Raw genomic sequence first — 71,234 nt, forward strand, 5'->3', positions numbered from 1 at the left:
CAAGCAAAGGTGAGAGGAGACAGATAGCTATGTCTGCAGAAGGGAATACGGTCAGGAAAATTGCGTCTTGATGATCTCAAAATCCTAGGCTATATACATTGAAAGAAAGAGTGGAATTGGGGAGTTACATCTCTCCTATGAAAGTGATGAATGAAATTGATTCATTGATTATATATATACTATATACTATCATCTAAGGTGAAAGAAGCATTATTAGCCTAGTACTCAATATTAGATTAATATAGTCAAGGTGTAAGATCAGGCCCTGATTTAGTAACTGATATTTTATTTTGCTTATTAAAAACAGAAGGAAAAAAAATCAGTTGTGTGGTAGGAATCTTGTGGGTACCAAATGTGCCATATGGCAGTATTATATAACAAGATCGTTTAAAAGAATGGAAAAAAAGGACTGGATCCAAGATCAGGAGTCTGTCCTGAGAAGTGTTTATATGATAGGAGAGACTCTGACAAGGTTGAAGTCAGGTCACTGTGCATTGAACAGTGGTCTAAAGGTAGTTAAGCATCCTGGTGGTCTGTGATTGTGGTCATGAAATACTACATTGAACAGATAGAACTGAACAGTCCGTATTAGACAGTCACAATGTTTCTCATCCACTGCATGTAACAATATGTGACATATTATGTAACAATTTGCACAGATACTGTACAACATACTGCTTTGCACATATAGGCTACAATTGCACATGTTGTACATACATAGTTTATTCTTGCATTGGTATTTATTCTTTATTTTTTATTCTCCTAATTATGTACCTAATTTGTGCTTTGTTTTGGCTATATTTGGGGTCTTAAGTGTTACGTGGAGGTGTGGTGAGGACCCAAATGCAGGACAGCGAGGCAGGTGGTGATTAAACCCCAAGACTGGGTGTTTAATGTAACAGGTTGCATGTGACACAGGAAACCAAAGAGCTTGTCACACATAAACTGACACATGTAACAGAAAGCAATGATCCGACCAAGACTGACTGGGGAACAAGACTAATATACACATGGGGGGTGATTACAAATGAGACAGCTGGGGCAGACAGGAAACATAATACACAAAGAAATACAAAACCTAGACAATGAACAAAGGCAGAAAGTCACAACCGTGACATTAAGTGTCTTGCTGCTGTAACAATTTGAATTTCCCTCTGGGATTAATAAAGTTCTTATCTATCTATCTATCTAAAGGATTTGTTCAAGGAGTTATGGCATTAGGTTGTTTCTTCTTTTTCTTTCAAAACTTTAAGACGACTTGATATGCACCAATGGTGAGTAGGAAAATTATATTGTTTTCCATTCCATGGGCTTATACAGTATCATTGGATATAAATGTTGTAGCCTATTTTCTTCCTTTTTTCTACCGGTGGATGGCAGCATTAGGCTTCGGCTCGTTTAGTCTACTGTCAATTAAAGAGAAAAGGAAGAAGTGCACCGTCGCAGTTCAATGACGTACGACGCCTCAGTGACCGTGAGCTGTCTGGCATGCAGGAGGGGAGTCGGCATGCAAACACCAAACATGATGAATTTAGCCGCTTTAGTGCAGAGCCTCCGGCGGTCATTGCTACAGATCGAAAGCAGGCTTCAGCAGGCAGCGGGATTTGACAGACATTTGGGTAAGTTTATATGACTGTACATGTTTATGTTAGCCACCGCTGGTCATGATGCTAACAAGCTAAGCGTCTTGCCTGATAATACTAACATGGTCCTGATGGAGTCAGATGCAGTCTCTCTCTCGCCTCTTTTTGGTAATAATATTCTGTGATATTTTAGTAGATTTAAGGATATTTTAGGTTATATATCTCTTTTAAACATTTTCCTTCATGTGAGCTTTGTTGTTGACCTACAGTACTGTTGACTACCTGCTGTCCTGTGCTCTGTCTTTGCCCCCTCACCCCTCCGCCATACACACTCCAACATATTGCACTGTATTGGAAGTAACAGTACGTCTCTGTGCTCCCCTCTGTCCAGGTCCAGCGCTGGCAGTGAACGGGCCCGGCCTCCTGCCTCAGCTCCAGCCCCCGCTCGATGAGGACTGTCCCATGGGGGAACAGGAACAGGAGCAGCAGAGCCCGGAGCAGCCGCCTGGCGTCCTGGACGGCATCCTGTGGATGGCAGTACCCAAGAAAAGACGCACGATAGAGGTCAACCGCACCAGGAGGAGAGCCGACAGCAAACTCCTCAAAGTCAAGGTACAGGGAATAGGCTTGGGCATCAAATATTTTGGCTTGGAATCCCTTGATCAGTTGTGGGAGGAAACATAAAGAATGCACATATTAAGTATTTCAAAAGCAAAAATAATTTATACATCAATATGTAAATATGCTTCTTTCACCTGCCAAACCTCTGAGAACCACAGATTAGATTACAGAAGATGTAACATTTCAAATTCAGTGTAGTGGATGATGATATTCTTTGTTGAATGCTTTCAGTGTAACACAAGCTGTTTTTTTCTTTCTTTCTTCCTCTCCGCTATGCTATATATGGCCTAATTTTTGTCCAGTGTCTTGGTTGGATCTAGCATGCTGCTAACAGTAGATTATATTTATTTAACAATTGCATTTAATTGGCGCTTGTTTGAAAGAGACCAAGCAGTTCTACTCAGACAGTGTTCTTATTCATAGAACTAACTTTATTTCTGATTCTCTCTCTCACACACATTCTTTGTTCATCCCCCTCTCTGTGTTTCCCTCTTTTCTCTCTATCCCTGTGACCCTGCCACCACCACCACCACCACCACCACCACCACACACACACACACTCTGTTTTGTTCTCCCCCTCCCAGACCAACATTGAGCCATGTCTAGAGTGTGGCCACTTGAAGCAGAAGCACGTCCTGTGTGGTTTCTGTTATCAGAAGGTGTGTCGGGAGACCGCTCTGATTCGTGGGCAGATTAACTCCATGGAGGGCGGCCCGCTGAAGGCTCCCGCCGTGGAGACCATCGTCCTGTATGAGGGTGAGACGCCGAGCGAACAGGACAAAGACAGGAGGGTAGTGGAGAGGTCCAGGAAGCGGCCTGCCTGGTTCAGCTAATTATTACAGCTACACATGGTACATACTTTCAATTTGATCCAGATCTGGTCAGATTTAGATTTAGAAATGGTTTCAAATATTTGGGCTACACTAGGAGCGCTTGTTTTGTCTTGCCAGATACTCGCACTGTGTTGTTTAGATATCACTTGCAAGATAAGGAAGTTTGAAAAAGTTTGAAATATTAAACATCATATTCTGCCCAGTCTGTTGTTCAGTAAATTTAAGAGGAGAATGTATCAGTTTTGTCTTCACGTACAAACTGTATGGAGGGATCTGCTTGGTGATGTTAGATCAGCACTGATGCTTACAGCCTTGATAAATATTGGTACATTAGATATGAATACAACTATGGATGGCAATACTTTGTCGCAGGTCAGGAAGGCTTGGCTTATCTCTGTAAATCTCCACTAGACACAAATCACATACTATACTATCATGCTCTGTATGAGGAAAAAATATGTAAAGATTTAGGGCTCATACCATGGCAAAATGACAAAAGTTATTGGCATTGTTCTTTGATGGTTTATTTTATAATGTCAGTATGACTTTGATTGTTGTTTGAGTTGCTCTTTGAAGCCAAGTCTGTCAGATTTTTTTGTCTGTAGTATATTCGTCACTGTTTGACAATAAATCCATTATTTGGAAAGTGTAAGTCCATCTTTGCCCAGCTTTTATATAATAAATGAATCTACAGTGTAAGTATCAATGATTACATTAGTTAACTAATTATTAGTTTAATACCATCGGCTCTCTTTGTGATTGGCACGGCAAAGCATCCAGTTCTCTGTGTGCTGGGGACCTGGTGCTTCTACTTAATGTTACCTTAAAAAAATTGAGTAAAATGGATGTTTTTATGATGTATGTCTCTCCTCAAATCATATTGGCATCTCAGTCAACAATGATCACTATTACAGTGCAAATCACCACCTGCAGGAGGAATATGAATTTTCAGCCTCTTCCTCTTCCTCTGAAACCGCTGTTAAGTAAAAGTACAACCTTTATCATCCTCTGTGTCACTATTGTCAATGATTTGTGTGGCTCAACCTTATAATACAAGGAGCTCATGACAGGCTGGATTTAGACAGGCACCATCTGTTTTTTTTTTTAAGTATTAGCGGCACTAATCTGGTCTTCTCATGGCTGGCTAAAGAGGAAGAAACCACATGGATTCATCCTTCAGACCACCAGAAAAAGATCAGATCTGTGCCATGAAGAGGTAAACATCTGATTGATCAGTTGAGAAATAATTAGTAAAGATTGATATCAATATCACAACAATATAATATTGAATGCTGAATATTAACATTAACGTTCTTCATTTAGACTGTAAATTGGTTTAATTAATGTCGAGCTGACTCATGATGGAAAAGTAATTATCACTTCTAAACTGGAAGGGATACCTATTTGTGTTTGCGCATGTACATTCAGGTTGCTGCGGTAACGTCTATAAATCGGTATTTAGTTTCCAGACAAATATTTATCATTGCAGTTTCAGAGCCAAAATGAACTCATGGAATATCGGCCTCTGAGTGTGTTGGAGTGGCACAGACTGTTCCTGTTGGGATCAGACCAGCATACCTTCCACTGCCTGACACCATCATACACCCTCTTACTCAGTTTCACCCTCACAGTTGGATGAAAGTGGGTGTTTCCCCTTGCCAGTGTCGTCACGACAGCCTGCCATCGAGGTTTAAAGTGATATTTGGTCATGCTGTAACAGAGTTTTTATTACTCATGTTCTCAAAGCAGTTCCTCAGCAGTCAACTGTATTGTGTACAAAATAGTACAGACTAAATCTTGCTTAGCGTCCCCAATCTCTCTCCAAACTTTCATCTTTCATCTCATCAAGCATTGTGGACATCAGTGCTCATCACTTGCACTGCTGCAGTGCCCCATAACAGCAGTATGTGTGTGTGTGTGATAAATGCTTTGGCCGCAACACTGTAGCTGCAGCTTGTTGAGATGCGACTGTAGGAATCTCCCTTACCTGCCGTAACAGATACTCTTTATTCTTAAAATCCCATCCCTTTTTTTTGTGTTTTTGCTTTTATTTACCTTTCAGGATGACTGAGCGAGCATACTCTGTTTCAGTAAAACCGTACAGAACAATATTCCCAAGTTTATAAAAATTCACCTGTGGGAGCTGCCCAGTGCAACAGTGACCATCGCTCTACCTCATACCTGCAGATCAACAGAGAGGGTAACCATTCACAGGAGAAACGTACTCCTTTAAGACTGCAGTACTGATCTATACGCCTGCTGAACTTAGACTATGGACTTAAAGCCACAGTGTCCCCTGGAAGTAGTAGCAACTACATCAGGAGGTTGAAAAAAATCGTCACCACCTTGTTCTGCCCACTATTTGCTAAATTCAAAGATTTGTTAAAAATGAATTGTTGAATTTTGGATGGGTGATTTGCAGAATATATTGGTGGTGGTGACTGAGAACTTGTCTAAAAATCCTGAAGTCAGTCAGTTGTCCTCATCTCAGTTATATTTCTCATCTCCTCCTCCACCGTTTGACTCACCCACTCAAACTCTGGCTCCAAAAATACATTGTCATCCAGAAATCCCACTTCCTGAGCTTCAAACAGGCCAGTTAACAGTCAACAGTCACTTTGTCCATTATTTTCTAGTCTAAGCATTCTTTTAACTGAAATCTGTAATCATTGTTTCAGTCTTAAACATGACTTTGGCCAAGGAACTGACATTTCTTTTGACTGACGAGTTTAGCTCTTGCTGTGGTTCAGTGATCTGGTTGCTCTCAGCTGTTTCCTTCCTGCGACATGCCGTCTATGTGAGAGACATCTGAGGAGCGGGAGCTTGTCACCTCTGACCTGCTGGGCTGAACCCTGGATCTCAATCAAATAGTCTGGGGATTAGTCATTCTACATCTCATCTGCCAACACACACACGCATGTACACACACAAACACAAACATATACCTGTGATGACACATCTGGAGGCTTTCCATTTTAAACAATCTTCATTTCACATTTAACCTGATTCTTCCCTTTCATCTACATCTCCTTCTCACAACAGAAGTGGAGTTAACAGGTGAAATCAACACACACACACACACACACACACAACTGAAAATCAACCTTCAGGATGCCTGAAGTGGGGTCATTCACTGCATTCACCATGATATGAATCAGAAGAGTAAAAATAGTAACTAGGCCTGATATTTAAGAGGTTGCACAACACAAATCTCAGGCTCCTCGGTACACACACTCACACACATTAGAACCCAAGACCCGGCACATCTTTCTCTCTCAAGTTTTATTGATGACTCAGTGATGTAGGACAGACAGACACAAAGGGAACTTACATAGACGAGTCGCATGGGCATAGCAATCACATAGATTCACATACACACCTTCGACTTGATCCTTTTCTCTTCACACTCACACACTCACACACACACACACACACACACCTCACCATGCATTGTGTGAGCAGAGGAGGCTGCTACCTGGTGAACTCCCACTGTGATCTTCAGGAGGAAGACCAGTGGAGGAGAGAGAGCTACCAAGCCAGCTGGCTGAGCCTGGTCATGGAGACAAGACCACAGTACAAGTAGGTGGAAGCTCTATTCTATTCTGTTCTATTCTATTTTACCTGATAATAGAGACAACATTTCAGTACAGCAGGTGGAGGCTGTATCCTAGAATCTATACTCTATCCTTCACTGTTACAAGACAGATAGATGGAGGTTCCACTTTGCTGAAATTCTGCTTTATTCTATGTATTCTAACGGTTTAAATTAGTTGCTGCAGTGCATGTACTGTTTTACATTCTCTCTATTATTTTAATAAGTGTGTTCCTTAGGTATTGTTCTTAGTTTCAGTTGCAGATAGGTATTGTGGGGAGAGATGGTTGAGAAAGCCGGAACAGCATCGCATAAACAGCGGTTAGAGCCCATGTACTCATTATGCGCAATTGCACATAAGCACACGACACATACTGTATTATATTACACAATACATACTGTACATACTGTAATATACTAATATTCTAATGTACATACTGTACATACTATACACACATTATCAGAATGAGCTAGAAGGATTCCTCAGTGCCTGCAGGCCATGGCTCTGTTCTATACTTAATCTATAAAATGAAAATAAGACAACAGCACAGCGACAGAGACTGTGGATAGAGGCTTTTTTTTAACCCTCCATGAACACTTTGAAGTTTTTAAGACAATAAAACAGACAGGAGAGAAGGTAGAGAAAGAGGGACAGCATGCCATATAGTGGGATTGGAGTCTATGCTCTTCACATTAGACTGAAAACAGCCCCAACAGCTTGATACAGCTGTTCAAGTCTAAACTATCTCTGTACTCTTAACTGTTGTGGGTGTTGTCTGGTGAGTCATTATTACTGAAACTCGACCAAAATCATTTAACTAAAGTATGTAATGTAACATATCCCAGGCTGACGCTGGCAGAGAAAGACGTCGCTCGTAGAGAGAGCTATGAGCAGCAACAGGTGGTCCACTTCCTGGTTGAGAGGAGTCCCAGACAGATACTGAGGCTGGGCACCCAAGGGAGAGCCGTGACAGAGCACCAGCTGCCCCTCAGGACCAGGAGCGCCCCCGCCAGGGCAGAGTCTCCCTGGCACCCACATCCAACCGGATCCCCCATTGGGTGCCTGCAGGAGCGGGGGCCGGTCATACTAGAGAAGGAGGATAGTGGAGAAGTGACCAAGCCAATCAGAGAGAACTTCAGAGCCTCGAGCTTGATGTCCTCTCCAAGGGAAACCTCTCATAGGGTGCAGATGAGGGAGTGAAGCGGGGAGGGGGGTATTTGAAACTGCAATTTACAAAATATAATGATATAGCCTTTATTCTTAATAATTGTCCTTATTAACTAGATATCAGACCCAAAAAATTTACTTATGAAAAAAAAAAAACCCCAAAAACACCTGAATTGATTGTCGATATGATCTAAGATATGAGGATGATACTGTATTTGAAATTTGCAGATGAAAAATAATGCATAATATGATATAAAACAAATTGTGTTAAATAGATATTTTGTTAGGTACCACTCACATATCACTGGAGAGAATGTATCAAACTGGAGCACACTGTTCAACTTGCAGCCTTTATTATAGAGCTCAGAGAGTTGAGTGTATTAATAGACTTCAAATCATTAAGTCCTGGGAGACTGAAATATTATGCTGTAACGAAAATGAAATGTGAGGTGTAAATGTGAAGATGTTACAACTACAAATACTGTGAACTGAATAATGTATACAGTATATAGTATCGTATTTATGCATGGTGAACACCTAGATCATTATGTGCTAAAGAATTTTGCTTTTTTTTTTTTTGTATAACTAGAATTATTCTGAGGAAAAAATCAAAAATAAAAACATTCTTGATTTCCAGCAGTGTTCTGGCTTATGTTGGGACAGGTAATTTATTACAAATTATTGAACTATTAAATTACCATGTTTGTATTTTCAAACAGGTTGAATGATGTTGAATTAATGAATTCTCAAACAATTTGTTGTATGAGTTGTATAGTTACAGTATAAACATGTATTGCAGCTATGTACATATATGTTGTGTTATGTATAATCTACAATTCTGCAAAACCTGTAATTCACACCCAATTTGGAACTCGTGGGGGATTGAGATAGTTTTGGTTTTGATTCTGTCTATCCTGGTTTTGGTTTAGTGGCGGCTGCAGAGCTAAAACCATTCTGATAAAGCTTCTTTATTAAGCTAAAAACACTTATCTTAAACATTCAGGACATCCTATGCATTTCAGGCAGAATTAGCATTTTTTTCCATTGTCTCTACCAGTGATTGCAGTTTCCTTGCTTTCCTTGTTGGAGAAAATACCACGAATAAATTTAGATCTTAATGTTGGTATTATGGATGGAGGTTAATGTATCGTCTGTTTCTGTGTATTCCTACTGCATACCATTTAGTCTATGCAGTAACAGTCAATGTATTAAATGAAATGGGCACTGGGTAAGATAACAACATCATAATAAGTAAGCTGGTATTAAACTACAAAGAGTATTTGCCACATTGCCGGTAATAAACACAGATAGACCAAAAATTAAGTACCTAAACCAAGGATTTATTTGAGGATTGCACAGAATGGTCTCTTACAGTGTCTGTCGTAAGTCATCTCAATTTATGGCATTACATCCATCATTCATACATTAAGGTACAATCAAAACAAAAATGTAACTTTAGTATAGAGAGGCCTGGCATCCTAATAAAAATGCTACGAGTTTAGTCATGCCTCTCACAGGAGGTGTAAAGCTGCGAAATAGCGGAGTGCTGTTGGAATTGTTAAGTAGTAGTAATGTGGTAAGAGGTTGCAGTATGGAAGACTACTGTATGCCCCGTGTTCTTAATTCAGATTCAGGTCAACACACATGCAACACCTTCAGTATGTTCCTGTGGTTCCCTCATGCTTATGAAGCTCCCATGAACATGCATTATTTGCTATACAACTAAGGATTGAACAATGTTAAAAGACAAGTGACTTACAAGTGATCAGAGCCAGACGCACCATGCTATTGGCTTTTTGTCATCTTAAGTGGAAAAACACCAGACTGTAAGGAGAGACACCATGGGTGGAAGGCCAGTCCAAATAATGAACAGAAAGGTTGGCAAAAACAAAAACACAAACACACTAATATAATGATATATCCCCCACACTATTCTATCAATACTTGAATGCCAAGCATCAACACATTTCAAGGATGTCTAAGACTTCAGTGATTTTTTCATCGAATGGCGGTGTTGACAAGATGTTCTCTTCATTCACAGCCGTTTTGCTCAAAACTATAATAGATTTGTTACATTTTATCGCCATAAATGATATTATTTTAGCCATTTCCTGTGATTGAAAACACAGTATCTTGCAAAACATGGAGAAGTGCATTATCATATCATGGCTCAAACATCATAATAAGTTATTTGGAGCCCTCTGGTGATTCGTACCACAAGACAGAGGGACAATAATTTCATAATTTAAGCACAGATCAAGAGATAGAGGTAACTGTCAGTAATTCATGGCACTCACTGAACATGGAGTATAATTGACAAACACTTCCTGACAAAATTTCCCAAGGTGCTAAATGAAAAAAACAAAACATCTCTATATATTTAGGTGAACATCAGTTGAGTATCCAATATGGATATGACCTGAATTATCCTTAATGCATTCCTTATCATCACGTTTGTTTTCACACAGTCAATTTAAGTCAATTTAATGTTTATATACTAAATAGTGTGTTTAGGGGCTTCTGAAATAATCCAAATATTATATTTCACATGCTCAAACCCTGACAAAATTTTCCTAATCCCTTTCTAATTCTTCGAGATCAGGGATGGAATTTACAGATGTTATCTGGCTGGTGTCAGATAATCTCTCCTGCCACTTGCCACTCAAAACATGCCATTTCCATCCCTGATCTAGATATTTTCAACATCGCACAAAGTCAAATGAAAAATACCAGCTTGTCTTTGACTAAGGTCACTTGGTGTGCGTTTTCCCCCCTAGAATGGCTTCCTCAGCTCTCTTGTGTGTCTGGACAGTGACCTGCAGCTGCCAGTATTTGAGATACAGCCACATGAGGCTGCCATTCTTCCTCTTGTCCATATTCAGCAGGTCAGCGCAGTGCTTATCGTTCTTAAAAATATCCTTCAGACCTGTCTCTAGATCCAGTTCTCCCCCGATGGGTGCTTTGACAACCTTTAGCAGCATGTTCTTCTCCATCTCCAGCCGTTGCTCTCGAGGTTGGAGGAGGGAGCAGTAGGCGCTCTGGCGCTCTATCAGCTGGCCTTCTATCTCCTTCAGGGTGACTGTGGCTCGCTGGTGCCAGTCCTTCTCTCGTTCCAGGGCCTGGTGCAGCACAGCACCCGTGGCTCCGGACTCCACCAGCCTTCGCTTCTCTTCCTCCAAGGCCTCGCGCTCCTTGTAGGGGAGAAGACGAAGAGTTTTGGTTTAGTGAGGAGAGGATACGGATTAGAAGAGAAAAGCAGAGAAGAGTAGGGGTGGAAGCGGGAGCCAAAGTGAGAGGAAGGGAGGGTAAATTGAGGAGAAAAGAAAGGAGCCACTTCTTCTGCTCCAAGGCCTCACTTTCTAGACAGAGGAGAAAAGATATACGTAGTTGTTAGGAGGAGGAAGAAGAGGAGGATGGGTAGTGGGGAGGGAGGGGAAAAGAAGATGTGAATGAAAAGAGTAAAAGTAGAAACATTTCTCCTGCTCTGGATACAGAAAAAGAGAGGAGGAGAGGGAGAGAAGGAGAAGGGAGGGAAGGAGAGACAATCTTCACCCGCTGTAACTGTTTCCTCTCTTCCATTAGCTGCTGGCTCTGCGAGACCAGGGCCTGCTTGTAGCCTTTGACCCTCTGCCTCTCCTTCTCCAGCTCCAGCTCCAGAATGGCCGCTGCCCTGCGCCTCTCTGTCAGTGTCTCCCGGTACCGAGCCTCCATCTCGCTTCTAACTGTGCGCACGTCCTGGTCATACTGGGCCTTGACCTTCTGAATCTCCTTCTGAGACTCCCTGGTCCAGATCCAACCTGCAGAGACGGGTGGGAGGTGAGACAAAGGAGAGAGGATTGGTGGGATTCAGTCCTAGGCCAGCAGGAATACATGTTGTTCCAGAAGCAGGATGTGATAACCACTACGTCATGTCTGGCAATCTGACTTTGCTTTTTCATGAAAAAGATACAGCCCTAGTGAAGATGTATAATATTATACCTTTTTCTGAGAAGGCGTGTTTCCTGGAGAGTAAAGTACTAAGATGACAGAGGGAAACTGTGGGTCTCATATATTCCAAAGCAGACTCACCCTGCTATGCACTAAAGCATTCAATAACTATACATTCAATAACTCAAATTTTATGCTCTTCTCTCTGTGTCCTAACCTCTCTTTCACACACATACCTCCTTGTGTAACTTACGGAAAGCAGCCAGTCCCAGCATGGGGACCAGCAGGGCGTAGTTCCATTGGTTCCCATCACCGCCCCCCGCCCCCCTTCCTCTGGGCTCTGGTTGAATGTTCCATCTGGGGGGGTCATTCAAGTTGTTCATGGAGGCTGCAGTATCACACACACACACAAAACATACTTAGCATCACATCAGTGACAAGTGCTTTTTAAATTTACTGTACGCTCAGGTTGCTCATGGGCTGCAGTGTCTCCTTCACACACTTTCATAACAATGCTAGTACAGTAGCCACCAGGTTTTTCTAACTGGGTAACAGTAGTCGTAGCTAGTAGCAGTACTTAGGAACTAGCTATAAATTGGCTTTAAACTAGTTATAAAGTAGCTATAAACACAGCCACGTGATTATGACTAAAGTTACTTCCCACACTATGACAGACTTTCAATGCCTGATGATTGTCTGAGTATCAATTTGATTTTGAGTTAACTAGAAAGATAAGGGTTTTATGACTGTCTGGGCTCACAAATGATATTACAATGGATAACAAAATTCGTGACAAGCTACCAAACATTACATAACCATCTCTGGGTTAGATCTGCATGGCATCTGAACACAGTGTTGCAAAGATACAGTAGCTGTGCAAGCCCGCTAGTAATTGGCTTGCTAGCATTTACCAATACACTACAAAACAGAGGCAATACCAGTCTAACATGACTTGCAAGCTTGACAGCTCAGCTATCCACAAACAAGGCTAGCGTTCATGACAGCTAACTTAGGTTAGCTATGAGCTAGCAAGCTAGCTAACCTTAGCTAACTCGGTAGCTTGCTAGCTCCTGCCATGGATGTGCTAGTGTATTTCACACTGACATAACACTGGGCAGAATAGCTTTTTGAGTCCAACAAGTCGATGTGTGTCTGTTAGAAGTACGGTGCTGTATCTCACCTTGAATGAAAAGTCTAGGTCACTTATACATTTGTTCCTGTGTACACCAGATTATACAATTTCTACGCAAGTTTATTAGTCATTCTGTACTTTGTCACAGGGTATTCCTGACGAATGTAGATATCTATCAATCTCTTCAAATGCTAAAGCGAACAGGTCTACTTATACATTTGGACTCGATTTAAAAAGTAAATTACGCTATACTGTTTAAAAACAGTTAATAAATGTGTATGGAGGTTGAACATTAGTCATGATTTATCTGGCACCCCCGGGTTTGGAACATGGTTTGGTCCAGTGGGCTGCAACAGAAATACTTCACCCTCCGTCGTGTCACAGAGAATCGGCCCTTCAGCTAACAACATGGCGAGTGTTCGCGCTGCATCCCGACTCCTCTCCAGAAGGGTATTGCCCAAAACTAACACAGTGAGTTATAACAAATTAATTTTAGATGTTCTACATATCTGTATATGTTTCGTTTTTGTGTGACTGTTGTCTTTTGCACGTCAAAAGGCAGACTTTTGCTGCATTTTCAGCTTTCGTAACCGGCAGACCTTGACTTGCGTAACCTCAGACTCCTGTGTTATGTAGCTTAGGGTGTTTGAATGTGACTCCATGAACAACAAAGTACCTTGCAGGTCCCTTAAAAGAATCTTACACTGTCTATTTGTCTTGCATTATATACAAAGACTAAGGATTTCACAAAATCATCAACATTATTTAAGGCATTTCAACGTGTACAACCAGTTACTTTAATTGCCCTTACGAAAAAGAACTAGCCATCCTATAATAGCCTAACTGTAGAAAGATGCTGTACAAATATCTTAAAGAAGGTGCAGGGCCCTAGAGGAATGTTATACTGATACCACAGGAGATTAAAAACTACCATGAAGTACAAAGGTTACTGTAAAATGGGCCCCCTATCAAATAATTACCTCCCTTTTGTCCATTTATGAATCAAGAGGGAAGTGCGATTAGAAATGTGCAGTAAAGCCAATTGCAATATGTGTATGAATACTGCACTATAGAATGAGCACTAGTGTAGTATGTATGTGTAGTATACGTGTAGCCCCTTAAGATCAATAATGTAAATCTGATCTGTTGACTGCCATCTATATGTTGTGTTAACCCTTTTGATGCATCTCTAAATGCAACATAAATGGTTGAGAAATCTGACAAGAAAAATCTGATTATGCAGGTTGTCATTAGTTAACATTACATTCTTTTCTCCCAGGTCCCTGTTGCTGCAGTTCAGGGTACCAGGAGCTTTCACTTCTCCATCTATGGCAAGAAGAACACCGCCAAAGTGTCAGATGATGTGAGTTGCACAATCTGCTGTTTTTCTATCAGTATTCAATAGGTTTATCATTAAGGCTGCATGATATGATACAGTATGCAGGTAGAAATTCACCTCTCTTACACACATCATACTATGAATACTTTGGTTTAAAACCCTATTTTTTTTTTTAGAACATGCCCGTTATGCGAGTGTAACTCTATGGCATTATACTGTATCCTGCTGCTGGATTTCTGATGATCAGTGTCCTTGTATCATGCAGTATTTCTGGGTTTTTAAATATATCTACCGGATGTTTCTCATTGTCCTTATCTCAGCTTTTGTCATATACTGTAGATATTTTGTGTGTGTGTATGCGAATGTGTATGTCTGTCTGTCAAATCTGCACCACAGCAGCTGGCTTCAGTATCTTAATACTGTAAAAATTTCAATAACGGTCGGGGCCTTTATTTACCTGAACAAAAGAGAGTGACAGGCCTTTAGAGACAGGCCATTGTTTCTTTTGGCAGGTCCACAGTACCTGGTCTGCCAAACAAAGGTATTCTGCAAAGAATTGTGCTGCTCAAATTCATGCAGTTGCCTTTTTAGATCTTTAGGCTAAATATTACTGGTGTAGACAACTGATGTCAGATACTACTGCTACCACAACAACTGCTATAACTACTGGATGATGATGATGATGATGATGATGATGATAATAACAGCAACAGCAATGATTATCTGGCTGGAATAATCATGTAAAACTATCAACTGTCAAAAATGTAATTTATTATTGGTAACATATTGGTAGGTAACCAGAATGTACTGGCCATCAGTCTTGGAAATGAAGCATCATTTCATCAAAACAGAATGAAACAAAAACTGCCGAAGCCATAAAAGTGAGAAAAAAAAAACTCTGTCATGTACTGATAACAGTAGCAATGCTGTATAGCGGTCCAACCAGTTGAGTTATGTTTACGTAATGAATTTCAAGGCTTTCACACCACTTCTTGTATCCATGGCAAGATAAACCAGCATGTTCCACTTCATGCAACGGCTCTTTTTAATAATATATTCTGTGGTATTTTAGTACATTTAATGATATTTTAGGTTATAAATATTCAATCAATTCAGACTTTGTTCCGATACCTTTATTTACACATGTACACACAACACTCCCCAGCTATTGTTAGACTATTTGGCTATTGGAAGTTTTACAGTAACAGTCTCTCGCTCTCTCTCGCTCTCTCTCTCTCTCTCTCTCTCTCTCTCTCTGACACACACTCTCTCTCACTCTCTCTCTCTCTCTCTCTCTCTCTCTCTCTCTCTCTCTCTCTCTCTCACTCTCTCTCTCACTCTCTCTCTGTCTCTCTCTCTCTCTCTGACCCTCTCTCTCTGACGCTCTCTCTCTCTCTCTGACACTCTCTCTGACGCTCTCTCATTATGTCTTTAGATCTCTACCCAGTACCCAGTCGTGGATCATGAGTTTGATGCTGTGGTGGTGGGAGCTGGAGGAGCGGGACTGAGAGCAGCTTTCGGCCTATCAGAGGCCGGCTTCAACACTGCCTGCGTCACCAAGCTCTTCCCCACCAGGTCTCACACTGTAGCTGCACAGGTACGACAACACATTGTTTCATTTTCTTTAATAAGGGGAGCTGATGTGGGGCGTCCTGGCAACATTGTATTGTGAAATCATGTTCATCAAGGGTGCGGACATAAGATTTTATATGCTGTCCTACTGAATCGCATAAGAGTCAAAATCCTTCAGCAGTCATTGACAGGAATCTAAGGAACTCTTAACAAAGATTTGTTATGTGAACTCAATCTCAAGGCTAGACACACAGATACTCAGCAGTAGTGCCCTTTCCCCTTTCTGTTTTACTGAAGCGTTAAATGTTATCTGGCTGGATAGGGCGGGATCAATGCAGCTCTGGGGAACATGGAGGGAGACGATTGGAGGTGGCACTTCTACGACACAGTGAAGGGATCTGATTGGCTGGGAGACCAGGACGCTATCCACTACATGACAGAGCAGGCCCCTGCAGCCGTGGTGGAGGTAACAACACACACTCACACACACACACACACACACACACACACACACACACACACACACACACACACAGTAGTACTGGGGTCAACATAATTCATATTCAGTTTGAACTTGATGATTTTAAACTTAAAATCATCCTAAAAATGTAAATAGAAAGTTCAACTCTTTCTCACATATTTCTTAATGGAATGGACAAGACAACTTTCTTATGCCAAAAGTTCCTCAATATTTGTATTATGAAGAAAACTGCTTCTTAAACTTCATTGAACCCAGTCCTGTAAACACACACACACACACACACACACATACACACAAACAGACAGTATGTGGTAATGTATGCTAATTCATATAAATATTCAAATGGATAGAAGATATTTGAGAAAGTAATTGAAAATAATTATCTTTCAGTTACCTGCGCTGATAATGTCAGACTGGTTGTGTTCACCAGTCTGATATTTCAGGTTTAACTTCTATTGTATTTGATAATCTGTGAGGATTTATGATGAAGTTTCCCATTTTTCATACCTTTCCTTTTTACCTTGAGCTAGAGAACTTTGGCAGGCAGTCAAGTCTTATTTTATGTTACTTATCATAGTTATTTTTAGCTTATTTTCTTGAACTGAAGTTGCTGTGCCTCTCTCCCAGCTGGAGAACTTCGGCATGCCGTTCAGCCGTACCGAGGATGGGAAGATCTACCAGAGGGCATTTGGAGGTCAGAGTCTGAAGTATGGAAAAGGAGGCCAGGCCCACCGCTGCTGCTGCGTGGCAGACAGGACGGGACACTCCCTGCTGCACACACTCTATGGACGGGTAAGTACACACACATACACACACCCTCCCTCCCTCTCTCTCTCTCCCTCCTTCCAGCTCTCTCTTTCCCTGACCCAATCCCTGCATTATGAAACCAGTTAAGTAGTATTTGTCTACATGCACTCAGATCTATTGTATGTTTCATGTATCTGTCTGTCCCTCTCTCTCCTATTTAGTCACTTCGTTATGACACCAGTTACTTTGTGGAGTACTTTGCCCTGGACCTGCTGATGGAGGATGGGGAGTGTAAAGGAGTGATCGCTCTCTGCATGGAGGACGGATCTATCCACCGCTTCAGAGCCAAGAATACTGTCATCGCTACTGGGTAGGCAACACACTCGCCATTTGCAGAAAAGGGGGAAAAATGGCCTACTGCCATGCATGTGTAACCAGCAGTGTTTTTTTCTATGGTAATAATTGAGTGATATCTCTAACTGTTGTCTCCAGGGGTTACGGACGTGCCTTTTTCAGCTGTACGTCTGCCCACACCAGCACAGGAGACGGTAACGCCATGGTGACCAGAGCTGGCCTGCCCTGCCAGGATCTGGAGTTTGTACAGTTCCACCCCACTGGTGAGAAAAAAGAAGTATTACCTTCGAATGCGAGACAAACATGGCCACTGTGGAGTAAAGCAATTCTACTATTGAGCTGTCAAAGCAACAGAGGAGAGTCTGAATCCTATTTTGCATGGCAGTTGTTTTAGGGCTTCACCGCAGCTACGTACTTGTTATGTTGAAAAACGTAGATGTTTCTGCTTTGTCCGTGATTGCTCAGCCTAATTTAATTGAGATGTATATAATATTGATTATAATATAGTACTTGGAGCTACTATGGGTATTCTATCAATGCTAGTTCAAAGTCCAAAGAATTACTTTATTGGCTAATCATAATAGCTTGATAAGACAATGTCTACATTGTGTTTACTCTACTTCATCCTAATGCCACTAGAGTAACCCATTAACAACATTTGAGATATGAGCTTATTTGCTGTAGCATGGTGCTCTGACAACTGGCTGATGAAAAAGTCTGAACTCATTTTGATTTGCATGCTCTGTGCAAGTTAGGAGAAAGCACAAGGGGAGAAGATGAAGAGAAATGTGTGTTGAGGCACAAAGACTAAATCAAATGATTTCTCTTTTGTCCGTCGTGAAATCATGTGAATTTTAAACAAACAAATTTTAAACTAAATATTGTCTTTTGGGGGAACAGGACGCATTACCTGTCCTTTGCCAACTAAAATATTTGGATGCGGCTACATCCCATCATTATTTGTGCTGTTCTGAATGAGTGTGTATGTCAACAACATGCAATCCTATTTCTGCTACTTGATTGTTTGTTTGCATTTATGTAGGTTGAGGAAAATGGACACCAAAAAACTCTTAAGTTTATCATTGTCAATGTGGCAAATTATACCATGATCCTTTTTTTGGCCTGCCTTAATAATATGACGTCTGTAGTCCCATTTCTACACAAAGGACTATGAGTGTAATTCAGTCAGTCTGTTGTTTTTGAGCTCCCTAATTCTATATTGTTGTTTACATTTGACTCAACTTTGTACAATGTCTGCTATCCCATATTTACAATATTGAGCAAGTCCATGAGTCTGTTCAGGGCAGGTTGTTTACATTTAGTTCTAGTAACGGGCCTCACTTACGTAAAGCCAAGTGGTCATTTTTATATTTGTCCCTGCTGGATATTTGACACCTGACTCTTCAGTTATGTATGGACTGGCGCAGTAATGTGGCCTGTGGGGGTCACAGAAGGCCTGGCCACTGTCTTAGAGCTTCAAATAGCTCAATAACTTTGTTCACTGAGTTTAGTGTATGGCCAAAAACACAGAGCATTTGATTATCTCACCTTCTAAGTGATGCATCTATTTCTTCTGGTACTACCTTTTACATATAGTGATTTTATTGATATTACTAAAATATAATGATACTAATATGGGAAAACTGGGCTGGGTTTCTACCATTTTCATTTCCAATTTCCAAAATAAAACTTGTTTCAAACTTGTTTTCAACATTGGTGCAGGCCGTCGTATCAACATCTATCCAATGTCAAAATGTTTGCTGGGTTATTTAAATATTAGCTGAACTATATGTTGTACAAGCAACATGTGAATTTAGTCATGGGGTGGACCTCCCCTTTAATGTGTCAATCCTTGCAGGGATCTACGGGGCTGGCTGCCTGATCACAGAGGGTTGCCGTGGCGAGGGTGGGATCCTGATCAACAGTGAAGGAGAGCGCTTCATGGAGCGCTACGCACCCAACGCCAAAGACCTGGCCTCCAGAGACGTAGTGTCCCGCTCCATGACCATAGAGATTAGAGAGGGCAGGTACGGACCAAGGGGTGTGAGTGTGTGTGTGTGTGAGTGTGGGAGAGACTGTGTGAGATGGACATGCATGTCTAGATTCACAATCACTGAGATCCAAGAGAGCAAGTAGGCAGCAACAGAGAGAAGGTGTGCTGTGTCACAATTCTAGTTATTTTATAACAATTTAGATCAGGTTGCGTGTCAGTGTCAAACGCACAAGGCTGAATATGATTTGCTTGATTAGTTGTCAATAGATTTACTAGTTCCATACAGAATTGAAACCAGTATCAAAAGTCCTTAAAAACTTGTAAATGAAGTTAAATCAAAATAAAGGTCTGTGTTAGCTTTTTGGTCCAGAAAGGTTTTGTTTCCCCAGCAGCGAGAGAGAATAAATTGAGTAACCGTGTTTGTTTTTTCTCTTTCTCCCTCTGTTCCTGCCCGTTCCTCTCCCAGGGGTGTTGGTCCAGAGAAGGACCACGTTTACCTCCAGCTGCACCACCTGCCTCCCCAGCAGTTGGCCACCAGGCTGCCTGGTATCTCAGAGACCGCCATGATCTTTGCTGGTGTCGACGTCACTAAAGAGCCCATCCCTGTCCTGCCGACCGTTCATTATAATATGGGGGGTATACCCACTAACTACAAAGGACAGGTAGGTGCACTCAGATTTGCACTCTGATTTACTGTTTATAACAATCACACATGCTGCTCACTATGATGTATGAAGAATTGAAGCAAACTAACTACAAGGGATGGGGGAATACTATGAATGTGTGTGCAGTAGGGTTGTTGTTGCGGTGGTGCCATTTTTACACCGGTCGTGCTTCCCTTGTCAGCCCCGGTTATACCACCTTTCACCACTAGAGGGCGGTCTAAGCCCCAGTCAAAGTCAGAGTCACTGCTGTGATTTGCAAACAAGCAGGTCTTGTGTGGAATCCCCATGCTGAAGGGGCTTCCACCGGTCCTATTAGTCCAAGACCAAATGCCACCAGGAACACTGCCCACTGCAACAACCCTAGTGCGCACCCCCCCCCCCCCTACCTGTAAGGAACATGGATACTATACCCACACACATTCCATTTTTCCCCTCACCCGTGTCAGGCGATCACTTATACCGGCGGAAAGGACAAGGTGGTTCCAGGTCTGTACGCCTGCGGTGAGGCGGCCTCTGCCAGCGTCCACGGTGCCAACCGGCTGGGCGCCAACTCCCTGCTGGACCTGGTGGTGTTCGGCAGAGCCTGCGCCCTCACCATCGCCGAGGAGAACAAACCCGGTGAGGAAAAGTCTCAGTCAGTTTCTCAGTATGCAAAGAAAGACAATTTTGTTGTGATTGCAGAAAGTGATCGTTACAAAGCTGCTAATTTAGCAAAGATGAGTCTCCAAGTTGTGTTTACATTTTGCAATGTGAAGCATTCACTTTTATTGCATGCTAAGGCCTTAATGATGCAGAAATTTCAGGTCCAATATCAAAACTGATATTTAAGTAACGTGATTTTTTTGCATTGCTCATTTAGATGAAGTAGAGGAAAATTCAGATGCCAAGATGCTTTGTGCTCTGATGTCGGATTTCTGTACATTTGAGAAATCTGCTTCCATCTGCTTCTGTTTCTGTATCAATTAGCACCATCAATACTTTCTCTTGACAAAATTATTATAATCTACAAGCATGATAAGATCTGTAAAAGTGAACTGATGTAACTGGCAAATAAACCTGACCTTGAACTTGAAGTTGATTAAGCAGACAAAATATCTGCTGATAATATCGGTGCCCCAATATAGAGCATCTGTCTGGCCCTATTGCTGACATTGGTATTGTACTCTCTTCAGGAGAGAAGCTGTCCCCTCTGAAGCCCAACGCAGGAGAGGAGTCCGTGGCCAACCTGGATAAGCTGAGGTTTGCCAACGGAAGTATGAGAACCTCTGAGATCAGACTCAACATGCAGAAGGTACACACACCAAACATGCTGACAAACACATCAGTGCTCAACATGCAGATGAGACCTGTTTGTAGACAAGTTCCTCACATAGCGAACTAGAACTACTTATGAGCGGGTCAGCCATCCCATTAGCCTATTGTTGAGATTTATGTTGTATTAAGCCAGGTTTCTACATAGGTGCTCACCCTTATAGTTTGATACCACTAGCTATAGTAAACAGTATTCCATTTTCTTCTAGTTTAAAAGTGATTTTAAAGTCCCTCACACAGTGCATGATCACTTAGCCTGTATCTATACTGTGTTGCTATTTCTAAGTCCCTCAGAAACGTTGCCACCCCTGACTTGGCCTGTATGCAAACATAACTCGCGTGCCTCTCCCTGCCCCTCCATCCAGACCATGCAGAACCACGCTGCTGTGTTCCGTACCGGCTCTGTCCTGAAGGAGGGCTGCGACAAGATGGATGGCATCTACCAGACCCTGGACAACATCAAGACTTTTGACAGAGGTACTGCACCACCTTCGGGCTCTGTCCCCCTCTCTCTTTCTCTTTGTTTCACTGTCATGAACACTCTTTCTTTTCCTCTCTGTTTCTTCAGAAGAGGTATGGTAGTGGTACTTCCTAGCCGGACATAAATCAATAATCATGAAATGCCAATAGGGGAACACTGTCCTGTTACAGTTGGTTAGTAAATATTAATGATTTTGACAGAGGTACTGCTTATTTTTCCTTCTTAACTAGGTGTACCTCTCTCTTCTCTGCCTCATCTGGTTTCAGAATAAAAGCCCAGTTGTTCTTTGGTTGTGGATGTCTAACTTCTCCTCTCCTCTCCTCTCCTCTCCTCCTCTCCTCCTCTCCAGGCATTGTGTGGAACACAGACCTGGTGGAATCGTTGGAGCTGCAGAACCTGATGCTGAACGCCGTCCAGACCATCCAATCTGCTGAGCAGCGACAGGAGAGCAGGGGAGCCCACGCCAGAGAGGACTTCAAGGTCTGGATTACCATACTCTAAATTTTTCCTCTTTCTTTTGCCTTCACTCCTTGTCTCTCTCTCTGGCGCTCTCTCTCTCTGTCTCTCCCTCTTTCTTTCAATTCAATTCAAAGGTGATTCATTAGCATGAAATACTAGTAAGTACTTCTTGCCAAAGCAAAGTCAACAAACACCAATTGAAATTACAGGAACCAAACCTAACCACAGGACAGTAACAATTAACAATGCATATGGTAGATAAGTCATCAAATTAGTAAATCAGGCAGTTATTTATTAATCAAACAATTTATCTGAACACATACATTTTGTATTCTCAGACTCTCTCTATGACACGCTGAGACATGTTTTCTCTCTCAATCTGTTTCTCCCTGTTTTTCTCTTTCTCTGCTCAGCTTTGTGCTCCTCCTGTCTGTTTCCTCTTTTATTTTTATTTTCTGTCTCCCCCTCTCTCACTTAACCTTTGTCTCTCCCACACTCAGTATTTCTCTTTCTTGTAGATGATTGCGTAGATGAGTGTGACCACTCACTCTCTTTATTTCTGTCATTCTCTCCATTGACATTGTTTGTCTGTACTATACTCCAGGACCGTGTCGATGAGTACGACTACTCCAAGCCCCTGCAGGGCCAGGAGAAGAAGCCCTTTGAACAGCACTGGAGGAAACACACTCTGTCCTACGTTGACCCCAAGACTGGCAAGGTATGCTACAGTCCTGTGTGTGTGTGTGTGTGTGTGTGTGTGTGTGTGTGTGTGTGTGTGTGCACATTCTTGTCAACACAATAACTCAAGAACAATACATGATAGAAACTTTATACTTGCACTACAGGTTTCCCCTATAGAGTAGATGATTAGATTAGATTTTGGAGTAGCTTGCTGCATACATTTGCATATGAATGAGGAAAAACTGATTTTCTTGAAACTACTATAACTCCTTAATGCTTTAAGATACAGAGTTCATATTAATACTGTTCATGTGTTAGGTGGAGACAAGTACGTTGACAGAAATGTTTGCTTATAGGATTAATTGGCTTAATTAAGAACCTAATTAGCACAGTTGCTTATATTTAATATATGGTGGTGATTATGGCGGGACCTTAGGCAGCTCAAGTGCCTCTTGTTCATTATTATTTTTAAGGGTCAGTAGTATTCTAATGTTTCTGTGCTCTTGTCCAATCACAGGTGACCTTGGAGTACCGCCCTGTGATTGACAGCTCTCTGGATGAGCAGGATTGCGCCCACATCCCCCCCGCCATCCGCTCTTACTAAGAAGACTCCCACACTGCTCCTCCTCTCTCCTGTCCACTGGTCCCCCCCCCCCCCCCCCCCCCCCCCCTTTCCCCCTCACATCCACCCTGCTCAACTTGAACGTCCTTTCATCCCCCATTCATGCAGGTGCTTTTCATGTAACGGTGACATTTTGGGGTAGTTCTGGTTTTGATTCCACATTTGTCTCCATTTAGAATAGTTAATTATAAAATGTCTTTGTCTTTGGACCTCGTTCCCTCTTGTCACCTTCCTGTTCCTCTCCTCCATATATGTATTGCCTTGATTTAATCTGTTTGCAGCAGATTAAACTCCAACACGGTTGTTGTGACCCTCACACCGTGTGAGCTGGTTTTGTACATAGTCATAATGCACTCAAGACAACTGGGAACTGGGGAATTTCTGACCTCCAATCTAAGAAGAAAAAAAATTGGAGAAAACACACACTGACCATGTGTTGCGCCACTTTTTGTGACCACACTGTCCTCTCATTTCCCAGTCCCGTACTGCGTTGAATGCTTCTTCATGAATTAAAATCCTTCCTTTGGCTCTCTGAAGTGGAAAGAGATTGTGGATATGATTGTTCTTTGAAACTCGCACACCGCAGTCTAGCCACAGAGGGAAGTTTTGTTAAGTATGTAAATATTGCGGAAATTTACAATAAACATGGCTAATTATATATAACTGTCAAAGTATGAGGTAGTTTTTGCTCTTGCTCATTCACTATGGCCTTCAGTCTTTTGTCAGTATTGTGTATGCTGATTGTGTCTGGTCAAAAACCACAATACAGTGCATTACATTCATCTAGCCCATGTTCAGTAGATACACTCACTTGATAGACTTGTAGACGATAAGATATCTAAGGGGCTTCACCCTATAAAAGCTTCAATCTATTTCATGTTGTAATGGTGTACCAGTTGTTGAAGCAATGACTTCTTTTCACAGTTGGGCATCACCTTTGAAATCTAAACACTAAGGATAAATTCCAGTAGGGATCAATGAAGGGAATTAAGTTAGCCTAGTTAGCTGATAAGTGTGCTTCCCACAGTTATCTATAACTCCCAGCACCAACATTAGTGCCAGCTCCCCAGTGCTGTAAGTGTTGCTGCCACTAAAACACTAAAAAGGGCAGAGGGGTGATCCCTACTGACTGGATTTTACCAAGGGTTCCTGCAACTCCAGTAGTGATTGCTGCATTTTAACTGAAGGATGTACTCGGTCAATGTTGTTGTATTTGAAGTATTTATCAAACTGAGATGGTGTGCTTCCTATACTGTATCTACGCAAGGGTGACTGTTTAATTTATTTGCTTGTTCAAAAAATGTGAAGATAATTTTCTTCAGATTTTGGCATTTGTATTCATTTTATTATGTTGAATAAAGTGTAGCTTATGCATTGAAACCAAGCGTCTTGGTTGGTCTTGGTCTGTCTGTATTGTCTAATAAAATGGCCAGTAGGGGGCAGCAGAAGCACAGTGTGGAGCCAGAGGTCTACCTCTACAGGAAAACATCTAGTAAAATTAAACATAATTTGTGTGCATGTGTTTTCCACCCATATGCATAGCCTATATTTACACCATGACTCTGCCTGTTCTCTTATAATGAATGTTTGACATCTCACTATGGCAGTGTTACAGACGGCAGTTACATTATTATGAAGAAGGGCAGTAACATCAAGTAGATAAACACTTCAGCTCTGTTTTAAACTGTTTATTCAGACTGGAAATCTTGCAGAGGAAGCCTGCATCATTAAGCAAACAATGTGAGAAAACCTCATCCTGTTTCACACCCTACATCATGGCCAACTGAGTTTATGCCAAAGGTGAAGGTGAGGGTGGGTGGCATAAAAATAGGCATAAAAGCATTTCCCTTGATATCTTAACATGTTAGGGGAGAAGTAAGGGAAAACAATGTATTAGTTGACCTGCATACTATTCCCTTTGTTGAATCACCCACCGTGTCTACCTGTATCGGTGGTTTCAGAAGTAATATCAGCACTTATCTACAGTTTAGATTAGAGTGGATTTAGGTGACACTATAATGATCGGCATGGGGAAATTGGGTCATCGCAACATCAAAGAATATCAAAGATTTCCACTGCACTTTTTGTCTTCGCCCAAATGGAAATATTTTCAAAACTGATTTTGATTGATTTTGTTTTCTCTTCTCTCTATCTACAGATAGATAGCAAGACAAGATAGATGACTGCACCACATCACATGTTAAGCATTTGCTTAGATCTATTTTTGGTCTTTACTGTTAGAGACAAGTGAGAAGCATGCAGCAACCACAGGACTAGCTGCAACCACAGGACTAGCTGCAACTACAGGACTTGCTGCAACCACAGGACTAGCTGTAGCACAACAGTTATGAGAAAGCGGAGTAATAGAGTGATAATGGAGATTACTCAGGTCCAAGGCAGATGGATCATGGGAAATTCCTACAATTGTTTCCGCAACTAATTAGATGATGGATAGATAAAAGATAGATCAGTGACCCATTTGGAACAAGAACCACGCCCTCACATCTTCTTCCTTCACACTGGATGAATTGAGGTAAAGACGGTTGAGTGTGTGTGTGTGTGTGTGTGTGTGTGTGTGTGTGGGAGGAGTTTGAGAAGATAAAATGCTATACATAAACCAGTATACATATTTGGGTCTACAACTATGATTTGGTAGCAAGTACACAATATGTTTTAGCCGTCAAATAGCATGCAGTGTTTCCCTCTGTCACAATTATTATTTCAGAGCCAAATGTGAGGGATAATTTCCATGGAGACGGCTATAATTTAGATAATGCATCATCAGAAGCACAGCATTGCATGCTCAGTCAACAAAAAAGAGATATTGGATGTTATTAGGGGCAACCAGGACAGTTCATAGAATCATAGGGCTGTTATTCTTTTATTATTTTGTATTATTATTTTTTTTTTTTAAGTCACAAATCACATCCTGCAAACCAGGGTGAGGCAGTCACTGATTTAAAAGTGGGATATGGAGTGCATTGTTACATTACATTGTTACACTCAGCACTAGAAGAAGAAGTGAAGGAGGAAGGAGAGGAAGGGGAAGCAATACTGCGTCCAGAGCAGAAGCTGTGGGTTGAGCTGAGGCGGGGTGAAGGGAGGGTCAGGATGAAGAAAGTAATCCAGGACAGCTGTCCCATGCAGGCCCACACACACTTTTTAATAACGTGGATAACTATTTTCATTAATGCACTGAGTATCTTCCACTCTGCTCAATACACTGATTCTCTCACTTGCTCCTGTCCAAGAGGCTTTGTGAATCTGGGCCCCGGTCCTGCTCTAATCCCACCCCTGCTGAACTTCCTCCACTTGATGACATCATGGTGTCATCCTTCTCCTATGTGTCTCTTTTAGATCGATTTTAAACTGTCGTTTTGGTAATGATTCAATCATAACTGTCCACCACCAGCTAGTTCCTCTTTCGGGCATGTGTTGCACCGTCACCACAGTTTCTCCACATGAGATTTTCCCACACCATTTGCTGCCTAACACATGATGACACACTGATTAAGAATAAGGAACACACACACACACACACACACACACACAAAGGGCACAGGAAGATGAGTTGATCCTCTACTATCACTACTTTGAATAAAATGCCGCCTGCTCTTTCTCTCTCTACCTCTTTAGTGCTCATACAGATTTTTTTTGGAAAAGCCTATTCATATTTCACATAGGGATTGTGGACGACACACCAACTGAGGCAGAAAGACGACTTCCGCTTACAGCTTCTATAAAACTGATTCTGATTCTGGTTACATTAAGGGGAAAAATACATTTTATTTATGTAGCACTTTAAAAGACACTCAGTGACACTAAAAACAAAATAATGAGAATAAGAAGAAGTATTATTATAGTATTATTATATGAACAGCAGCAGGATAATGCTATCATGAACTTAGAATTAATAGCAAAAAGATAAAACTGCATAATATCAAAATATCAAGAAAAATAACATGAACGAAAATAAATTGTACAAAAAAGGGTCAAACAAACGATGCAGATTATGTGTTAATTGGACAAGAAATGTAAGCCCAATAATGATTAAAGTTTGCTTGCATCCAAGATTTGATTCCCACGAGGCAGTCAGAGGGGAGAGAGTGTGACAGCAGACTGGTGACCATGGCAGCGGGTGACATGAGGGGAGCCATGCAGGGAACGAAGAGAACATATTAGATTTGAGGAAAGACAGAAAGGGATGATGCCAATATGTGGTAAATTTCCTCCAAATGCTTGCAGGACGGACAAATCAGTGTCCCGGATAAGAACAATGTAACCCAGTGTGACGGGGATAGCAGTAGGATCCAGGAGCCTCGGGACAGAGGGGGAAATCTAACCTTGGTCTCTTTGTTCCGGCTCTTTTGGTGTGCTGTGTTGCTCTCATGTTGCTATGATTTGATTCTGGGTGCGTTTGGTGAGGAACGAGGCCGTGCAGTGATGCTGCGTCAGCACATCATCAGCCAAGAACCACGGCATGCTAAAGGTGGATATAGGTACAATCGAAAGTGTTTTTTAGTCCACTTGCATAACTTACTCATTCATGTTAATATCCATGTTGTAGACTCCAGTGACTGGCTGAGGAAGGCATTTTATAATATTTTATTTTAAGCCCAACAGGTAGAAACTCCCTCATGTATATTCTCTAACCTTTAACCTTTCAATAATGATTATTTTATTCTAACATGATGTGTGTATTTTATTTTAGTTTATCTTGATGGTGCAATTGGGGTGCAGATGCTGTGGATTTAAGTGATTTAAATCTTACAAGGTACATTAACGCGCATGTTGGTTTTACAAATATGTGATCATTTCCTTTTCTCTGTATTTATTGCTAATATTCATTTCCCCCACATTAGAATAACTTGACTTTTAGTCTCAACATGCCTGTTGCTCTGGGCTAATACAGGGCCGGGCAGTAGGGTGTCCAGAGTGACTCTTAAGTGCATGGTTTGTAATATCCCAGTGTGGTGTGACAAACCAAATAACATGGTGTGTGTAACCACTTTAATGTAATTTGTTAGCCCTACGTCAACTGTGTGCCGGGAAACCAGTATGACACCCTTTGTTGTTGCTTATTCTGATTCACTAGCATACTTAAGCAGCACGTGTGTCAGTGATTAAATTACATGTCAGCTTTCATAAAGGGAAACCTCAGAGGAGCCGTACCTACAGTAAGAACGGAGGCCATGACAGATATCTGGGTATGATAAAATAAATCAGCTTGTACTTAAGAAGCTTTTATGTCCAATTTAACCTTTCTTGCACTGGAATTGATAGATGACATTCCCACTGAATGTCATCAAAGTGTCAATGTGATCCTGAGCCACTCTTTCTCAACTCCTGAACAGCAGACGTCTACAGCAGGACACTGATGATGTCACTGCTATGCTAACCTGTTAAAGATCTAATCCATAACTGCAGAATGGCACCCCACATTGCAAAACCTTTTTTTACATAATGATTTATTGGATTTCAGACATTTTTTCACTCTAAAATTCATTGTCGGAGCTTTTGATACAAGATGTGTATGGTATGGGACAACAAAACCTGAATTTAAAAATGGTGTTGTGAGGCTACAAACGGTTTGTTTACATTCATAATAATTGTAAACAATGGGGTAAATTAGACCTGTTTTTGCATTATTTGGCATTAAGAAAGTTCCCAAAAGCTTATCATCTACATGTTACATCTTTATATGTCAATAATGTCAATAGACCCAAAATTTAGATGGTCAATTCAAAATTTTAAATTGCCCATTCCCCTCTAAGCTTATTGTGAGTCTTGTTTGGTTTCAAGATTTTAATTAAGTGATGATTGCCAGAATGCACCATGAATATGCTGTACAGTAGCAATATGATCTGGAGATCAATTTAAAACATGCTGCCTCATGGCACAAGTCTTCTTGATCATGTAGATTGAATTAATGGACCAGGTGCATAAAATTGGTAGATGCCTTCTTCAACATCGTTACCCAGTGTCCCACAGTGCAAAGCGTCCAAACGTCAGTATCTGCTCTGAACAGTTCAGTACTTAGACCAAGAGGACTGAATGGCATCAGTCCAGGAGGCGGCCATCTTTATGCACTTGAGGCATTTAACTTATTTTTTAAATGTGTCAGCTTTTGCTATGAGAAGCTGGATAAAAACCTAAGATGTGCAAACTTACCACAAACAACATGATCAGGAGTCAGAGGTCACAGGTTCCCAAAACGCCCTCATGAGCAAAGAGGCCGAGCCTCAGTGTGTGTTTACTGTTCTAATTTCATTAAAACTATAACTGTGTTTTTAGTGTTTCTCTAATATGTTTAATATGCTGTTGTGGATGTATCTGTCCCATATAAAAAAAAAACCATTCTACATACAGTAGGCACAGGTATATAGGTATACATAGGCAAAACAGGAAAAGAGGAGTTAAGGAGTTAATATTTTACAGACAGCAATCAACATTCAAAACATCCTCAGAGATTAAACCTATAAAAAGGAAATCATGTTTTCCAACTGGCATTTAGTGCATACAGGATAGGCAGCAGAACACAAATATGGTAAAACAAGAAAATATTTTCAAATGGTATAAAAGTGTTACAAAATTCATGGTTAGAAATTAGGCCATAGCAGCATTTAATCTAGAAGGCTATTATGCTTTAACTTTTTTTCTCTAAGGCCCCACATTTATATTTTGTCTCACAAGTAAACATTTAGGCTATTCTATCATAACTTAGTTGCCATCATTTACTCAGTTTTCAGGCTAATCTACAGTACTTGTCCACAGTATCAATCAACCGTACAATGGAGGACATTGGGAAGGCCTAGGTAACCTTACATGATAAATAACTTTTACTGTAATTTAGTCCAGAACGAATTGGGGGGCATTTTTGTCCTAATTCTCGCGAGTCTCTAGTGTTAAGTGTTAAACTGTTAAAAACTCTACAAGATGCAGAAGAAGAAGTCCCGGTCCCGATGCCCAGGGCGGCGTTGTTGAAATGACGAGCCAGAGAGCTGCTGTGAGCAGCAGCCAGGCGGTCCCCGCGCTGCACCGCTCTCCTGGTCTGCAAGAGAGGGAGAGAGAGGAGGGAGGAGGAGAGGAGAGGAGAGGAGAGGAGAGGAGAGGAGAGGAGAGGAGAGGAGAGACGGCAGAGAGAAGGGAAGAGTCAGGGAGAAGAAGGGGACAAGGTGAGAGGGAGGGGAGAGAAAAGTACAAAATTGAGGATATTCAGGGGAGGAAAGGGATGGGCGCTGGGGGAAGGGACAGGAGAGGAGGTTTTTTTTTCTTTATTTTTCTTCCTCACATCATACATTGCTGCTTTATTGAGTTGCCTTGACATCTTGAGGTTGAGTCTGTTCTTTCTCTACAGCAGACACGTCACAATGTGGGGAAAAGCTTCTGCGCTGCCACTAAAATCAACTGAAACTGTTACTTATAATTTCAGCACTGTAAACATGCCTTATTCAAACCAAAGGGAGCGAGCTGCACCCACTGGCTGAACTACAGTAGAAATGTTCTTCCATAAGAAACTAAAAATCTAAATATCGAGACCTCTTATCATTCATCATCATATATACACTTTTAAACATTTAAAACCAAATTTCTTTTTGTTTTCAGTTCTTTGCAACTGCATCACACATGACAATTATGGAATAAGCCATGATATCTTAATATATGAAATATCAGAATATACAATCTAAGGCCAGAGACAGATAAATGCTTGATATGTCACAGAAATACAAGATTATATGCTCATGCACTGGATATAAATGTAAAATAAAATCTATGCTTTTGATATTGACCAACTGTGTTAAAGTTGTTGTGGGGAAAGCGTAACTTTTTTTTGGATACAAAGTTCCAGCTGGACCTTACAAGCTCAATAAGTGACAGAAATATGAAATACTTAATTTTTATTTTTATTATTTTGCATAGAAAACATTTGTGCACACAGCTCTTCCCGTCCTACAGCCTGTCGTCTAGTAAAAGTCTTGTAGCCTGCAATAGCAGTTCATACAACAAAGAATACTGATTTGTTCCATCTCATCTCCAATAAATCTAAAACCAACTCCAGACAAATTTCAGATCTCAGGAATTACAGAATAAATGATGACAGATGAGAAGCAGACATGGATGATTGGTACGACACTTAGAGGAAAGACGACACTCATCCTGAAATTAGTAGCTGGTCATTTTATTTTCTCGTCTCTAACTTGCTCTAATGAAGCCAGATTCTCTCCATCAAACGCTAAGTCAACAGAGAGAGAGGGAACAATCTGGCTAGTGAGATCAAACAGTAAATTTGGAAAACAACTGCTTTTTGACACTAAACTAAATCCATCAAAAGGAACTGTACACAGTACCAACAAGTTCTGTACAGTGCCAAGGAACAGTTCATGTGATTACAACTCAAAGCACCAAATTTTGAAACTCCATTAAGAAATCTTTGCTTTATTATGTTCATCTACAGTTCAGTACCGTTGCTGCCAAGGTCAGGCATGAAATCACAAGGCAGTTTAAGTACACAGCCAACTGCACACTGTATTCTGTCTGCTTCTGACCCGCAGTGTTTTTACTGCAGAGATGCAAATAGCAGATAAAGCAGATAAGTTGCAACTTTATTTTCCCCTAGGGACAAAGATAAATGCTCTTATGTAATGGGACAAACTTCGTTATAAACTAGTGCTGGTCTGGTAAATGTCATATTAAGGAACAAGAGGGCACAAGAGGTTTTTTCTTTCAATATACTTTGAACTTTATTCATAAAGAAATTCAGTATACAGTAAAATCCTTTTTCAGTTATGGTTATGAAAAGAACATACACACATGGCGTGACGAACAACACCCAGTCAGGTGATCGATAAGCCACTACAGCTTTCAAAATAGTTGAGCCGGAGCCATCGATTGAGAGTTTTAACACTATACAGCTGACAGCGGCAGCCATGTTGGCTCCACAATCCTACTTCACAGCTGCTGTTGCTAAGTCTCTGGTGATTCTCTGAGAAGCAGCGCGCTCCTGTCCAGCTTGAGAGAGGAAGAGGACTCTGGCGCTCAACTCTGGCCCAAAGCGTCACGTCATGGACACTTCAAAAGCACTTTCACATTAGATCTGATGACAAACAGGCTGACACACTCTTCAGCGCCTTTGTCTCTCTTTCCATGGGCATTTTTGAAGTGTCCTACATTAGTCGTTCTATATTGGTTATTCTTTGTCAGAATATTTTTAGGATGTCGGGCCTCTCACCATGCTGATGTTATAGAGGGTGTTGTTGCATATTTACAGCCAGCAACTTCGATTAAAAGGGGCAGCTACATTTTGCCCATAGTACAATCTAATCAAACTCCCTATCGGAGGCTGAGCTAAGCAACACTGAAATCAATTTTAACTGAACACAAAACTTGAATTGCTTTGGATAATGCTTGAAATCTGCATGTGTGGTGGAACGACACTGAACTGAAGCTGAACTCCTCAGATGAATTTTTAAGGCATCAACGTTAACAACAATTTTAGACGTGGGATAATATAAAAGCAAGTCACAAACAAACAGTTTGGATGAAAATATGCATCTTTGGAAAAGTTGTAGCAGTTGCTCCCTTTGGTTGTGTGTGTGTGTGTGTGTATAATCAATTACTTATTGATACAGAAATAAGTATAACGCAGGATCTCAGAGTACAGATATCTAAATTGCAGATATTTAGATTACGCAGTCAAATGTTTGAAGGCAAAAAGGCATTTGACTGAAACACTGGGTGCTAGTGGTTCAGCAGTGTGATCATTTGAGTAATCTATTGCATTTCAAAAGGGATTACAATTTTAATCATGTAATTAATCATCTGCAATGGATTACCTCTCCACTACACACCCCGTGTGTGTAGAGGAGAGGTACTCACTCCATTTTACACCCTGGAATGAATTTAACCAAACACATAACTGATATTGGTGATGTACCAATGGGGCAGTTTAACCAATCAGGTGATTTTTTCTTCAGGGGTACCAATGTCCAATAGAAATGCTTCTTGAAGATCAATAATGTTAGCCAGTGTAGAATGAGAAAAGGGATTGGGACTACGGAAAAGGGAATTAGCGCAAACTGGACGAGACGACGACGACGTAGATGATGGAGAGGATCAAGAGGGTGAGGCCGATTCCCAGGGACACGTGGTTCAGTATCTTGGCCATCCTGCTGCTGCGCTCCGCCGACAGCTGGTCCCCCGCATGGTTGGCTTCACGCGCCTGAAGGAGGGAGGGAGGAGGAAGAGGGAGGAGGAAGAGGGAGGGAGGGAGGGGATGGGTGGTATTAGAGAGAAAAAAACAATTAGCAAAGATGAATGAGGGGGAGCGACGTGTCAGTGAGAGTCAAAATTAAAGTGAAAGGGAGAATACAAGTGTGAGAGCGACAGAGGGAGAGATGTGAAGGAGGGGTGAATGGAGGAATGGGGGAAATAGACACAGGTGAACAACAAGAAAGGGGTACAGAGTGAGAGAGGGAAGGAGACAGAAAACAGATGGGGAAGAGGAACATGTAAGGAAAGAAAGACTGAACATTTTGGAGCATGAGGACGACCATGCAGGCCATGCAAGCAGAGTCCGAAATTCACTGTCTGGCCCACCTGCCAAGGGCTGATCACCTAAAAAATCAATCTGCTAAGAATAATTTTCACCGGGCCAAAATAATGAATATACATTTTTCATAGAAATATGTCACCTTACCGTGCTATTTCATGTATAGAATCAGGTACTGTGTGTTAATTTAAAACATTTAAAATGACTCACTATATACTATAGATCAATTTTGTAATTTATCATGAAGTGCAACTGAACTCAGTATAACTGAGGCATTCAAATGTTATTGTCTTAAAAAGTTAAGACAATAACATTTATGTGCCAAAGACTAATATTACTGGTATTGGGTGGCTGTTGATTTCAGACCCTGTATGCAAGCAGTGTTGTGCAAGTTCACACTTCACAAGAGCTAGCTCAAAGTTCAGTTCACACAGATTAAAATGAACTAGTTCACGTTCATAGTTCACAATTTTGAATTTTGAACTAAGTTCACAGTCCCAAAAAATGAACTAGTTCACGTTCATTTCTTCTGTTTTTTTTAAATGAGCTGCTCCGAGCTATTCATTTTCAATAGAACCTCCTCCTACCCATCCATCCCCAGCCCCCAATCATTGCCACTGCCCACTTCCCAAACTAAATTAATTACTGTAACATTATACTACTATAGAATCACAGACAGAGATTACTTTTAAAAGCCAAGAAAAACCAATGTGAGTAGGCTATATGTTTTACCACTTAAACAATGTGTCATATTATGCAGAAAGTGAAAAAAAGAGGTGCAGTAAAGGTATAGGCTACTGTAGATGCAATGGAAATTTTATTTAGCCTGCATGAACCAAATTATGCAGCAGTTCAAAAACATTAAATAGATTCATATGCTTCCAAGCGAGCTGGTACAGGCTCCACCACTGGCTTCATTACAGTCGCTAGCTGAAAGATGTGCTATGATTTCAGTTCTGCAGAGCAAACAATTTAGAGTATTTAGAGTACTTCAGCAGTACCGGTAGCTGTGTCTGAATTGCCTAGCCATGCCGGGTGCCGTAAATCCTCGGGTACCGTAAAACCCAGTGCGTGAGCGTCGTTATTAGTTGCAAACGGATACGTTCAGTTCACCGTTCACCAAAAACATGAGCACGTTCATCAGCGCGTTCATGCACAACACTGCATGCAAGTCACTGAGACAGAATCATGTTGGCCTGATAGCACTAGCAGCTTGGCTGTGGAAATACTGTACATCTGAAGGACTAACACACAAGAGGAGTGCAGCCACAGCAAGACTCAATGTCAGATGAATGCAGCTTTTCACATTTCTTTTCAAAGAGATTTCTTGAGTAGTGTCAACAGGCGGAATCATAGTTGAGAGCGTTATTATCCTTTTTTGATAAGGTCATCTTAAACCTGAGATCATCTTTGACCATTAACTTTCATGTAACAAAGATGCAAACACACATTTAAAAAAGGATGCGTCATTTCTCAACACATCCATGAGTCTTTCTGGGGCCAACACATCCTGTGTTACTTTTCAACATAACGTGTGTTAAAGGGTTAATCATGACATTATTTTATGAACGTATTGAAAAGTAATGCAGGATGTGTCTTTGCTCTAGGCAGACACATTAATATGTTAAAAAGGCGAGGGCAGAGCCATGATAGCCTGGTAGTTCCAGTGTCAGGAGGGGTAGCAGCATGTCAGTCCTGATAACACAGATACAGCAGTCTGGGAAACATCCAGCAAACTACCTCATGTGTTGACATTGGAAATGCTCTGGCCTGGAGTAGCAAGCTGAAGTGCAAACAATGCATTGTACAGCAAAGTAATGAGTCTGAGTATGACTAAAAATGAATCTCATCCCCTATATCTCTCCTGCGTTTCCTGACATTCTCTCCACTGTATTATCACACTATTATGAGTCCTTGCAATCAGAAACAATGGTTTAAAGTGTATGGCCGCAGTGCATTCCCAAAACAACAGCTGGAATAAATTCACCCATTGGGCAAACACACACAGTAATGCCAGAGCTACTATACTAAATACTCCCTAAAGCTTTAGCCAGCACATTAACCTACACACCAAACATTTTGATAAGAGTATTCATGCTGGAAGGGGAGTGTCGGGAGTATTTATCTCTACTCTATTAGCAAATGAGACAGAAATGGCTTCAAATAATAATGATATCGCAAGAAGAACCCCTGCCTGGCCTCATCTGCTCTGGTCTGGTTTCTCTCTTCTATCTAGCATACTTTGAGGCAGGAGGAATAGTTGTGTGCCACAAAGAGCATCGTCCTGTGAGCGTAACATTGAGATTCAACGCAGCAGAGTCGAACAAACAGGACAGGAGGATATGAAACACATTCTTTAGCCAGCAGTCTGGCTCCCAGCGCCACGAGAGTCTGTAGGTAAAGTAACCCAAGAGGAACCGAGAGTAACAGAGTATATTAGCCGTTACAGGTTTAATCAGGTAAACAGCAATCTGCAAGAGATTACATTTACAAAGCAACCTTCACAGCCTTGGTTATGAGGTATGGTAGATGAATACGAGGCACACCTACTCTCTCCATGAAAAAGACTGATGAGGTGAATCCAGGCAAAAGCTTTAATGTACAGTAGATGAGGGGGAGGAGAAAGATTTAAGAGGAACTTTTTCAGCCTTGATAAACAGGATTGTGAAAAAGAGAGCGAGCCTCAATATTGGGCAATGGGCACGTGTCTGAATTTCTGTATAAAAAGATAACAAGCAATTGGCCTGCAATCCATTTTGGATGCGATCCTCCTGGTTTGAGAAACAAAGCTCCAAGTTCGTCTATAAAGCCACTCTGTGTCTTTAACCAGAAACCAGCCCACAGTTTTAATCTAATCAAACTCCCACTCCCTCTCACACACCCCTATTAAAACAAGCTCTGGTTCCTGCACTCGCCTGTCTCTGTGTGTACTTGAATGCATCTGAGTGTGTGTGTGTGTGTGTGTGTTTTCTGTATCTGCCGTGAGAAGGCATTGTCGGCTATAGTAAAGCCGGTCATGATTACCAGCAGCTGTCTGGCTTGCTTTCATGCACGGCTGTGTCCCGTTCCAACAATGTGGCTCCATTCTCCTGCTCCTACACACTTTACACATGGCTGCATCTCATTCCAACACCGCTGCTCCCTAACATTTACCCTTCGGAACTGAAATGCATCTCAAGTCAACTTTTGCTCCTTGCTATGTTCCTGCATTTTTGCTCACTCCCTTAAAGGAATACACCAATTTTTCTTTATCAACGAGTTTATAAAAGAACTTGTCAAACAGTTAGTGTATTTCTTTAACAGATCTGAAAAGAGTTCCATACGTTCCATACTTGCGTTTATATACTCTAGTCTTCCTGATTAATTCCCAAATACACTATCATTTATTATTTTTGCCTTCTGATTTCCCTCTTCTTTCGTGTTTAAATTTAAGTAAACAAAATTAATTGGCCTATACTAAATTTAGCTAGACTAATTATACTAAACCATTAGCGTTTCTGTTGGTGACTTTGTTGTTCACATTTCAGCTTATAATCCTTTCAGATCTGTGAACTTAAATGGTCGAGGACATTAACAAAGTCAGCATCTCCGAGGAATGGAACTTGGCCGAGGTCTAATTGCATAACAACCTCTTTATTGGATCATCTAGATGCCACTGCCTCGTCTCTCCTCCTGTCAAATGGCCACTCTGTTACAGTAAAACAAAAATCTGCCCTATTTCAGTAAAATTAGACAACTGAATCAGTTTTTGTAAACATGAGCAACTCTCTCCCAAAGCTCGAACCAGAGAAGTCATGAAAGGACAGTCAGGAGCTGCTCTGATTCTTTTTCAACGAAGCCCCAATCTGTCTTTACAGCATGGCATCCGTTGTTGTCAATGTCAAATTAACTGACTGAACATTTGAAACATGGACTGAAACATGGACTGATATTATATGATAGTATATGGCGAGTTTTTTTACATGTAGTTTGTAGCTGTAAAAGGTTTATTTACATATCTGTGTCTTGAGTTACAATAGGTTATGAAAGTTAGCAAAAAGCTTAGTTTACATGCACAAGTCAAGAGTCTTTATGAATGTATGTAGACTTCTATGGTCAAATATATTGTGGATTGTGGCATCAAGGGGCGTAGAAACACTACAAAAGATGGCTTTGATTCAGCACCAATTAGGCCTTCCTACTCACTTAAAAACTCATTTTACATAACAACAACCTCTGTATTGGATCAACTAGGCACCACTTGCTCTGTTCTTCTCCATCTAAAGATTTTTTACTTTGTTTCATTGCTAGAATATTTGACAGTCAGGGATTGTGGACGATTGTAGACCGGGAGGTCAGAGGTCAGGAAGGTCTCTGTAAGCAGCAGGCCAAACTGCCAGAGTGACTTAAACCAAACAAATCACATGTGAGTCACACATCGCTGCTATCTGTGGGCTAATACAGTCAGGTGGAAATTCCCTCAGTGGTCTTGATAAACAGTCATAAGTGGAAGAAGCTCTAACCTCAAGACTAGTTTCACATTCAGGGTTCACACACTTTTTCACCAATGACTTTCAATGACTTTTCCATGACTTCTCCACAACCTTAACTTAATTTCCATGACCGAAAGAAATGACTTCTCTGCGGTACCACTGAAAATTTTGTACTGTAACACTGTATAAGTAAAATTAGGTCTGCATTTCAAACATATGGTGCCTCTCTAGGACAAATAAACACCAGACACACCTAGATACATTTTGTCATATTTTAAATGCAATACCAGTTTAAAATTTTTGTCAGTGTCTCAAAAGATAAATCAAAAATGCCATCACATTTTCTATCAGAGAGAGAGCATGAGAAAAAGAGAGAATGAAAGAGAGAGAGAGACAGACAAAGAGTAGTAGAGCAGTAGGAAGGCAAAAGGACTTTCAGCACTTATTAATGCTAATCCAAAATCAGCAGCTACAGTCATGCACTGTAGCTAGGAAAATCAATTAGTATGCAGTGTGTGCTTTTGGACACACCCAACATCTATATTTCTTTAGTAGGAGGATAAAAGAAAGTAAAAATATATTTTACAAGAACAGGGACATGGTAAACACACTGGTCATGTCTGTTAATCTGCTGTTCCAAGAAGAATTTCACTCATATCAGGGTAGGTAAGGATTTTTCTGCAGTGTTTGTGGAACACTTTGTAAACCAAAACCGTGGCATGAAAACCTTCCAACTTCAACTGTGGTGTTTTTCTTTTTGTTTCTTTAACTGATAGACCTAAATGAATTACAGTGACAGCCCTTTATGTGCTGAGAAAATGTCATGACCATGTGGGCCATAAAGCCATAAAATCCATTAGCATCAATCTAAAATTCAGGCTCATACTTCCTGAAAGAAGTTTTTTCGAAGCGACATCTGTCATCAGCGATATTAAAGGCAGAACACTTTATTGAAGATATCTAAGTAAAGGAAGCATACTGCAATCATATGAGGGAGAGAGCATTAAAGTTTACCAAACCCTCAGATCAATTTCACTACTGCTGTAAAACCCCAAAGTGGCGCACAGCTTCCTCATCCAAAGACTTATTACAGGAAGAGATATTGAATCGACAACCCCAATAACCGTCATCTCTACATTCATTAACCCTGTGACTGTGTGCATGTGTGTGTGTGTGTGTGTGAGATCTTTAATGTCTCCACCACACCAAACTGTCGAGCCTGTTAGTAAGCCTGTATCTGTCTGTAGCACTCAGCACAGCTTTGTTGCAAGCTCAACTATTAAAAGACTGACTCAGGTCTTCAGCAAATAAATAACTAATTTGGGCTGAATCTCTACATAAGCGATTCTCAAACTACGAGTTGGGAGCTCCCAGCTCATCCACGCATTACAAGAAGGTTTTAGTAGAATATTTTAATACTTTAGTGAGTCCAATTTCAACACGGCACTTCAAAAAATGAAGCAAAATGTCTCCATCAGCCTGGGTGCCTAGAGACTAGATAAAGAGCTGCACTTTCCTGTTTACACAAACCCTATTGATTGATTCATGCATGTGAGCCAGAGGAAAGGAGAGGTGATTTTCTGGTTGGGAGGGGGGCTAAAGCCTAGATGAGCATAGGATCTACCAGCTGAATATTTTGCAGTAGCGTTCAACCTAGTAACTGACGTGTAGCATACAAAGTGTAAAGGGATGGGACGATGTGTTGAAATTCAATATATCGCAATAGGTTAGCATGGCCTAAAGCCTATTGGAGGAATATTGTTTTCTAATGTTTTTGTTTTTGTTACTTTGTACAATAAATCTGAACTACAACTTACAGTGAAATATCTAATGAACATTCTTCTTTATTATCGTCCTCATTATTATTATTACATATTAATTAACTTATTTTTGGTTTTTATATGCACTGCTGTATCACCAAGAATATTCTTATTATTTTTTCTTACTGTTATTATTATTTTAATTATTATTACTATCGATTCTATTTATTTATTTTATTTTATTATTAGTTTATATATAGGCTATATTTATACATAGACTACTACTGCTATTTTATATGTTGAATTATTACTATATATTGTTTCTTCTTTCACTTCTCGTTTTCTGTATCCCCCTTCCCCTCACATAATGTTTACATGTTTGTCTTTTGTCTGCTTTTGTCAGTCTTAAAAAAGAGATGGTATCTGTAATGTCATAATTTGCATATTTACAAATGTTTCTGTACTTCGGTCTCCATTCTCAATAAAAAATGTTCAAACAAAAAAAAAAAATCTAATGAACATAAGAGCATTGTGAAAATCTTTTGAGAAAAAGTTCAGATAAGTGCTTCTTCAGAATAAACTGCTTGTATGTATCTTAACCAATATCTTATAATGATATTATTATATTGAATGACACACTGGCACTTCAATTCTATTTGATGCTTTCTGCTATTGGCTCAGTTTTCCTGTTTGTTCCTGTCTGTCTCTCCGCCTGGCTGGCCGTCTGTCTATCTCTCTTGTTTCATCTGCCAGCTGCATGTGTGTGACTCTGCCTGTCTGGCTGTTGATGTGTCTGCCTGTGGTTTTCTGCCTACTTCATGTGAAAGCTGTTTGTGCCATTGTAAAGAAAGATGGGGAGGAGAGAAAAAGAAAGTGGGAGAGAGAGAGAGTGAGTGAGAGAGTGGTGGGTGATATTTGTGAGAAAATCCCTGAGCGCAGAACTGAATACTGTTGATGAAAGACAGGATGGAACAGATATCAAAAGCATGGGCTTCCAGAGAGAGCGAGAGAGAGAGAGAGAGAGAGAGAGAGAGACAGAGAGAGAGAGAGAGAGAGAGAGAGAGAGATGCCTGTTAAATGTTTATCTCTCTAACTGCTTGTTATAGAGAGAAGAGAGACATTATGATAACATAACTGTCACACAGTCCTGTACTATTTCCTTTCAGTTCAGTTCAGTTCATTTCAGTTCAGGTAAAATAAAGATTAAGTGCTAAACTGTGCAAAAACACAAAAGTGGAAAGTGCAACATAATCATCTGTCTGTCATTCCACACTTTCAGTATCACTCTGTCCACAAGCCTGTCTGTCCGTCTTCCTGTCTGTGTGTATGGGTGCCCTATCAGTCGACATGTGCTGGAACATTCTGTGACACCTCAGCCACCCACTCCCCACCCTTCACCCCCACCCCTTGACCTATGACTCCGCCCTGAGCCTTCCCCTCTGTGATTGGATGACGGCTGGGTCAGCAAGGGCCAACGGTGGGGAAAATGCGACCCCATTCCATTCCATGAAATTGCACCCTACACACATAGCTGTTTTCATACTAGAACAGATACACACAGATACAGGAACACTGGCTCTGTGTTTAGCAGGTTTTTTTTAAAAGGGTCCGGGGCTCACGTGCACACGGCTGCTGTTGTTTACGTAGGCTAAACAGACGCAGCCTCCAGGCCGCAGCTTATTTCAGGGACGTCTGGCTCCTCAAAGTGCGCTCTGTGTGACTTCAAACTTCAAAGGTCCAGTAGGTAGCTGTTTAAAAAGCCATCTGGGATTTATTACAGTCTGGCTAGAAGGGGTCACAAGCCTTTCCCTGGTGCTTCCACACACAAGAAAAAAACAGAAGCACAATGTCTCCATTAGCCCGAGTCCCTAGGTGAGACTAGATATATTTAAACGGCGAGGCAGTGATTTACAGCTAGGATAAGGCATGATGTAAAGCAGAGTGGATTCTTTAATTCTTTATTTTTGATCAACAGTAATTAAATGATAATAACTTTTAGATGTTATGCTTCTGCCAAGCATGTGGTTCGTCAACAGCAGATAATGTGGTTGCTAAGCGACACGCAAGCACCGGTATGAGTGGCGATTTTCGTTTGGTGAATTAATATTTAAGTTCACTTTTATGTGGTCACAGCTAGGTGTGTGTTTGATATATTACGTCTTGAAATGTGATTCAGCCAATCAGAATATAAGATTAGATCATATTTATACATCTTAGAGCTACAGAATGATAATTGGAATTTGTCTCAAACTGAAAAAGTTGGAAAAGATCTTTTGAAAAGGTAAGGTACGAAAATTCTATTTTTTTAGTCCTATTTTCACCTCAATGATGGCAAGGCTGCTGGCTTGAGTTCTTGTGTATTCATAGTATTTCATTTTACAGTACTCACAGGACTCTATGGAGTATTTCATGACCTCACGGCCATCTTGCCTGACTAATGACATGTGTTTGTAATCATGTTGTCTTCTAGCGCCAACACTGCCAGAGACAGAGATTCCAGTCCCACTGCAGCCACCCATACTACAATTACATGCAGTGCTTTGGGCAAATGTTTAATTCCAAAATGCTATACAGGTTATCCATTTTGGAAAGGTTTTGGTCCCTGAAATTGATCAGCCAATATTTCAATTATGGCTTCTATGGTGAAAACCATAACTTTTTTATGCAAAAAGTCTCGATATATGTCAAGTAATGTGCTTTACTTTTATTCCAGCAATCATTTTGTAAGAGTAGGCATCATTTTCGTATGGTGGATATCATTTTGTAATGAAACTAAGCGCTAATTAGTTGTAGAGAGCTGGGAAGCTTTGAATGGCTGTAATCAGTCTCTCATCCATTTTGCACTTGCCAGGTGGAACTGTTGTTCATCAAACTAAATCACATCAGTAGGGAAACAAGGAAGCGTGGAAATTTGTTTGGCAGTTGACCATCAAAGTTCCCCTGGTTGCTCAGCTCTGTAGGAAATTAATTGACTTGTGGTAAATTGTTGATTGTGTTGCTCACAGTGTGAACGCGGGCGAGTGTGGTACTTTCTGTTCTGACATGATCACAAACCCACAATACCCAAAGGGAAACTGTACCTACAGTGACCATTTCGATTACCATTATGTTTGCTTAGTGGACCATGATAGAAGGAACATGACATTTTTGACTAGTAAATTGTTAATTTGCAAGGCTTGAAATGGAGTCGTGTCAGCAACTACCTTTAATTCTTTTTTATCATTCATCAGTGCGATTGCCACTGAAACACAGTCACACCTTACAAGTTTGTCTGCTAATCATTAATAATGCAATGTTGGCACAATATTCATAGTATTCTGTTACATCACCACACGGCCATCATGGCAGGAAAATAACAGGTGTTGTAATCGAATGACAGCCACAGCCAATGAGCTGTGTAGGTAAATCACCATGAAATGCATGTGACATCATGGGAATATTATGAAGAGTCTGAATGCATGTGTGTGCATAGGATGAGACAGAGGGAAAGTATCTGTGTTAGAGAGAGAGAGAGAGAGAGAGAGAGAGAGAGAGAGAGAGAGAGAGAGAGAGAGAGAGTTATTTGATAATGTTTAGACAGTTATAACTGAGCCCTAGATAAGGAAATGTGTTTCCAGTAATAGAGGGAGTGGATCATTTCAGTGTCAGTCAATTTCATTTACTTCACTTTTTTGTTCCCAGAATCAGTTAGAAAACCTGGTTTCAAAATGAAGCGTTTTGTTTGACAATGAGATGAGACTATTAGAAGAAGAAGTGACACTTACTAAAAAAATGATACCACAAACATCCAGTAAATGATGGCAAAAATATAACTTTTACGGACGATCCCCTGTATATTTTAGACATATTAAATGTTGAACTTCATGTTTTTTCCCCCCAAAATGGATACATATTATTTTGGATATGAACTCTTCAAACAGCTTTTATTTGGGTAACTCTATCGTGATAAGCAAAAAATAAACAACTACGGGGAGGGAAACCATGGCCTCACACCACAAGGAGCCCAACCAGTCATTTACTGGAAGTTCATCCACTTTCTATGAGAGCGGAGCTGCGAGGAAAAGTTGATGTTTTGGGCAACAAAGGCTCCACAGACATGAGGCGACGGGTTGGAGCAGGAGACACAGAGGGCCGATGTCTTATCGTGACAAAAGCGTCATTTGTCCGCACGCTCCAGTGGCGGCTGTGTTTACGATTCCAACTTTCCGAGTGTGTCATCCCCACAGGAAACGATCCACATTTCCCTGATATTATCGCATTTCTATGATAGCTACGACAGAAGAAAAGGAGATTAGCGTGATATGTCGGGAGGAGTCCTTTCTATCTATTTCAAGCTCTATGGCCAGTGTGAGAGAGAGGGACACAGGGTCAGTTTCTAAACGGGGATTGTTTGGGCTGTGACTTTGCTCTTTTGTCCACCACATTGGAAATGCCAGAGAGAGAATGTTAAGTGTGAGACAGATTCCAGATCCCCCCCCCCCCTCTCTCTCTCTCTTTATCAATCTACTTCTTTCTCTCTCCATCCAATCCCCTCTCCCCTTGTCTCTCTTTCTCGCTCTATCTTGTATCCTTCTTCTCTGTTTGGCCCTCCAGCTGCTCTCCGCACGAACGCTTATACACACACACGGCATTCTGACGCAAATCCTAAACAAAACACGACTGTCGCCTCAACTGTCTGCCAATTCCTCTTTCTCCACAACTTTCGCTCGCTATCTTTCTGTCCTTCTTTCCTTCCTTCCTTCCTTCCTTCCTCCCTTTCCAAACCCCTCTCTCTCGCTCTCTCTCCCTCTTGTCCTTTCTCTGTTTCTTCCTCTGTGGGTCTCACTGATAACTGGGCTCTATCTCCTCCCAATTATCCAGGCCCGTGTTTATATAACCACATAACAGCATAATGGAGTAACAGTGAGCTGTCCACTCCCACCAATCTATACAAAGCAGCTTCGATAATAAGCTCATATAAGCTCTCTCTCTCTCTTTCTCTCTCTCTCTCAGTTTTCACTTAAAGTGGTCAAAAGAGTGCCTATGGACAGGAAACAGAAACGGATAATACAAAGCGCTTATCACCATGCATTGATCTCTAATCTCTAATCTGCTCTGACTCAATTTCCCCACAAGGATCATTAATGTCTCATCTCATCTAATGTTAAACTTGAACAAAATCCCACAGCCTTCAATTAGAAAAAACAGCAGGGCCTCAGTTCTAAGAGCTGCTTTCTCTCTGCTGTCTCTCTCTCTTCACCCCTCTCTCTCTCTCTCTTTCTCTCTCCCACTCTGTTGCTTTGTCTTTTGTCCGCCTGTCTCTCCTCTGTGTCATATTGTATTGTTTCACCTCACCTGTCTCTCTCTCTCTCTCTCTCCTTCGGTTAGCCAATCCCTCTCTCTCCCTCCTCTGTTTGCCTCTGTCAGACTGGTTAGATCCTCATGAGCATGTGATCAGCAACATTCAATTCACACAATTTACAGTTAAAGGCATTTGCTGAAATCATCCAGTGAGACATTCAACAACTGTCAGCATTTGCATGATTCACAGCAATATCACCCCATGGCCCATGGATTATCATACGTATCATATGGTGAAGTCCATGGTAATAACCAGCAAATTATTCAAGTCTCACATATACATAGAGACATGACCGAACAAATAATTAAACAATTAAACAATAAGTAAAACAACCAACAGTCTCAGAAAACAAGTGACCAAGAGCCTTATCTTATTATTTTATTGTTTTACTTTATTCTCCTTGCGTTTTTATTCTTGTTTTGTTTATGTTCCTTGCATTTTTATTCTTGCTTTTTTAACCAATCTCTGTAAAGCACTTTGGTACAAACTTGTTTTGTTTATAAAGCGCTATATAAATAAACCTGAACTTGAACTTCATCTAAAAGAGAGCAAGCTCTGAATTAAACTAAGATTTCAAACAGCATTATTGTTGTAATTCTGTGCAGAAATTGTAGCGTTCAGGTTGCAGCTGATTAGTGTTTGTGCCAATGTGCTGCTGTACCCTCCCATTGCTTGGCCTGGCCTTTATGTGTATTTGAGTGGGAGTGGGCATTCTCATTCAAGAGAGAGAATGTGCATGGGTGCCTTGCCTGTGTGTCAGGCAGGGTTATTGACACAGAGGGAGAGAGAGAGAGACAGAGAAAGAGAGACAGACAGAAATCAACAGTAGTTCATGTTTGGCTTCCAGCAAACACAAGAGAAACAGGAAGTTCAGTAACCTACAGTGGTGTGAACTGATGAGAAACGGCATAGACAGAATCTCAACCCTTCCACAACTAAACCTTTGCACACAATATTTCAACATTTCCCTTTTCAATGGGTTTTCCTTGTTATTGAGTTCACATCAGGCCAAAACACCTCAGAGAAGGTGAGTCTGAGACGATGTTTGTGTGTTCATTTCACCACACAGAAAACTCTATAAATACTTTTTTTTTTAAAGTTTTATGTAAGCTTGGAAAGTTTACTGAGCACGCATGCCGTTTGTCAACACCACTGTTTCCAAATGAATGGGAATGAGTGGTGACGGATCATTCTTGTGGTGAAACCTAACAACATCACTGCCGTTTCATCACTTATAACTGCCAGAGCAATGACTGAAGCAGGAACGGTGATTGATACTGGTATTGTGATTCATGGGAGGCACCGATGTTACATGGAGCAAACACACACATACGCACGCCTGGGAAAAAATCCACAAAGTCTTTATGATTTGGATGAGAGAACACAGATTTGAGGAACGGCATGTGTCTTTTCAAGGAAAATGAAAGTCATTACAGTCAGTCACTCTTTCACTCACAGCTCTCTCCCTCCTCCCACACACACACAATGAGTTAACGGGTGCCTAGGCCTTCTGATTGCATCTCTCTCTCTCTCTCTCTCTCTCTCTCTCATAATAGATGCATGCACGTACACACACATTTCAACAGACTTAGAAGAAAACGAAACCTACGGAGAGAGCATGAGGGTGTGAGCCTTGGGCAATTGGTGGAATCAAAACTTAAGAATAAAGGCTTCATGATGGATAACTGGGCTGAGACCCATGTTGAGATAAACAACATATGACAAGCAGAGTTACAGAGATAAACATCAACAACTCTCTCTCTCTTTCACCCTCTATGATGTACAGTAGTACAGTACAGGTTAGTACGTTTTTCAACTTTCAACATAGGATCCAGAAAAAAGATTTAGTCACACCCTTGAAAATATACATGTAGATATGTCTTGTGGGTTACCACAGAGAGACATATGACCCATAGTTTACGGAACCTTTTTATCAATCACTCCATCTGACATCCTGTTGACAGCGAACAGGATGTGACTACACCGACTGATTAACTCAATAAAGCACATCAACTCATATTGGCACTTCCCACATGGATCCACTGAAAAAAAGCTACAGCTGAATGCACAGCAACACTTAAGGTCTGTGTGGAGGCACACACTTGATCTCGCCGTGACTGTTTAAACAGCAAAACCACATGGAATTTTTTTCCTCTGTTTAGACAGCCATGATTCGCGTGTGCCATGAAAGAGTCGATCTATGCTGCAAACGGTTAGACATCAGATTTTTCTGTTGCCGTGTAAAGGCGGCCAAAGTTAAATTCACTGAACTGAGCCGCGGTGATAGATGCCACAGTGTCGTGTATTGTACTAAACTATGAGTGGAACATCTATGATGACTATGACTGTATATGGTCACAGACTCTGGCTTGGATCTTAAGAATCTCTCGTAAATGAGGCATGTGGTGCGACCACTATGGGATTTTGAAGGCCGATACCGATGCCAATACCAATATTTTTTTACCTGAGGCTGCCAATAGTCAATATTTTGCGCCAATATTCAATATCTTTAAATGTGACTGTTTTACGCCCCCCAAAATGACAAGTATTTAACATTACTGCCTTTAAATGAAGAATGAATAATAAATAGAATAAAATGTGAAAAAAATCATAATTGCAGGTACAGACAGTTACAGACAGTTTTTATGTGTCTGTGGTCAGGGTGGAGCCTCCATCACATTGGCGGTGGATATCCGATATTCGATATTTAATAGATTAGGCTTTTCCACATGCACTGTAAATCATACCCTATGTAGTGGAGGGGGGTGAGGATGTGGGCCGGTGGAGTACAGGGTCAGATACAGGTTAGCAAGTGAGAGTTATAGTTGTAAGTCTATAGAAACCTGAGGCGAGATGAGTCAGGCTGAGTGAAACAGAATCTCCTAACAATGGTTATGATATTTCCCTTCATGCTCCTTATAGCAGGCCGTCAGTATCTGAAACCCTGAGAACTATGAGGCTGCTCTGGTGCTTAGTTCAGTGGTTCAGTGAAGCTCTACTCAAGTACTTTAAACATTTCAGACTACTTTAGAAAAATATTTTCTCCCTGCCTCTGGACTTCCTCAGCCATTAGTGACAGCAGAGCAACTGCCATATAATGTAGTGGTAAAATAGAAGCTGGCCAAACTATGAACTCTATGTTGACCATAAAATGAAAAGGCACAGGCAAAATGGTACTTAAAAAAAAAAAATAGTGTTATTTAATGTTTTAAAGCTGCACTGGACAAGATTTTATATAAAAACTACACTCGTCTTATCAGCCTGAATCACAAAGTGGAGTTGCAGCAGAGAAGAGCGTCCCATTCCCCTAATTGAGACCCAGTAGTTTCGCCCTAGCTGCCCAAATGAAATTCTGGTGTCGGGTAAGGACACTAACACCCACGGGTAGTGATGCACTGAAACACAAACTGCAAAATACAAACTGTTTCCTAAAGAGCAGTGAGTTAGCGCTCTGTCCAGAGGAAGCTGGTCTCACCAATGTAAGATCTTGTTCCTTTTTCTGTCATTTGGTATCCTTTGGTATAAAGTGATCACAGACCAATCGGGTTGGTAAACATGAGCTTGCCTTGCAGGTAACTTGCTGCACCATGTACAACAAAATCACAATGAAAAACTACTGTTGGTGGTATATGGCTAAATGTTGCATTTGAGTCTTAAATATGGTTTCAGAGACTTAAAAACGTATCAGTTTCTCTTTGCACTACTTTTCTAGTGAGAAATTTCACTGGTTACGCAGATGTATACTTTACTGTTTTTTTGTTGTTTTGTTTTGTTTGTTTTTTACTCTTCAGGCTTATTTGGGGATGCAATTATTCTAAAATGATATTTGAACTGGCATTAAAAAGTAAGTAAGTAAGCTTTATTTATATAGCACTTTTCAAAAACAAGTTACAAAGTGCTTTACAAAGACATAAAAACAAGAGAAATTACCAGATAAAAAATAAAAGTAGAATTGATACAGTAATCATGACAAGCGAGGTATGGATTACAAAAACACAATAAAACAAATAAAATAAAATGGAAGAGTAACCGATTCAAGAGAAAGCAATTCTGAAAAAGTGCGTTTTTAAGAGAGAATTGAAAGAAGAAACAGAGCTGGCCTGCCTGATCTCCTCCGGCAGGACGTTCCAGAGTCGTGGGGCCGTGATTCCAAAGGCTCGTTCTCCTCTGGTTTTTAGCCTTGACCTAGGGATTACTAACAGACCTCTGCCGGAGGATCTCAGGCTGCATTTAGGCTTGTAAATTAAGTCAGAGATATAATCCGGGGCCAACCCCAAATGTGCTTTAAAAGTAATCATTAAAATTTTAAAATCAATTCTAAAAACGTACAGGTAACCAGTGTAGAGATGCTAAAATAGGCGTTATGTGGGCTCTCCTATTGGATTTTGTGAGTAGTCTTGCTGCAGCATTTTGAACTAGCTGGAGTTTGGAGAGGTTGTATTGAGAGAGACAGGAATACAGCGAGTAATAGTCTAAGCGGGATGAAATGGAAGCGTGGATAACAGTTTCTAGATTCTTAGCGGATAAAAAAGATCTAATTTTCGAGATATTACGAAGTTGCAGAAAGCACAATTTAACGACTGACTTCACCTGCTGGTCAAAGTTAAGTTTGTTATCAAAGATAACACCCAAATTTCTGCACTGGGGTTTGATGCAACAGGATAGAGAACCTAAGTGAGAGGAGAAATGCTCGCTGGAGGGGTCCGGACCTATGATAATGGCTTCTGATTTATCTGAGTTTAGCTGAAGAAAGTTTTGAGAGAGCCAGTTTTTAACATCTGTAAGACAGGATTGTATTTTGACCAGTTGTGTTGTGTTGTTGGAGTCAAACGAGAAATAGATCTGGGAGTCGTCCGCATAAAAATGGAAACTGATGTACTTATGAAAGATTTGACCTAGCGGTAACATATAAATGGAGAATAAGAAAGGGCCAAGGACTGAGCCTTGAGGCACTCCATAGGAAAAATGGGAGGAGGAGGATTTAAAGTTACCAATGGCCACACAGAATTTCCTATTAGAAAGATAGGAACAAAACCAATCTAAAACTGTACCTGATAAGCCAACCCAGTGCTTAAGACGTTCAATTAAAATCACATGGTCAACTGTATCAAAAGCTGCAGTAAGATCTAAAAGCAATAAAACAGATGTTAGGCCATTGTCAGCTGCTAAAAGAATATCATTGAGAACTCTAAGAAGTGCTGTCTCAGTGCTATGACCCGCCCTAAAACCTGACTGAAATTTATCAAAGAGCCCGTTGCCATTCATATGATCGATGAGCTGACCAGCGACTATTTTACCAAGACCTTAGCCAGGAAGGGAAGTTTAGATATTGGGCGGAAGTTATTTTTAAAACGGATGAATCAAGAGATGGCTTTTTGAGAAGTGGTTGAACTGTAGCGGATTTAAAATAATCAGGCACTTGACCAGATAAAAGTGAGGAATTGATAATGGCCAGGACAAATGGGGAGATTGAATGAAATATTTCTTTAAAGAAGTGAGTTGGAAGAAAGTCCAGTGAACAGGAGGATGACTTCATTTTAGTAATGACATTGGTTAGATGCTTAGTAGTGACTGACTTAAATGCTAGCAGGGTGCAAGGTGTTTTATAGCAAAGGTCAGGGAGAGTTTGAGAAGGAGGGATAATTGCATTCCTAACAGCTTGAACCTTATTCTAAAAAAAACTCTTCGCATTTATCAACTGAGGGCTCAATAAAAAGTGGGGGAGGGTTTGTGGTGTGGTTGATTATATCGAAGAGGCGTCTGGGGTCATGTTTATGTTTAGCTATAAGATCCGAAAAATAATTAGTACGTCCAATTTTAACCTCCAAGTTAAAATTTTTCATGTAATCCTTCAGCCTTTCAAGATGAGTGGGAAAAAAAGGGCTTATAAAGTTTAAATTTAACTTGCAGAAACCTATAGTCACCCTATTTATGGTTTGCACTTTTTTGTTTTTAGTTTTCCCTCAGAAATAAAAGGGATTTTTTCAGTCATAATTGTCTTTATTCATATTTTGTTCAAAATATTGAACCGTGAACCCAGTATCATGAACCCAACCGTTAGCTGAATGCATTGTCACATTCCAAACTTAATATAATATACTTATACAATGAAACAATATCATTGAGATTTTTATATCTGCCCTTGAACAAAGCTCATACATGTGTATCGTACTGGTGCAAGAACAATCCTGGAAGCAGAGGCTGAATAAGGTAGCTAGCTGGTTCACTGCTCCTAACCCAACTACAATGCAGTCACAGTCCATGTCTCCTAGGATACAGGCGCCACTCTAATACTATATCACTTTATATTTTCCATGAGTAGATGCCTCCCTTAATGGACTTTAATCTGTACATATTATCAGGGTGCCTGTGTGGCCTGTGCTCTGATGTACTCTAATAACAGAGTCTGTGGTCATTGATCAGATGACACAGTAATAGAAACGATAGCCTTACACAAATACGCCCATATAAACAGTGTGTAGTCACAGGCACATGCACATACACAAACTTTATGACTGTGATTTTTGAGCGTCAAGGTGAATATTTAAACCAAAATGTGGACTAAGGCTGCGTTCACATGTAGCGTTATTTTCCCCCAACTGCCAGCGCTTCTTTGTCATCAAAAGCAATGGGAAGCTGCCGCAAGGCGCACAAAAGGCTGTTTCCCATAACAACAACAAAGATGGAGAAAGTGCCGGTGGAGAAATTGGTCGTTGTAATAAGGGAATTTCTGTTATGCTGGACGTGTATTGGGAATATCTGGTAAGCCTTTGCTTGTTGCTCAACACTGTATTGTCTGTTAGAAGTGCTAATCAGCTGGTTAGCAGCTAGCCAGCTGCTCAGCTAATGTCAGATGACGTTATCCTGATCCGCTTTTTATTTCTCCTCACAAAAAGCACTCCAGGCAGCACTTTTTCTACACAGAAAACGCTGTGTGAACGCAGCCTAAGGCTAAAAATTGTGTTTAATATCTGCTGCTTTAGTGGGCATGTCACAATAACTTCTTCATCCCATGCTTAACCAAGAACCATTCAGCGACAAACTTATACCTTCCCAAACTGAGTTCCCTTGAGACTACACAGACATGACATGCAGCCAACAGAATGTATGTATGTATGTACACACACACACACACACACACACACACACACACAGGTTTTCAAGAAGGTGACTTGAAATCTGGCAGATCACTCCACTAGTATCAAGAACGCACTCAAGAAAATTCTTGATACAAGTCGTTGATTCACATTCACACATCTTACCCTACTTACCTCACATCTTATCTTACAGTTTCAAGAAAAAAAAAATGTTTTAAGACTCAAAACAGCATTACATGGCTTGTTAAGATGGACAGTTTCTGCAGTGTACTCTGTCATCTACCACTGGATGGGTTCAGCTAACGGTCTACCTGGCCAAATAAACACTGGAAACAATACCAGAACCAAACAACGCTAACAATTGGTGACACAGACACACATGCACACACACACACACACACAGGCTTTCTCTCCCCTGTCTATTTCTTTGTCTCTTTCTCTTTGTGTGCTGCTCTCAAATAAAATGCAAAGCAGCAACACACACACACACACACACACACATACACATACACACACAGAGAGAGATATGATTATAGTGTCAGGTGATGATGAGGAAGGAAATGGTGATCTCATTACAGAGTTGACGTTGATGCATATGACTGTGTGTGTATGTGAGCAGATGTTGCTCAGTATCAATGACTCAATGGTTACTTCACCACCTGCTGAAATTTCTGGATTTCAAAACTCACTTACCGGCCCGTACTGACACAACACATCCCGCCAACTGGTAATACAAGACACCCAATCGCCAACATTTCAATATTTCTCTGTCTGAGTTCTATGAAACTTCTCTATTCTAGGGTTGTAAATCTCAGCCTTCACCACAATACGATGCAATATTGATACTTCAGGCAACAATTCGATAATTGGCAATATTTCAAATTTTGCTGCGATACGATTCGATGGGGTGCGATAGAATAACATCAGATACAACATACCATAGCCATATTGACACCCGTGACCATCTGCGTGCTGTTTATGTTTACCGGCAAGACAAAGCACGTATGCGTAACGTTGTTTTTCCGTCTCTCAACAATACGAATCGATTAACGCATGTTGCATCGACTGAATTGCACCATTGCCTTCTGCACTAATCGATGAATCTTTACACCCCTACTCTACTCTGTCCTGAAAAGTAACTTTGTGTGAAAGTGATTCAAATAACAGAGAATTTGACATTGTTTGCAAAAGTTTTCACCCCCCTTGGCTTCATTTGGGTTCAGCTGTCACACAGCAGGCTGCGGCTCCTGAGGACTGCTAGATGGCAGCTTGATCCTTTTGTTGTTGTTGTTGTTTTCCCGGGTTTTAATTAGGTTTGATTGTTTTCACCTGTTTTGAGTAGCATGTAAGTTCTGCGTTTGTGCCAGTCTTTAGTTCCTTTGCTTCGGTATAGTTGTTGCTTCTCTGGTTTCGTCTGTCTATCTTGTTGTTACGTGATCTCTGCATTGTTGACCCTTGCCTGGCTGACTGTATATTCTGCCTACCGATTCCCGTAAAGTCTACTTGATCCCTCCTACATCTGCCTCCTGCGTTATCTCTGCATTTGGGTTCACTCCCTGCCTTGTGCCATCAGCACTGCACACCATATGCCACTCAGATGTTGTTTTTAGACTGTATTAACCGCTTGTATGTTTTCCTTTCAGAATTTGTGGATCTATGTACACTGTGTTAATCTTAAGAAAAATATGTTTGTAGCCTAACAAAATATGCAGATGTTACTCTGCAGCTAGTGTTTTTCCAAGCTTTTAACACAGTGAAGGAGGCGGTATCTCGCCACACCCACAGCCAACACAGGATGAGAACAACATATAATTAGATATGAAACTTTTAAAACCTAATCAGCACTCAACAGAGAACCAGGAAGTAATGCTGCAAGAACACCAACAGATTAAACTAAACACAATGCTGCCCTTCTGGACGACTTTTCAAAAATCAGGGTGCTCTTCCCAGGAGGTGAGAATAACCATGAGAAGTTTTAAGACTTGGTCTACACCCCGATCTTCTAAATCTGGGTGGTACAGCCAGTCCAAGGCTAATTATGGTAAAATCAACGTTTGGAGCAGATTTTGCTATGACCCAATTAAGACCGTATGAAAATCTTGCTTCTGTGTGTTTTTTCGTGCCATCCTTAATTGAAATAAAGTCTCTTATATCCAGCTTGAATGTCTTTCCCATTTGTGATTCAGGTCTACTTTTATCCAGCATCCCACCATAATCTTTGTTGTATTGAAGTCATTTTGGCAATCTCAAATAGATTGACTGAGATATTGATACAAGGACTCACAAAATCTATATAAGGCTGTAAAAACGGTTTGCATTTCAAATGTTTGTAATCAGTAAGTAAAAAATTGTAAAACTTGTATTTTCAGTTAAGATGGGTTATTCGTAAACAATCTTGGTGAATAAACTTTTTATTTATATGGTCTAATAAATTTTGGATTGGGGCTTTAATTAGTTTAGGAAATCTGTAAGAAGTCCCATAAGAGTTTTTCCACTCTGAGGATTAAAGACACTCAGTCACATGGCTGCAATCAACCAACTTCTCTTCCTGAAGAAGTGTATTTTCCATTCACCATTCCACGTCCATGACTCACAAGGTAAAAACAAACACATTAAGTTTTTGGAATACCTCACAGACCCAAAAGATCTGGCTACGTTTGGACTGGAGAGGCAATATAATATGAAAGGCATGTCTAATGTTTAACAAATTTGTGAATAAAGCTTGGGACAATACATTAAGTGTTAACATTACTGCATGCTTTGTTGAAAAGTAACAGTTGACCCAAACTACACTCATGGATGCGATGAAACTGACACTTTTTGAAGACCTCTCACAATGTATCCATGATTTTATTCACTAATCTTCCATCTTTTGTTTGCTCCTGTCATTCAAAACAGTAATTTAACATCAATATCTAATCATGTACTTTTTTTTAAACCAGCTGTTTGTTGTATAACATACCCACAGGTCTGGTCACAAAAACCACCAAGCTGTAGTTTGGTAAACAAGAAAGTGAGGCTGACATATAGGGATGACATGAAAGGTTACGATTCAAATAATGAGACATGCTGTAAGGTTTAATTAAGAAATTGTTGATGAATTTAGGAGTAAATTAAAACAATATTTTGGGTCGTGCTGGTGGATGAACCATGGCACTTGTTTTGCTAAACTCATTTTAAACTAAACTAATTTCCCCCACAACTACTTAACCACTGTGTGTACTTTGGAATAGAAGAAATTGATATTTTGATGATTGGATGAACCAAGACACCGTCCAGAGCAGTAGGGGATAATGTACTGTACAGTACAACGTTTGGGACGTCAGAACCTCTTCACCGTTTTCCTGTTGACATCTGACTGCCTCACTCCCTGTTCTCTCTCTCTTCCAAACCTCCCCCCGCCTCCTCCCATCCCCTCCCGCCATTCCTGGAACTCTCATTCGCTTTCCCAAACTTTGCCCTCTTACACTCACACAAACACACACAGACACACACACACACACACACACACACACACACGACATCTGCTATCAACACTATAAATTATTTACAAGTATAGGACACACAGACACAGAGTACACTGTTATTTTTCACCATTGGCCAAATAATTAAGTATTTATCTTAGGCTTGATTCTGGCCCATTTTTACAATAATAGGGCTCCCCTTCATGAATCAAGTCTGTATTTATCCTGCATTAATACTACAGTGGCAGCCATGGCAGAAGGCTTCCCAACAGTCTTCTAGTTTGTATTAGCACTGTAAACGCCACTTTTTCACTTTAGTAATATAGATCTAAAAAGAACTGAGTCTGAATTTGACATTATTTCTTTCAAACAGGGACGTTACAGTGCAGTAAACACTAACGCTAAGGAGAAGATGATTTGCTTACAGTACAGAAGTGAGAATTCTGCAAATCAATTAGCCAACCACAAGACTACATTCACTTTCACTACTACTATAAATAGGACTACTGAAATTAGTAGGCATGCCTCTTCTTAGTTGATCATTGTCAGTCACTAATGTGGTAAAATGCTAAGTTTATAGATCTGTTGATTAAGTCGATTAGGTGACAAAATCCTTTTGACTCTTATTTGACTGGGAATTTCTTAGTTAAGACCCCTTCTGATTCTTCTTAGCCCCGGGGCTAAGAAGAACTGTGTGAATCATTAGCCCTAGGCTGAGAGTTAGCCATGGGTTAAATGTCTGTGTGTGAAAAGGGGTTAAGCTAACTCTCAGCCAACTGTTTGCCCAGGGCAGGGTTAAGATAACTGTAGGCTAACTGTAGCGCGTGCTGTGTGAAAAGCCCTTAAGATAACTAAGATAACTACAACTATTAAAAGGTTTAAATCGTTCTAAACATCCAAAACTATAACTATATTTTTTGGTCTGATCTCAGAGTGATTTTTTAGATGCAGACACAATGATAAAACATTTTCAACCAATCAAATTCAAGTCCTAAGGAGGAAGGGGGTGGGAGAATTCGGTAGCTCACAGCAGTGAGACTTTGTTTCTGAGGAACTTTGTAGTTTGTGTTTGAACTCATTGTAGCATGAATGCTTGAGCAACAATGCTTGAGCAACAGCCTACGTTATAGTTTATAGTCATCTTTATAGTTATCCATCTAGATGTGAATGGGCCTTAACATGGTTGCCAAGGGAAACTGCAATGGATAAACTCTGTCTATCCATGGCTCTGCACCAGGCCACTACCATGACCACATGCAACTCTGACAGACTATAAATCCTGCTGAAATAAGCGGTGAAACTCACTGAGATGGAGTAGATGAGGGCAGCTATTCCAAGTGGCAGGCAGCAGCACAGCAGGGTGAAGACGGAGTAGCAAAGGTAGTCGTTGACTGGGTGCTCCAGCGGGGGGCGAGTCACGTACACCGTGGGCTGGACAGTGACGGTGGCGACCCCAGGCTGTCCTGGGTACTGCTGCCCAGCGCCCATGGGGTATGGCTGTTGTCCATATGCTGGACCCCCATACTGCGATGGGGATCCGTAGCCCTGTGTGCCAAAGACATGAAACGCAATTCAAATTTTTGGTAAAATGAAACTTGTGCAATGTGAGAGCAAACAGGGTGGCTGCCAAAAGCAGATAGCCATGGCACCCCCATGGCTATCTGCTTTTTTCAGGGCAGGGCATTGGGAAACTTCACTAGAAATGAAACTGAAATTTGAGCCACAAGTCCGGATGGATGGTGAAATAATTACTGTATGTGCCCATTATGTGCACATCACATTCCCCTCGGGGCAATAAATTAATTCATTCATTCATAATCACATCAGATTTAGCAAAACAAAGCTCCACCTGTGGTTCCTGAACTTAAAATAGAGGCAGAGACACTATACACTATACTATAGATAATCTTCATTTTAAGCAATGTAAACCAAGGTACAAAGTCTCTTTTAGTGCTGAAATGTTGCCAAAAATCTTGGGCTGGGTAATGGATCCATTAGCACTGCAATACATTATACAACAGTTACTGCCATTACTGCTCCAGTTCTTGTCATTCTGAACAATGTAGGCATACTCCAAGTTTGACATGTAAGAGAGGGTTTTATTTTGATTTCAAGAGGAGATAAGTACAGATGCATATCCCGATGACAGTGTTTAGCAGGTGCTGCAGAGTAGCAGCTTAAAATGAATCATGCAAAAGGAGAACGTCACACAGGACTTGTTCAATTATTTTACAGCGCTTCCACATGAGGTCTTCATCAGGAGCTTTACTCTATTCTAGTTGCCTTACTTATGTGCGCCATAAATGTGGTAATTTTAATTGTCGTTTGCTCACTTTGGAGGCTCTTCAAAACTTTTTCAAACGTTTTACCTTTTAATCAATCAGTAGACGCTCTTATTCTACTTAAAAGAGCTATGGTACATTTTATATAACAGATGATGTAACGATAAACGGTGTATAATAAAAGAATACCAGGCTATAGGAATATAATAGTGAAATAACAATAATATAGAGTTCGGAAAAGTCTATATAACTTCACTATTGAGTAGGTTGTATCAGTAAATGAGTTTAAATCCAAGCATCAACAACAATTGCAACGCGTTAATAAGTAGTGAGATAATTTCACTTGTTGCCAATGCAGTCACAGCCGTTTTGAGAGTCACATTTTTTCTTTTCTATCTTTCTAAGGCAGATCACTCACTTACATAAAGACAACGTCGCTTGATGAGAAAATTCTTGAAACAAGTCGCTTTGCATTGGAAGCATGTGAAATTATCTTTCCCTATTGGCAGATTTTTTTTTTTTCACTTGCTTTAAGAAAAATAAGATTTTGATAAGATTTTGATAAGACTTGTTAAGATATCTTTTGCTGTGTATATGGACTAGGCCTAATTGCTGTAATAACTGTATAGTATGCTTCGAAATTTTATTATAGGATTAATATTTTCTAAGGATGATGTACTAGATCATGCCAAGAAAAGGGCTGAGTGGTTTTCATCTGTGAGGGCCTGGTGGTTGTTGCCTACCTGCAGGTTAGCTGGGGGGTATCCCGGGTTGGGGTACTGGGGATGGTCTTGGTAGGGTGGAGGGGGCGTCTGGCCCATCATGGTTTTCTCATCAGAGGTCCATCCAGGAGCGCTTTGTGACTTGCTGGGGTCCATCCTGCAACAGCTTCGGTCTCTGAGTTTTCACAAATGTTTTCTCGCTTTTTTACCCCACGTCCACGCCCCCTTTTCTCACAGTGGCCTGGTGTTGCTGTGTTTGTCTTTGGGTAAATTTCCACTCGTTTTTTGATGTCGCCCCTGCGGTGAAATGAACAAGTGGGTGGTTTGATAAGTTTCACTCACGAGTGTCAAGCCAGCCAGAGTAAAGAAGGACACTTCCGGCCAAGACTTTCAAAATAAAAGAATTGTGTGTTTGTTCCAAATAAAATAAAAAAATATGTTGAAGCAAGAATCTGTAGTAACTGAAAATACAATTGTTGGTTACCGAAAAATATAATTTTCAAAGCACACAAGATACGATAGCCTAAGATAAGATAAGATAAGATATGAGAGCCGATGGAGGGGGCATCTAACTTTCTGCTTGTTTTCCTCTCCAAACTAAAACTTTCAGCCACTAGCTAACATTCTCTGCAGTTAGGACCCGCCTTCTGTCAATCACAACCAATTCAACCCAACAGATAAACCAAAGCAAGACGCTTCCGCCAGCTAGATGTAAGTGAAACGGAAAATAAATCTATTTTTCCACAAAAACGGCTTAAATTTGGCGCCCTCTTCTTTACTGGGAGCACCGGGATGGATGGGTAGTATGCTCCCCTACACTTGCTACCTGCTACCAAGGAGGTTCTATATTAACTGGCTCCAAAAAATGTCAACATGGCGGCGATCGTAAACCCAATCTTCAGTACGCAATATTTTTTTTTTTTTACACAATCTGGTGCTGTGTTTGAGTACCTCGTAAACTTTAGACAGTGTTTATTTCAAAATATTTAGTCTGAAAAAAGACGAATTATTTGGAAAACAGCTCACATCACAACTCCTATGTGATAAAAGCTCTGGTAAACGATTTACAGTGAGGTAAAACAATAAGGGGATGCAGGAAATTGGTAAAGTTAAACACCGTCTGTAGCCTAACCTACTTCCTGTAAATACAACGGCCATAGATGGGCCCTTTTCACAAACATGGCTGCCATTTCTGTCGCCCATATAGTCTGTGACTTTCTGTTGTCAGTTGACTGCAAGTAAATGTGATCGAGGCTCACAAAATGCTAACTGGCTAACCAAGGCTAACGGTTCTGTCTCTGTAGTTAGCATTTTGTGACCCTCGATCAAATCTCTCTCTTTTTTTTTTTATTTTTTATAGTTGCGCAGTCGTCTGACAACAGAAACAGAACGATATGTCAGTGACAACACCTGTATTGTGTTATACATTATATTGAAACACAAAATAAGTGATCACACAGTTAACAGGCGACAAAAAGTTCGTTTTTTAACATTGCTGCCAATCCTGCTGCCAGTGGTGAGAACCGATGTATAACGTTACCCTGCGGAAGTACAGCAGCCATGTTTGTGAAAATGACCTATTCTATTCTTTCATAGTAGCTTTGCTGGAGTTCAACTTCTTCTAATGTGAAGTAACTGGCAGCTAGTAAAACCATATGTTCAAAGTAGCTTCCACGACACTGCAAATAGCCCTGAGGAAAATGCCATATTATACTTTTAATTTGAAGGTAACATCGCCTACCTTCCGGTCTTATTCTTGCTACTTTTGACTAGCTTGACGCTGTTTTCCCTATTAAAAGGAGAGGGAGGGGCGATGGGAGTGGACGGCACGCCCTAGCGAGAGGTCCAAATAACAGTCCTATATACGGCTATAGGCACTTAATGTGTGTGTGTGTGGTGCGTTTAGTTACGGAGCCCGAGAGGGGCCACAGAGAGAGAAAAAAAGTAATATGGTTTCCATCATATTATTACTTTTCAAAAACAAAGAACGTCACATAAATTATACCAAAAAAGCCGCGCCTTTGATTTCAACCAACTCTGACTCGGAGCCTCTGTTTTCTTGCAATTTGCCTTTTCTTTTGATTTACCGTGATGGAGTTTTTGTTTGGCTGTTGATTCATAGAGATTTGCTGATTAATTTTTATTTTGGTTGGGGTATGAGTTATCAGAGAGAGAGAGAGAGAGAGAGAAAGAGAGAGCGAGAGAGTGTGCAATACTGATTCCAGTAATAATTTGTGCAATAATTCAAAACAAAGGGGAAGGAAAAAGCAGGAGTGAAAGGCCTAGGCCAGGGATTTCCTCCTACTCCTCCTCCCCCACGCTCACCACAAATTAGCCAACCCAAACAACACTTCCTCCAGCCTCTTGGGAAAAAAAAAAAATGATGCACATGTTTTTACATATTTATTATTTTTCTTATTTTTATATTATTATTGTTATATATTGTAGTATAATGCACATCATTTGTTGCAGTGTTTACACAGTTCTCACTTATTTGTATTTATATTTTTTTAACTGCAATGTCCACATTTTTCTATTTTTTTTTAAAGTTATCTTTACTTATCTGTATATATACTGTATATATAAGTTCTTAACAGCAAAAGCACAATTTTTCTGTGTGTATTTTTAAGTTAATTTCCTACTCCTATTTATATATTTGATTGCAATGTTGCAATGTTACACAGCTCTGGTTACACATTTCTTTATCCTAGTATATCTTTAATTGTACGTACATTTTTTGTTTTTATTTCACACTTGCTTTGGCAATGTAAACGTAGGTTTCCCATGCCTATAAAGCCCAATTGAATTGAATTGAGAGAGAGAGAGAGAGAGAGAAGGAGGGAGGGAGGTGATGTGATGTGATGTGATGTGATGTGAAGAGAGGTTAACAGACACCGGACCGGTGTCACTGTCCACTGTCCATGGTGCTGATTTGATGATATCAAACACCACTGATCAAGGGCAAGACGGAGAGTTTTAAAAAGCATTTAATTGAAAAAAAACAAACAAACAAATAAATCTGCTTAACACATGCACACTGACTCTGGAGAGGTGGAGAAACATAATTTTTAAGGAACACCCAGGCTTACACACATAAGACCAAACAAGGACAAGAGAGTGGGGGAGGTGGGGGAAACATTTAATTTACCACCACCTGTGTAGACCTTTTACAGTCTATGGTATAGACTGAGTAGGTCTGTTTGACTGCTGTCTGTGGCACTGACTGGACATGTTGCAGAGGATTTCACCTCATGCACCAGACTAGACAGACTGAGTAAAATTACAGTTGTAGAGAACATGAGCCTGACATGCCTACATAAAGGGTCACATATAGCCAACCCATGTAAAAACAGTTTTATCAAACCTTTATGTGGTTTAACCTGGATGTGGCCACCTTCCCGTGGATATTTTACATGGATGTGACCACTTCTTAATGTGTTCTGTGCCATGTATGTTGTTTCTGCCTCACATTGTTCAGTTCATCTATGTTTCTACCTATAGTGATACATACTGTATGTTAGCCTCTATGATTATAAGAGGCTGGTTGCTCAGACATGGATAAAGCCTTGACCTAGACTACAATGTATTTATAGTATTAATTATTGAATTGTCAAGATATGCCAGTTCCACATGTCAGACTTTCACCAAAAGTTAATAATTTCTTCCATGCCTCATTACCAACTTGTTTTACATTAGGAGATGCACACATTTTTTTCATGACTGTACCTGGAATTGGACATGAGATATGTCACTGTTACACTGGCTCACAAAATATGGTAAACATGTAATTTGTTTTGACATTTTTTATTAACTTAAGTGGAGCTTCTGAATACACATCCCATGGAATCAACATAATGACCATAGATATGGAAATAGTAAGATATTAGTAATCTGGTTCTTTACCTAAAGACTCAATTTTTAAATGTTAATTGCTTGCAAACTTTTTAATGACTGGTTTACAAATAAAGTCCGGAGGTGTGTGTGAGCTGTAAAGGTATCATTCTACCAGAGGGTGGCAGTGTGTAGTCCAGTCTTGAAAGCACAAGAAGAAAACCCCACTCCACTTCCAGCTCGCATGGAGGGGCTACTCGGCCACAGAAGTTGTTCAGATCCAGCCAAGCTCTACACACACTGAGGCGTCAAACCTGACAAAAACAACACTAGACATGCGAGAGAGAGAGGGATTGAGGCAATCAGGAGAAAGAGAGACTACGGTATATACACTTGAAAAAGAGACAAGCACCCTTAACTAATTACAAACCACTACACCTAGTTTTTTTCAGGAGACCTTGGGCAATGTCATAGAATTAATGAAAACACTGTTGGGTGAAACAGTAGGACACAGTAGTCTGAAAATTGCTCTGAATGTAAACTAAATGGTCAGTAAAGGAAATTCAATTGAACAGTGTGCATTAATTCTACCCATTTACTACTAATCACCTAAAAATGCCAAACACTGTAGCAAAATATATACATATGATGTTTATTGCATAGTAAAATATTTAGCCTAATGCCGATCCATTAGATAGCCTATACTATCAAATGGTGACCAATATTAAATAGCATAGCCTGTAGGCCGGTAAATTGAAGATTCAAAGAATTGAAGACAGCAATTCAATTTATTCCCTGAGAAAATAAAGAGGGTTTATGTCTGTTAATGAAAAGTTAATCAAAAGTTGTGCACACAGCCTGCAAGAAAATATGTTGTAGTGCTTATAGTCTTATAGAGGCTGCTTAAAAGCTCATAATTGTAGAAATGAGAAATAAAAAAAAACAATGTATGTAATTGAATGCTGGCGACAATCAATCAATCAATCAATCAATCCATCAACCAACCAGTCAGTAGAGCACGTGTACACACTCACTCCATACCTCCTCCTCATGGCGCCATCTTCTGTTGATATTCCAATAAAACAAGGAGTTCGTTCAAGTTTGATTTTTTTTTTTTTTTATCTACTAACTTGCCTATTTGAAATGGAAGTAAAATACTCGACTTTCCTCAGGACAAGACGTTCAAAAGCCAACAGGTGCAATTTTAATACATGAAGAATTTCAGTTTCACAACAATTGCAACAAAACAGTGAAAACCTCTCAGCTAGTACGAGGCAGAAACTCTCCCATGTTGGTGTTGTACCTCACACGGGCCTCACTGCAGTAACTAATGATGTCCACTAGATGGCCCCAGAGCCTTCCAAAAACATGAACTGGAGGTTCAACTAAACCCTCAACTTAATTTTTTAAGAGCCAGAATTTCTGATTTGCTTTAAAGTCCTAATATTATTCAGATTTCATGATTGTACTTTACAATAAACAATGGCTCAGTATACAAATTATGTTCTTCATAATGTTTTGCAAATAAATGTATCTTAATTAAAAGCTATTTCTTGAATGAATTTGAAGATTTTGAAGTCCTCACAGCCAGGACAGTAACAATACTGGACTCTGATTGGCCAGCAGTACCGTCTCCTTTGATTTAAATGAAGCAAACCAGCTGAGTGGAGGCTTGTTTTATGGGGGTGTCAGTTCAAACGCTGCAAACTTGTCTGCTTGGAAGGATTTTATCAATTAGTTTAATGAATGGAGCCAATCAAATCCAAGTCCAGCTGTTATGCATTGACTGGATTTAGCCTGCAACAGCTTTTAAAAATGGATGGATGCAATAACTTTGAATTAACTGTAACACAATCAAATTTGAACAAACATCTTTAATCTTTGTATGCATATAAGTAGATGAGAATTTCAGTCGTGAAAAACTGCTAACATAATGTCTAGTAAACGTTGACAGATGTGTGTTTGTACGACTATTTTAGGAATCTCAGGACCCCAAACACACACACACGCACACACACTCACTCACACTCACACAAATGTTTTCTCTCACAGCAAGAACACAAGAAAAGTCAACAAGCCAAAGTGGTTCCAATAGTTGGTTCTTTTATAGAAACATAACAGACTCTCTATCTGACCAGTGCAACACACTACATTCTTCTGTAAAGCTAAACACATGAATCAACAGATTATCGTGAATTATCATAGTGCCATGCTAGTTGTGTATGGCTGTTTAGACTTAATATATTTGACACAAAAGCACTGACAGTGGGTTAGGATGGTCACAGTAAGTCACACTAATATCTACATCAACGTTTACCTTATAGATACAGTACAGACAGCAGAGGAGGTGAGACACTTGGAGACAAATTATGTGGACACTTATATTAGGTTTTTTTTTTTGGTAATAAGTTTGTTTCATGGTTGCTGTCAGGTCACTTTCAGTTCAACCAACTACAACTCTCACTTCAACCACAATTTATTAACGAATGATAGACCATTTCAACATCTGAATTGAGTTGACTGACGTGAAAGTGAATTGAACACAATCCTTGTTTGTATGCATGGGATGTTGGGTGACAAAAATGTATGCTTGCGTACATGTGTGTCTGCAGGTGTGTATGTGTGTGTGTGTGTGTGTGTGTGTGTGTGGAGGTGCAGTCGGCAGATCAGTAGCTCAGGTGTCCAGGCGTAACGCATCACACCCCATTGCAGGTACACAGCAGACTACCTGTTGCTCTCTAAAACAAAAGCCTCTCATTGGATGTCACAAAGCCAGCTCCCGCCCCTCCATGTTATCTATTGGTTGCGGATCCAGGAAGTCAATGCGTTGCCAAGTTCTGGTTGGCTCCTAGCACTCGCTGGCACGACCTGCAGACAGACGGGTTGGGAGGTGAATTTCAACATGGAATTCAGACGACTGATTTTCTGCTTGAAACTGTGATCAATAACATAATACACTCGAATACTCAAACTAATAATCTATTACTTTCAGTTGCTTTTGCGTTACTTAGTCAAAATTAGTGAGTTAAACAGACAATTTATCCAATTTACAATGTAATTTGAACTGTGATTTTATTGTTATTTAAAGCTATGATTATCTATTATCTATGTTTACATCCATAACCTCACAACCAACCAACTTTCAGACATATTTCTCAGTAATTCCAACAATTATTATTTTATTCAAAACTATCTGTAGGGAGTTACTGTGTTTTCTTTTTCTGTAACTGCAACAGATCACAGTTACAAGCTCTTTGGTAATCAGATTGCTATAATCCCATTATGCATGTATCAAAACACATATAGAAGATTCTGGAAGGAAATGTGATTACACGATGATTACATGACAGAGGATGACCCAAAAATATGAGATGAATTTCAGATGCTAATATTGCAGTGGATGTTAAAAGACAGAATAATATAAAGGGATGTGATTAAACACTTTTCATTTCCAGTTTTCTCAGGAACTATGACTGGGCTCCTGTTTGCATGGTTGGGGAATAAATGATTACAACAGAGTGAGGTGGAGAACAAACAAGCCACAGCTCCTTCTCAGAGGAATAGGGAGGAGAGTGTGTGCATGTGTCTTCCTGTATGCATGTGTGTATATATACAGTATGTGCATCCATGTATGTTTATGCTTGTGCTTGTGTGTGTGGCCGTGTGTGTGTGTGTGTGTGTGTGTGTGTCGGAGTCGTAATGGAAATTGCCCTGTCAGTGCAGCTCGTCCCTCCAGGCCTCCTCCGAGTCGCCAAGCTGACACGCCCTCTGTGTTTTTCCTTACCTGCCTTTACATCTATACCAAAGCTGTGAATATCACGCTATAGCTCACAGGTTTACAGTGGCAGCAAACACATCCTGCATCTACTCTGTATTAGCATTATCGTGGTAGTTGGGGCAGAAATCTCTCTAACCTGAATCTATCCTGCATTAGTTCTGAAGTAGAAGCCATTGCAGAGGTTCTCATTAGCATTAGTGCTGCATTAGTAACCATGGTACAAGTCTGCCATCCTGCATCTATCCTGTATTAGTACGAATGTGGTAACCTTAGTAGAAGTCCCCCCTCCTGCATCTATCCTGTGTCACTTCAGTAGAAGAAGAACAGTAGAAGTCCTCCATCTTGCATCTGCAGTATCATGGCGTAGTACTGCAGCAGTCAGACAATAAATCTGAATTTCCACGGTCCCCATAAATTATTTTACCATCTGGATGACTGACAGAAATGACCGAGGCTCATGGGTAAAATCAAATTACCGACCTTCCCTAGTCAGACTAATGCCTGCTTGTCTGTGTCAGGTTTGGATATTGAGCTAGCTTAAGGCCCTCTGGTCACTCGCTGTGCCACCTATGGGTGTAGCTGCCTCTTCCTCTCCCTCCCTCCTTCTCTCCCTGCCAGACCACCTGAGCCCCACCACCTGTGGGACAGCAGGATCCACGGCATCTCATTCAACACAACGGACCCCTTCCATATTGTGCCAGTGTGTGTGCGCCATGAGGCCGTGTGTAATGAAACAGATGGAGAGAGTAAATATAACCTTCGGCCATGGCAGGCAGTTGATCGGGTATTATACAACAGTTAGTTCCGGTCGAGTGATTTGATTGGATTCCGTGAGTGCTGATATACAGAATAACAGCACTGGGACGTTTTACTATATGTATCACTCCGCTTTACAGCTGTTCTAATAAACAGTTCATGTGTTGCTTGGCAACACTTGAACTGTTAGTGGAATCCTGAGGGAACCGTTTTTGTTGGCAGAGACGAATTCAAGACAAAAATCATAATCTGGTGTCTCAAATTACCATTACTCTTACATGATAAATAGCTTTGTTTATAGAAATGTATAAAAGCAATATCACACGAGAGGGAGTGCTGTTATACAGTATAGCAGCACGACCTTAAATGAAATCACAGATACTTGAGAATAAAACAACCTGTGAATCCTTCTGCTACAGTGGAAGTTATTGTAGAAATCTACAGTATGTTGCTTTGGTATTTGAGGTTTTTTCTCTGGGAGATGCATTAACAGTGCAGTGAGCAGGTGAAAGTGGGATGATGGGTATTTATCGATAATGATTGCTCTGTGGATTTCTGTAATGGATATGATCTCTGTCTGCACTTCTATTTTTGCTGTTGTCATTGTTGTTGTTGTGATCCGTCTGTGGTTGTGGTTGATTGACTTTTCCGTTTACATTTAAACCATTATTGCAAACACAATTTCTCTTTGGGGGATAATGAATATTTAAACAGAACAGAACAGAACAGAACAGAACAGAATAGAATAGAATAGAATAGAATAATCCAGGTTTCATCTCCAGAGGATGTCATCATAATAATGTACAGGAGCTCTCTTTTGGGGTGGATTTCCCCTTTTAGATGGGCCTAAGTCTTGGATACATTTTTGAAATAAGTTTATGCATCTCATGAGGAGGTGTCACATCCTCAGTAGTTGATGAGAGCCAATCGCAGAAGAGTTTACTGGCAGGTGAATGTACGCTACCTTGCTCGTTGAGCATCTGCTGAGCATTGCTTCCTGTCCTCCTCCTGCAGAGAGAGGAGAGGGAGAGAAGTAAGAAAAGAGCAAAACCAGTAGACTTCCTTCATTCTTTTCTATCAAACCTTTCTCAAGAGCTTAGCCAACTCTCACCTCTTGTTCTGGTTGAACTTGCACCTGCAGTGGCCACCTGGAGCAGGAGGAGAGACAAGAAACAATTACTCATTCATATTAAAATTTGTATGTGTTTGTGTGTGTTTGTGCGCTCATGCCCCGATGTGTGTAGGTGCACGTGTGTGAGTGTGTCTGTATGTATGTGCAGCAGTCTGTTTATGATTGTGTGTGTGTGGATGAATGTGTGTTTGTCTTACTGAGCAGGATGGTGATGCCGATGAGACAGAGGACGGCAGCTAGGATCAGGCCTCCAACACGTAGTCTGTGGTAGTCTGCACACACAGGACATGGTTACAGTATGAAGTGCTGTGACAGTCGTACTACAGTGAAACTACTGTAAAACCCCATAATGTAAATAACACATTTACAAAGGGCTTCACAAAAACATAAATCAAAAACATAAAATCAACACTTCCGTTACATTAGAAATACTTTGATGAAAATAACAAATAATAAACTTACCAAAGGTAAATGGGTCATCTTCAGCTGTAGGGACACAAACACATGAATAGGGTCAGTTATAAGCTGATGTAAACATCTAGACATCAAATAATGATAACTTAAGAAAGTAAACAGTACAAACTGAGATGGGCATATAGTCGATGGCCTAGTTTGACTCTCTAACTAATGATTGACATAACTGACCGTCCAGATCAATACATGTCAAGTAAAAAAAAAAGACACTTAGATGATTCAAAAATATATATGTTTTAAACTACATTTTACAAACTACATTCTGAACAACAGATGATTCTTCAGAGTTTTTTTTTTTTTTATGTAAACATACGGGAACCTTTTTTGGGGTGAAATTTAAACAAAGTTACAACTTTTTGGGTTAGGGTTAGGGTTACGGTTAGGGTTATCTAATATAGAACATTTATTTTTTATTTTTCGGTTCTATGAAAGTGAAAATATTCTGCATAGTTTCAATTCCTTGTGCTTGCATGCCTTCACTACCATGTTAAACTCCTAGTTGAACAACAAGACCAGTAGAACAAGCACCGATTGCTGAGTTGAATTCATTGAATTCCCCTCTTGACTGAGTTGACTCCACCGGTATTACTACTACAGTATATATGACCTATTATCCTTATTATTAAAGTGTTTAGGTGGAAATGCTGACATGCAGAAAAACGCTAACTAACAAATCAAACAAGGGAAAAGTCAGCGTCCTTACGGTTCTGTTCCTCTGCAAACACCAGGGACACAACTGCAAAAGATCAGAGAGACAGACACACTTTACAATAGTTAAACACAGCTGGAGGCATCTCATTAGCTCATCAGCCTTAAGACCATGTACATACTTAATGACATATAGAAGTTTCAGAGTACTAGTACTTTTGAGGATGCAAGTCAGGTAGTTCACTATGTTACTTTGGGGGTTAGAATAAGTTAGAAATTCAAATTGCTGCACAAGTTTTATAAGTGTCAGTGAATAAAAGACCTCTTTAGAAGCATATAAATCTTTGTTCTGTTTATTGGAAGGGAACCAAACACAATCCAGATCTGTTTTAAAGTGTTACATAAACCTCATTGTCTCTCTCTCCTTCCACCTTTTCCCTTATCCCCCTGTCACACAAGTGGCATAGACCCTCAAAGATCCCGTCTCTCTCTGTTTCTGTGTCTCTCTCTCTCTTGCACCTCTTACTTCCCTCACCTTTTCCACATTGTAGAAGCGTTCTGGTCTCTCTCTGATTTTTGACACACTTGGGACACACTTACATATTCATAGGGGTCAGAGAGAAGGGTGACCAGGACCGCCGCTGCTGAAGCAGGGTTGGACATATTAACTGCTGTGGGGATCAAACCTGTGACCTTAGCGAACGCTCTCTCTAACCACCCAGACACCCTGCTGCCTTCTCTCTCGCTTCAGACATATTTAGTGTGGTGGAAACACTGGCCAACTGACCAAAACTTGACCAATGTGCTGAGGGAAGACTGACCTCCAGACAGAAACAGCTTTCCTGACTAAAGAGGAAGTGGAACTAACAGATCATGAAGTTTGGGTTCCTGACGAATACTTAGTGACATAACATTACTGTTTAAATAATGAAAAACTGAATGAGTGACTGACTGACTGGCTGGTTGATTAAGTGATCGGCTGGACGACTGAGTAAAATTGATCCACACATTGACAATGGACAAATAAATCAATAGACTTTTCAATAGATCAATTCACTGATGAAATAAAGGACTGTCTTGTTGAGCAGCTCTTTGATTAAATTAAAAGACTGAGTTTTTTTTTAAATTTACTCACGTGTCATCAACACCAAAGCACAGATCTTTGACATCTTCAGGCTTCAGGCTGTTTTACCTGAGGAGAAAAGGTGTGTAAATATCCAAATACAGACACGTATGACATCAGCAATAATAACACCAACGTTATATGGTCAAATAAGTGTAATAGAAAGTACTGAATACCGTCATGTAGGCCTAAATTACAGAATTTTGTTCTGAAATGAGATATCTATCATTTGAAAAACATGTCA

The 71,234-nt window shown here is 40.5% G+C and overlaps 6 protein-coding genes across 6 annotated transcripts in view; 3 read left to right on the top strand and 3 right to left on the bottom strand.

The window, feature by feature from the left end:
- The first annotated feature begins 1,458 nt into the window (after nt 1–1,458).
- On the top strand, nt 1,459–3,712 carry mrpl32 (mitochondrial ribosomal protein L32). The gene is made up of 3 exons (XM_071905002.2): nt 1,459–1,619; nt 1,975–2,195; nt 2,789–3,712. Exons 1-3 carry the CDS (start codon nt 1,508–1,510, stop codon nt 3,035–3,037), a joined length of 582 nt encoding a protein of 193 aa, XP_071761103.1. The 5' UTR covers nt 1,459–1,507; the 3' UTR covers nt 3,038–3,712.
- A 2,770-nt stretch (nt 3,713–6,482) lies between these two features.
- LOC139916199 (telethonin) lies at nt 6,483–7,830 on the top strand. Its single transcript, XM_071905004.1, has 2 exons — nt 6,483–6,616; nt 7,476–7,830. The coding sequence occupies exons 1-2, from the start codon at nt 6,483–6,485 to the stop codon at nt 7,828–7,830; spliced, it is 489 nt and encodes a 162-aa protein (XP_071761105.1).
- Nucleotides 7,831–9,116: 1,286 nt separating this feature from the next.
- On the bottom strand, nt 9,117–12,981 carry ccdc127a (coiled-coil domain containing 127a). The gene is made up of 4 exons (XM_071904996.2): nt 12,905–12,981; nt 11,978–12,112; nt 11,350–11,594; nt 9,117–10,988 (listed from the first exon to the last, which is right to left on the bottom strand). The coding sequence occupies exons 2-4, from the start codon at nt 12,105–12,107 to the stop codon at nt 10,548–10,550; spliced, it is 816 nt and encodes a 271-aa protein (XP_071761097.2). The 5' UTR covers nt 12,108–12,112; nt 12,905–12,981; the 3' UTR covers nt 9,117–10,547.
- Nucleotides 12,982–13,249: 268 nt separating this feature from the next.
- Nucleotides 13,250–24,945, top strand: sdha (succinate dehydrogenase complex, subunit A, flavoprotein (Fp)). The gene is made up of 15 exons (XM_071904984.2): nt 13,250–13,327; nt 14,136–14,219; nt 15,631–15,792; nt 16,090–16,233; nt 16,876–17,040; nt 17,217–17,365; nt 17,488–17,612; nt 19,208–19,376; nt 19,809–20,004; nt 20,454–20,625; nt 21,180–21,298; nt 21,684–21,795; nt 22,149–22,279; nt 22,863–22,976; nt 23,457–24,945. The coding sequence occupies exons 1-15, from the start codon at nt 13,265–13,267 to the stop codon at nt 23,541–23,543; spliced, it is 1,992 nt and encodes a 663-aa protein (XP_071761085.1). The 5' UTR covers nt 13,250–13,264; the 3' UTR covers nt 23,544–24,945.
- Nucleotides 24,946–31,444: 6,499 nt separating this feature from the next.
- Nucleotides 31,445–59,554, bottom strand: LOC139916198 (proline-rich transmembrane protein 1). The gene is made up of 3 exons (XM_071905003.2): nt 59,270–59,554; nt 57,550–57,789; nt 31,445–33,780 (listed from the first exon to the last, which is right to left on the bottom strand). The coding sequence occupies exons 1-3, from the start codon at nt 59,402–59,404 to the stop codon at nt 33,628–33,630; spliced, it is 528 nt and encodes a 175-aa protein (XP_071761104.1). The 5' UTR covers nt 59,405–59,554; the 3' UTR covers nt 31,445–33,627.
- A 5,381-nt stretch (nt 59,555–64,935) lies between these two features.
- Nucleotides 64,936–71,234, bottom strand: part of fxyd3 (FXYD domain containing ion transport regulator 3) — a 17,062-nt gene continuing 10,763 nt past the window's right edge. The window contains exons 2-8 of the mRNA XM_071905005.2: nt 71,003–71,059; nt 69,923–69,955; nt 69,208–69,231; nt 68,943–69,017; nt 68,725–68,761; nt 68,578–68,621; nt 64,936–65,947 (exon numbers count right to left, since the gene is read on the bottom strand). Of these exons, the coding sequence (XP_071761106.1) occupies nt 65,928–65,947; nt 68,578–68,621; nt 68,725–68,761; nt 68,943–69,017; nt 69,208–69,231; nt 69,923–69,955; nt 71,003–71,036 (267 nt within the window). The 5' untranslated portion in view covers nt 71,037–71,059 and the 3' untranslated portion in view covers nt 64,936–65,927. The remainder of the gene's footprint in view (nt 65,948–68,577; nt 68,622–68,724; nt 68,762–68,942; nt 69,018–69,207; nt 69,232–69,922; nt 69,956–71,002; nt 71,060–71,234) is intronic.

This window comes from Centroberyx gerrardi, chromosome 12, assembly GCF_048128805.1.
Source record: "Centroberyx gerrardi isolate f3 chromosome 12, fCenGer3.hap1.cur.20231027, whole genome shotgun sequence".
NCBI lineage: Eukaryota > Metazoa > Chordata > Actinopteri > Beryciformes > Berycidae > Centroberyx > Centroberyx gerrardi.

Coding starts and splice junctions, on each gene's coding strand:
- sdha (XM_071904984.2), top strand. CDS start 13,265: ATGGCGAGTGTTCGCGCTGCATCCCGACTCCTCTCCAGAAGGGTATTG. Junction 20,626..21,179: donor CGCCGAGGAGAACAAACCCG/GTGAGGAAAAGT, acceptor TACTCTCTTCAG/GAGAGAAGCTGTCCCCTCTG. Junction 21,796..22,148: donor CATCAAGACTTTTGACAGAG/GTACTGCACCAC, acceptor CCTCCTCTCCAG/GCATTGTGTGGAACACAGAC.
- mrpl32 (XM_071905002.2), top strand. CDS start 1,508: ATGCAAACACCAAACATGATGAATTTAGCCGCTTTAGTGCAGAGCCTC. Junction 1,620..1,974: donor GGGATTTGACAGACATTTGG/GTAAGTTTATAT, acceptor CCCTCTGTCCAG/GTCCAGCGCTGGCAGTGAAC. Junction 2,196..2,788: donor GCAAACTCCTCAAAGTCAAG/GTACAGGGAATA, acceptor TCCCCCTCCCAG/ACCAACATTGAGCCATGTCT.
- LOC139916198 (XM_071905003.2), bottom strand. CDS start 59,404: ATGGACCCCAGCAAGTCACAAAGCGCTCCTGGATGGACCTCTGATGAG. Junction 57,790..59,269: donor ACCCCCCAGCTAACCTGCAG/GTAGGCAACAAC, acceptor TTTGGCACACAG/GGCTACGGATCCCCATCGCA. Junction 33,781..57,549: donor CCCTCATCTACTCCATCTCA/GTGAGTTTCACC, acceptor TCCCTCCTTCAG/GCGCGTGAAGCCAACCATGC.
- LOC139916199 (XM_071905004.1), top strand. CDS start 6,483: ATGCATTGTGTGAGCAGAGGAGGCTGCTACCTGGTGAACTCCCACTGT. Junction 6,617..7,475: donor GAGACAAGACCACAGTACAA/GTAGGTGGAAGC, acceptor AACATATCCCAG/GCTGACGCTGGCAGAGAAAG.
- ccdc127a (XM_071904996.2), bottom strand. CDS start 12,107: ATGAACAACTTGAATGACCCCCCCAGATGGAACATTCAACCAGAGCCC. Junction 11,595..11,977: donor GCTGGGACTGGCTGCTTTCC/GTAAGTTACACA, acceptor CCGTCTCTGCAG/GTTGGATCTGGACCAGGGAG. Junction 10,989..11,349: donor AGAGGAAACAGTTACAGCGG/GTGAAGATTGTC, acceptor CTCCCCTACAAG/GAGCGCGAGGCCTTGGAGGA.